Raw genomic sequence first — 72089 nt, forward strand, 5'->3', positions numbered from 1 at the left:
TGCACCGGGTCTTAGGTGAGGCATAGAGAATCTTCAGTCTTCACTGCAGCATGTGTGATCTTTAGTTGCGGCATCCGAACTCTTACTTGTAGCCTGTGGGGTCTAGTTCCCTGGCCAGGGATTGAACCCAAGCCCCCTGCCTTGGAATCTTAGCCACTGGACCACCAGGGAAGCCTCTGAGATAGCAGTTTGTTTTTCTTTTGTTTGAGACAGCAGTTCGGATCAGAGAAGTGCTCCACTCCCTCCTTTGAATAGCTGCAAAAGCTTTTGACAGTGAACTTTAGAATAAGTCTTTGTCCTCAGTCTCCATCTCCTTTTCTCCCCACCCCACCTCCTTTTAAAAGCCTTGTTTATAAGGACATGCAGCCTTGCAACAGTGAGGTCACAACCTCCAAAACGCAGATAACTAAATGTTTTAAAATGTCTTTTAAAAGACATTTTAAAACATTTTTATGTTTTAAAACATTTTTAAAACACTTTTCCTACATTTTTCCTGATCCCAACAGAAGATCTCTAAGCCTCCAGCATTTAATGAGGTCGTTTCAGGCTGATGTGTGTTCCTTGAACCTTGTTTTATGGTTCTGAGTAAAATAATTGAGAAAATGCCCCACAATATGAGAGATTTTGTAAGAAAGTAAGTGGATGTGCTTTCCCTTTATTGAGAGATTTCTCTAAGAAAAGTCTCGTTTTATACTCAGTGATATACTCAGTCATATTCTACTTACTATGAATACTGTAAGAAATGGGGATACAATGGTGAAAGATACATAGTCCCTGTTCTCATAGAACGTAAATTCTAGAAGGGAAGCAACTGGAATAAAATATACCAAGTACTATAACGTAAGAAGTACAGCAGACTAAAAAAGAAGTGATGACTAAATGCAATATGGTCTCCTAGATTGGACCCTGGAACAGAAAAAGAATATTAGTGAAAAAAAAATTAGTCTGTAGTTTAATTAATAGTATCTTATCTGTTTTCATGTTTTAGTTTTGGCAGACATACCACTATATGCAAGATGTTATTATTAAGAGAAGCTGGGTAAAGAGTATATGGGAACTCTATACTAGCTTTGCAAGCTCTTCTATAAATTTTAAATTATTCCAATATAAGAAGTTTAGAAGAAAGGACTTCCCTGGTGGTTCAGTGATTAAGATTCTACACTTGCACTGCAGACAGCATGGGTTCAGTCTCTGGTTGGGGAACTAAGATCCTGAAAGCTGAGCTGTCTGGCCAAAATTAAAAGAAAGAAGTGCAGGTTTGGTCTCTAGTTGGGGTACCCAATCTAATTAGAGATTCAAGGAAGGTTTTCAAGGGAAATTATGTTTGAGAGCTGAAGACAAATAGAAGCTAACCAGAAAGAGAACTACAGGAAAAGATGTCAAGAAATCGTATGTAGAATGTTTGGAGGGGCAGAAGGAAGAGAAAGCATGACAACTTCTCAGAAATGAATAAAATTCAATGTAGTTGGAGCTGAGAGTATACAGGGGGGATGAGAAGGAAGAGAGAGGTGGAAGATAAAGCGGAAGTGGGAGGATATGAAGACCTTAAAAAAAACATTGAGAAATTTGCATTCTGGGGCAATTCCAAAAAAATAAATAAAAAAGACTAATATATACTGTTTAACACTTCCTTTTCTAGTAGTCAAAGAAATAGAAATTAAGGTAACTGGATAATATTTTAGCTTATTCAATTAACAAATATTTCTTAATAATAATATTTTTTGCTGCTAAGGGTATGAAGGAGAGTTTCTTGTACTTGGCTAATAATAGTAATCTTTCTACTTGGAAAGCTACTTGGAAATTTAAATACAAAGTTCCAAAATATTCAAATCTTCAGTTTTACTTCTGGGATGTTATTTTATGGAAATAATTAGAAATATATTTTAAAATAATATGAAAAGATGTTCCTCATCATTATTTATAACAGTACAAAATTTTATACAATCTCAGTACCAAAAATAGGAACATAATTCAATAGGAAATTATGTTTCCATATTATGAAATATTATGCAAATCTTTTAAACTGTTTATAAAGAATTTTAATGACAGATTAATAAATATATTGTATATTTATATTGTATATGTTATGTACTTAGTTGCTCAGTCATGTCTGACCCTTTATGACCTCATGGACTGTAGCTCGCCAAGCTTCTCTGTCCCTGGGATTCTCCAGGCAAGAACACTGGAGTGGGTTGCCATTCCCTTCTCTTGGGGATCTTCCCAACTGAGGGATCAAACCCAAGTCTCCTGCATTGTAGGTGGATTCTTTACCTTCTGAGCCACCAGGGAAGCCCGATATGCATGTAATATATGTGTATATAATCAGTCTGTGTGTGTGTGCGTGAACATCTATAGACTAGACAGGCTACATCCTTTGCAGCGCCCAGTACAAAATGAAAAAGCAGAAACCCTTGTTCAAAAATCATTAATAATTCCAAGATAGCAACAAGTCCTAAGCCAAAGGTAGGGTTCTTCTGAATACGAGTACTGTGTGACTGCATAGGTCTCATGCCCTTGACATGGATCTTATCTGTAGAAAGAAGACTGAAAGAAAATATCCCAAAATGTCAATAGTCATTACTTTTGGGGTTTGGGATTACTGATGATTTTTATTTCATATATTTTATAGATAGATAGATATTTATAGATAGATAGATATTTCTTTCATGATATTTTATAGATAGATATTCATGATAGATATTTCTTTCATGATGAGTGAAAAAAACAGTATGTGTCTTTAAAAAAAAAAAAAAGACTCAAATTATACTGAAAGGAGCAGTACAGTGAATTGCATTCTATTTTCCATTTAGGCTCTTTTAAATATCCATTTTGTGCCACTGATAATAACAGATACTCTTGAAAATTTCTATATTTCTAAGTCATTGTACAGAAGAGAGCAGGATAGAAAAATGAAAATAGGTCTATGCTTTCAAAAAAGCAAGCCACTCTGAACCACAAATAACCCATTTCCATCTATTTTTGTCCTGTGTAGAATTAGCTCTTTGGTTGGACATTAAACATTTGCCTGAATGGTGCGAGGCTGAAAATCTCTTCTCCAGTGTCCTTAGACCTACATTTGTGTAACTGGAAACCCTCACTGGCAAAAGGAAGGAAGACATGCAGGAGGCCTATTGCATCTCAGACACTTACTAGATCTAATGAAGGATTTAGCAACACTTTTTTTTTTTTTTTGGAGTAAAGTTGCATCTCAGTTTAGTTCAGTCGCTCAGTCCTGTCCGACTCTTTGCGACCCCATGAACCATAGCACGCCAGGCCTCCCTGTCCATCACCAACTCCCAGAGTTCACACAAACTCATGTCCATTGAGTTGGTGATACCATCCAACCATCTCATCCTCTGTCGTCCCCTTCTCCTCCTGCCCTCAATCTTTCCCATCAGGGTCTTTTCCAATGAGTCAGTTCTTCGCATCAGGTGGCCAAAGTATTGGAGTTTCAGCTTCAGCATCAGTCCTTCCAATGAACACCCAGGATTGATCTCCTTTAGGATGGACTGGTTGGATCTCCTTGCAGTGTGAGGGACTCTCAAGAGTCTTCTCCAACACTACAGTTCAAAAGCATCAATTCTTTGGTGCTCAGCTTTCTTCACAGTCCAACTCTCACATCCATACATGACTACTGGAAAAACCATAGCCTTGACAAGATGGACCTTTGTTGACAAAGTAATGTCTCTGCTTTTTAATATGCTGTCTAGGTTGGTCATAACTTTCCTTCCAAGGAGTAAGCGTCTTTTAATTTCATGGCTGCAATCTAGAAGAGAATAAAAGACATCTCAAATGAGAGAGCATTAAGTAAGTTAAAAATCATACAAAGGTCATTTGCAATGCATTCTTTTAGAAGTTATGTTACTGAGAGTGGGCTCTTGTCTAGCACTCAGAAGTGCGTGTCCTAGGAAACACACATACTGACAATGCAAAAGACTTTATTGGGAAGGGGTGCTCAAGTGGAGAGCAGCAGGGGAAGAGAACCCAGAGAAGTGCTCTGCCTGCTCACAGTCGCAGGGTTCCTGGTGGTAAGGTTAGTCCTTCCAGTTACCTCTGGCCAATCATCTTGCCTGGGCCCGTATTTGGTCCAACTCCAGCGCCTTCCTGGTAGCATGGACCTCTCTCAGTCAAGATGATTTCCAGAGTGAGGGTTTCTGGGAGGTTGGCAGGACATATTATAAGCTGGCATCTCCTCCCTCCTTTTTACAAACTCTCCCGAATTCTTCTGGTTGGCAGCAGCTCGTGTCAGTTCCTTGCTCCTCATCGGGACCTCCTGTTGTGAGATAGCTTATGCAAGTGATTATTATCATGCCTGGCCAGGGCAGAAGGTTTTGGCTGATGGTTTCCTAACAGTTACACAGAGATGCCTTACCTGTTGAGGTGTCAGTGACTTACAACTAGCCACTTTGGCACTGCTAAGTCACTTCAGTCGTGTCCGACTCTGTGCGACCCCATAGACGGCAGCCCACCAGGCTCCCCCGTCCCTGGGATTCTCCAGGCAAGAACACTGGAGTGGGCTGCCATTTCCTTCTCCAATGCATGAAAATGAAAAGTGAAAGTGAAGTCGCTCAGTCGTGTCTGAGTCTTCGCGACCCCAAGGACTGCAGCCTACCAGGCTCCTCCGTCCATGGGATTTTCCAGGCAAAAGTACTGGAGTGGGTTGCCATTGCCTTCTCCGACTTTGGCACTAATGAAGTACAAAAGCCAAGACAAATCACTTAATCCTTTTGGTGCCCAACTGACAATCTGTTTGAGTACAAAGGATTGTCCCTGCAGGCATCTGAGGAGCAGGCTTTATACTTTAGTGTTTTCTCTATGGCGTTGCACACTCAATTCCTCACCTTATGCAATTTCAAACAGAAGGAATATGAAAAAGAAAAATGTCTAGTTATTTGCCATTCCCTCCTTTCTCCCATCTTCTGTTAATGATGAAAAGCCTTTCTTTAGAGTACCTACTGAGGAGGTAAGGATGCAAACTGCAAACGCCAAAAGAGGGCCACCTGTTCCCCTTTAGAAATAGGAAGAGGTGGGCAGTTAGGGAGAAATACGATAGGATAAGGCATGTGAGGCAAGGGTTGTAAACTGAGGGAAACTTAGCAAGTCCTGTCTGTCAGGATTCTTCTTCAGATCCACTTGTGTCAAGAGGTAAGAATGCTCCTCTCCTCCAGGCACAAGGAAGGCACCTCTCACCTGAGGCTTTTATGACCTGCTTCAGGGGAGAAGGGCAAGAGGAAGGTCAGCGTGACCTTCCTGCTTCTGCTGTTTTTCTCAAACTCCTTCAACTTAAAATATTCAACATGTCAAGGGCTTCCCAGTTGGTGCTAGTGGTAAAGAACTCACCTGCCAATGCAGGAGACCTAAGACACCCAGGTTTGATCCCTGGGTTGGGAGGAAGATCCCCTGGAGGAGGGCATGGCAGCCCATTCCAGTATTCTTGCCTGGAGAATCTCATGGACGGAGGAGCCTGGTGGGCTACAGTCTGTGGGGTCACGAAAAGTCGGACACGACTTAGCAACTAAACAATAACAAGGGACCACATTTTGGGGTAACTTGTCTTGAAAAGAGGAGAGTCACTCTGTTTTGTTTAAATGTATCCAGTCTGTAAATGGGCACACACTAAAATTTTACTCACTCACTTATGACTGATATTTAACAAATATCCTGGCAGCTCCTACTATTTGCCTGGTAGTATGCTAATTGTTCCTGGACATAAGTAATATACATCTGGTCCCTGACCTATTGGAGCTTAATTGAATACCTTATGGTCTAGTTCGAGGTAAAGACTAGAAACAAGTTATAAATAAATATAGCAAGTAAAGATACTGTAAGATGTTATTTGTTTCATAGGAAAATCAGTTAATTAATTTTGTGTATGTGCTAAATCGTCTCCTGCATTGGCAGGTGGGTTTTGTTTCGTTTTTTTTTTTACCACTAGCGCCACCTGGGAAGCCCATGTGTGTGTGAAGTGTGAAAGTTGCTCAGTCGTGTCCGAATCTTTGCAACCCCATGGACTATACAGTCCATGGAATTCTCGAGGCCAGAATACTGGAGTAGGTAGCCTTTTCCTTCTCCAGGGGATCTTCCCAACCCAGGGATCGAACCCAGGTCTCCCACATTGCAGGCAGATTCTTTACCAGCTGAGGCACAGGGGAAGCCCAGGAAGCCCGTAGATTTAGGATAAAAGAATGTTCATTTAGGTCACTCTACTCAGTTAAATGGACAGGTGATTGATTTTTCCAGAATAAGTCCTAACCAGTTACATTTCAGAAAACACCTTAAGCATTTTATCAGGAATGCAACATCTTCCCAATCCAGGTTTGGGATCATTTCCCCCCCTTTTTTAAAAAAAAATATTTATTTAAAATTGAAGGCTAATTGCTTTACAATATCATGTTGGTTTCTGCCATATCAACATGAATCAGCCATAGGTGTTCATATGTGCCCTCCCTCTTGAACCTCCCTCCCCCATTTTTCTCTTATAGTGTATTTTTAAAAGATATTTGAATGTACATCTTTATCTCATTTTTTAGTTATAAATATATTCTATTTTCTTACATCAGCCTATACGTAAGCACAGTGACCATTTTGCTGTTGTTGTAGAATAAGGGACTGAGATGGAGATCACAGTGGGAGTCCTAGCTTCTTTTTTTTTGCAGCTTGTGGGATCTTAGTTCCTTGACCGAAGAACCTGAGCTCCCGGCAAGGGGAGCACAGAGTCCCAGCCACTGGACAGCTAGGGAATTCCCAAGGGAGAACTAGTTTCAACAGAACTGTCAGGGAAAACCTCTTTGAAGGGCTCATCTTTAAGTTGAGGAAGTCATATTTGACGTGTTGAGGAAAAAAAAAATGAATCAATAATCTAAGAAAAGAATGGAAATTTTTATTCAAGCCAATATGGGAGACAGACAATCCTTCAGAAAGCTCTGAGGACTGTTTTACCCACTAGAGGTCAAAACCCAGTTATACATTTATGAGACAAAAAGTTAAACATCAAAAGACATATTGACAGTTTACACAACCTGGATCTGCAGGTACAAAGCAAGTCATGCGTCATCACGACCCTTTACAGGATGAAGAAGGAATGTTTATCCCCTCACGAGATCTGGTAGATACAGACGCACAACACACGCTAAAGGGGAGGGAGGAGGCCCAGACGGTCAGAGAAAAATCTTATGTTTAAATTTTTCTTTTCTTGCCATAAAATGTGACTTTTGTTTCATCAGAGGCCTAAAAAAAAAGACAAAAGGCTATTTAAGTGAGATGACAGTGAAAAGCATTCCATCTGAAGGGAGAGCTTGTATGAAGACCGGAAGAAAGGAGAGTGACTTTGAAGGCGGTTTATCTGAGGAAGGGGGCATAGAAGGCTCCATTCAGTTCAGAAAGTCCAGAGACCAACTCTGATTGTTCCATCCTGAGTTTTATGCCAACCCCTGAGGGTAAAGTACTGTGAATGAGGTACTTCTCTGGTGGTCCCGTGGTTAAGAATCCACCTTCCAATGCAGGGGACACAGGTTCGATCTGTGGTCGAGGAACTAAGATCTCTCATGCCGAGAGGCCACTAGGCCCTCACTCCTAAACTACTGAGCCTGGAGCCTTGGAGCCCACGAGCCACAACTAAGACCCGATGCTACCAAATAAATAAATATGCTGTTTTAAACAAAGGTACTTTGAATGATATGGGCTTCCCAGTTGGCACTAGTGGTAAAGAATCTGCCTGCCAATGCAGGAGATGCAAGAGACGAAGGTTCAACCCCTGGGTCAGGAAGATCCCCTGGAGTAGGAAACGGCAACACACTCCAGTATTCCTTTTTTTTTTTAATTTTTAGAATTGAAAGATAATTGCTTTACATAATTTTGTGGTTTTCTGTCATACTTCAGTATTCTTGCCTGGAAAATTCCACGGACAGAGTAGACTGGCGGGCTACAATCCATGGAGCTGCTGAAAGTCGGACATGACTGAGTGACTTAGCTACATCAGTAATGATGTGGGAGGAGCTAGGGTGAGGTGCTAAGGAAAGGACAGAAGGACCCCGGAAGGGGAATGACTCTCCTTCACATTCCAGAGGAAGAAAGATTTCTGTAGAGGTTAGTTTCCTGAGGGCGCCATCCTTTTCTGCACCAAGAGTGACTGATGTAATTAGTGGCATCAAGACAAGACACTGGAGACAGGAGCGCAGCACTGCAAAGGGAGTTCAGAGGCTTCACCAGCAGCTGCATTTGCCATGCTCTCTGCTCTACATAGCTCAGCTGGTAAAGAATCCGCCTGCAATGCAGGAGGCCCCAGTTCGATTCCTGGGTTGGGAAGATCCCATGGAGGATGGATAGGCTACCCACTCCAGTATTCTGGTGAAGAGTCGGACACGACTGAGTGACTTTCAGTTTCTGTTCTACAGGTGACAGGATTTCTGAGGCAGGTCGACCCAAAGCCAGTTGAGGGAGTGCCTTCCTTGCAGACCCACTCTTCCTAAAGATGGGTTGACAGGCCTAGAGGAACTGAGGGCCTAAAGGAACTCGGGGAATTGAGATTAGCCCGAATTTAGCCTCAGACTGAAGCCACATTATATCAACATATTTTATTAATATTACTGTTATTATTTGCTGTTCTTCGAAACTTGTGGGATCTTAGTTCACCAGCCAAGGATCAAACCCGAGCCCGTGGTAGTGAAAGCGCTGAATCCTAATGACTGGACTGCCAGGGAACCCCAAACACAGTTTATAAGGAAGAACTCTCTCTACCTCTCCTATCCATTGGGTTAGAACTTGAAGGGAAAGATAGGGGAGAGATTAGCCCCTAGGACTCCAGAAGATGGATTTTGGTTAGATATGTGCATATCTTCAAATAAACTTCTATTAGTGGGGACTCTTAATTATAAGGACAATAATTCAACTCAAACTAGCTAAAACAAAAATAAAAAGCTTCTCACTGGTTCACATATTGGGAAGAACAAGAAGTGTATCCATTAAAAGTTTCTCTCATTTCTCATCTCTACTTGGCTTGGCTGCATTCCCTAATTTTGTATCTTCACTTCTGGGTTTCATATCTTCATTCTGGGTGCTTTTCTTACGTGGTGGGGAAGACAGGTCCAGCAGCCCCAGGCTACATCATAGCACAACTCCGCCACTTTTCTGTCCACACCTGTATACGTCAGGGCTTCCCTGTGCACAACTGCTGAGTCCACGTGCCACAACCACTGAAGCCTGCCCTCCTAGAGCCTGTGCTCTGAAACAAGAGAAGCCACCACGATGAGAAGCCCGTGCACCGCAACTAGAGAAAAGCCCACACAGCAACAAAGACCTAGCAGAGCCATAAACAAGTAAACAAATACTCTGAAAAATCTGTACACATGAAATCCTAGGGAAGGGCTGGCCAACCCTTCTGGTATGGCCAACCTCTCTGGTTGGCCAATCGGGAAGAAAGTGATCCTGGTGAGATCATGGCCAGGTCCTGGTCCTGGGTTAACCTTTGAGACTAAGGCTGTTAAAATTTCGTGACTCCAAGTCCTATGAAATGGGAAGAGTCTGTTCCCCAACACTAAAGGTGATGGAGAGAAAAAAACAACAAAATCTAGAATGGTAAGGGAAGTTAAGGATAAATTCTTTTTATGAACATAGCACAAAAGAAGTATAAAAATTCCTACAATCCAGCTTGGCCATCTTCTCCAAGCACCCAATTAAATTATTCTTTTTAATGAGTAACTTTTTCAAGAAGTGAAACTTAAGCTATTGAGAAAATGCAGCAGGACAGGAAATGACCTTGCTCTCCTCAGAGATGTAGAGAAGGGCTGTAAATGGGTTCCCCCTGCTGAGGCAAAATAGGCATAGAAAGGAACCAATAGATTAGCAGACAGAGCGACAGAGGATGGGATGATTGGATGGCATCATTGACTCAATGGACTTGAGTGTGAGCAAACTCCAGGAGATAATGAAGGAGAGGGAAGCCCGGCATGCTGCAGTCCATGGGGTTGCAGAGTTGGACACGACTGAGCAACTGAAAAACAACAAATAAGCCGAAGAGGCTGGAACTTTCTGGAAGCCTCAGAGACAGCAGGCTACAGTCCAGGAAAGCATGGGCCCAACACGAAGAAGTTGGAAGGTCTCAGATGGTAGATGTTTAATGCTTCTCTACATAGCTCTCCAAATACCGAGAGTCACCTGTCAGATATTCATGGGGAGGTCATGGTGCTGGAAAAAAATAATAAACAGAAACCTCAACCGAATTGAGAGGCCAGAATGGGGAAGCTCTCACATTCTGTGCGGATAGCAGAGTCCAACAGGAAGAAAGAAGACTTCTTTCCTGGCAAGGACTCAGCCGATGAAAAGTTGTGGGCTGTGGAAAACTGACTCTTACTGTCCATTCTTCCCTCTATAAAAGTGTTCTCCTTCCCTGGCTCTGTGGGGACTTGCACATGGCTCACCTGAACTGTAATTCTCTGCTGAGCCCACATACACGCATCTTTGCTGGAGAAATATCTGGCAATCTGTTTCAGATCAACAGTGAGTACCCAGTCCCTGGGATGAGAAGAATGGGGAGGGAGTGATTAAGATCAAAGCAAAGTCTCCAGGTCTAGAAAGACCTTCCCAACAAGTTTCTAAGCCGGGGATTCAGGCCCAGGAAACAGACAGGGATGTAGAACTGATAACCGATCTAGAACTTATAGCCAGAAAATGTGGCCTTGGACAAATCAGAAGCCCAGTTATTGAAGCCTGAAGTCAGAGCCGGTCTAACAGTAAATATGACTTGTGTGCTAAGTCCCTGGACCATTGGTAGGATGCCTTCGAGATGCTGAGGTTTATTTTAGGGGCCAGATGGTTGGGGTCTGTGGGGAGAGGGAAGATAGAGAAGCTGGAAGTCAGGCAGGTTCTGACAGATTCAAGGAAAGATGATTTACTAAGCAAAAGGAATAGAATGTGTTTTGGTCAGACCAAGTCCCAGAGCTGTATTAGAGTCGTAGAGGACTTTCCCTGAGGATTAAGAATAAGATAAGACTCTGACATGGGTTTGATCCCTGGTCCAGGAAGATTCCACAGGCCGTGGGGCAGCTAAGCCCATGTTCCTGGTGCCTGCACTCAGCAACAGAAGAAGCCACTGCGATGAGAAGCCTGCGCTCAGCACTGGAGAGTCCAGGCCCTGCTTGCCGCAAGCAGGGAAAACTCGCGTATGGCAACGGAGACCCAGCGTAGCCAAAAATAATTGTAAACTGAAGTGGTAGAAGAGAGATACTTTTCAAAAAAGAGGATGAGTCCACACTTGATTTCAAGAATCAGAGACTGTGAGAATATCATGGCCACCAAATATTAGTACGATGTTGGGGGCGCATGTGGATAGAAATAATTTGAGATTTGCATTTATCTCCCAAGATGTGTCTCTCTGTGTAAAGTCCTATGGACAAAGTTGTGACTTCAGTTTCAAGTTGAGCTTCCCTGGCAGCTCAGAGAGTAAAGAATCTGCCTGCAATGCGGGAGACCCTGGAGAAGGGAATGGCTACCCACCTCAGTATTGTTGTCTGGAGAATTCCATGGAGAGAGGAGCCTGGCAGGCTACAGACCACGGGGTCACAAAGAGTCGGGCATGACCAAGCGAGCTACTAACACTCCAGTTTCAAAAGCAACCTGGCAACATCCATTTACAACTTAAAAATACAATAGAATCATTTACATATCTCCTAGAAACCAAGGATGTTATACCTCCAGTGATTTGGATAATGTTGTGCGTGTTTTCTTTTTTAAATTCTAATTAAGCCATCCATCACGTCAAGGTGATAATTTTCTCAAGTATGCTCTTCATTAAACTACTGAGTTTTAAAGCAATTATACTTCAATAAAAATTAATATAAAAAACACAGAACCACTGAGTTTTATTTTGTCTCCAATAGCATGAAGACTTTTGACTCCTAGGGGAAAATTTCATGTGAGTGGCCATCTGTTACTCTGGGGTAGTGGATATGGAGGAGTCTTCTTCCATCCATTCCTTTTGAAAGCTCTCTCTCCCTCCCAATTCATGGGATTCGGTGGACCTGTCAGTTACATGGGTTGATGAACCAGGCTGCCCAATCAGAGTACTTACTGCTTTTAGACAGACACTCAGTTGAGGAGGAAGCCAGTGACATCATCTAAGTTGTTTTCAAAGATTGATGCAAATGTTAGGTCAGTAAAAGTTGCACTCTTATTTTTGGAATTGCTACTTGTGAGAATAATGTAAGCCTGGGCTGTTTAGTTGCTATTTTTGTTCCTATATGGAGAAAACCTGTCTGAAAATAAAGCCACACAGAGCAAAACAGAAGCAAAGAAGGAGAAACACGAAGAGAAAAGGTGGAAGGAGAGAACTAATGATGTGATTTGCACCCTTCGATCACTTATGCTAGAAGCAGGACCCATCCTCAGACTTCACATTGCCTGGAGCCTTTTCATTGTCTTCTTGTTAAAATTAGATTGAGTTGATTTTCCATCATTTACAATTGAAAGTACCTGGACATTCAAAGATCGACAATCCAGATACACAGAGCCTATGGCAGTATCACTGGCCCTGGTCACCACATGAACACTGGCCAGAGGTGAGCATTTTTAGTTTTTTTTTTTTACTTTATTAGTTGACATTAAAAAAAAACAACACTTATTTATTTTACTTCCCCAAGTCTTAGCTGCAGTACATGGGATCTAGTTCCCTGATAAGGAATTGAACCCAGGCCCCCTGCACTGGGAATGCAGAGTCTTACCCACTAGACCACCAGGGAAGTCTCTATTAGTGGACATCTGAGGATCAATTCGGAGAAGGCGATGGCACCCCACTCCAGTACTCTTGCCTGGAAAATCCCATGGACGGAGGAGCCTGGTGGGCTGCAGTCCATGGGGTTGAGAAGAGCCAGACACGACTTAGCGACTTCACTTTCACTTTTCACTTTCATGCATTGGAGAAGGAAATGGCAACCCACTCCAGTGTTCTTGCCTGGAGAATCCCAGGGACGGGGGAGCCTGGTGGGCTGCTGTCTATGGGGTCACACAGAGTCAGACACGACTGAAGTGACTTAGCAGAGGATCAATTTTGTGTTATATAATTTCTACTTTTTAAAAAACTGCATTTACTTGTTGTGATGATTGCTCTTTGGCCATGCTGGGTCTTCATTGCTGCGTGGGGCCTTCTATTGCTGAGGAGGGCAAGGGCTACTCTCTGCTGGTGCTGCTCTGGCTTCTTATTCTGGTGGCCTCCATTGTCGCACCAGCTCCAGGAACGTGGGCTTCATGTGCAGCCCGTGGGCTCTAGGGCACAGGCTCAGGATTTGTGGCACACAGGTTTTAGTTGCCCAAGGCCTGTGGAATCTTTCTAGACGAGGGATCGAACTCCTGTCCTCTACATTGGCAGATGGATTCCTATCCACTGTACCACCAGGAAGTCCTATAATGTCCACTTTTTGCCTCCATTTTCTACCTGTTAGAATTGCATGCAATGAGGGCACCTTCAACAGATTGAATAGTTAGTGGTTTTAATTTTAATTTGGCACCATGGAACTATATCAAGCTACAAAATGCAAGACATGAACCTGCTTTTCATATTTGATGACTATTTCAAAAGACTTTAGTGGCGCTGGGGGGCTTCCCTGGTGGCACTTTTGGTAAAGAACCTGCCTGCCAATGCAGGAGACATAAGAGAGGTGGGTTTGATCCCTGCGTTGGGAAGATCCCCTGGAGGAGGGCAAGGCAACCCACTCCAGTATTCTAGCCTGGAGAATCCCATGGACAGAGGAGCCTGGTGGGCTACAGTCCATAGGTTTGCAAACAATCAGACACAACTGAAGCGACTTAGCACGCACGCACATGTGGCACAGAAGTACTAGTTTTACGTGATATTAAAGTCGATTGTTCTCTGTCATTGTGCATAAATGAAATAGGTTTCTCTGCATCATAAGACATATAAAAGAATGTATAAAATCACATGCTGACAACCCCTAACTGCTATCTGACATAGTTCATGCTTTGCTCTTGTGAAGTTCAAAGCAGCTCTGATTCTTTTTTTTTTTTTGATTCTTGATCTTATGCATGAGAACCTCCTCTCTGGAAGCTTTGTCTCTGATCTCCTAAAGTTTTGCAATCATGTATCTTGATATGGGTCTTTCCCCATTCCTTATGCTAAGGAATCTTTTGAATGTTAAGATCTTTTCACTCTGGAAATATGCTGAAATTTTTCCTGTATCTGATAATTTGCTCCTTTCTATTTTCTCTGTTCTTATGTCTTCAACTCATTTCATTAAAAAAAAAAAAGTACATATTGAGGATGTGCTATGTGTCTGGTTTTATTCTAGGCAATATACAAAATAAACAAAAAATCCTTATCTTAGAGGTAGTCACATTTTAGATAGAAATTGGATGTTTTGCGGTAATCCTGTACTTTTTTTCCTCTCCAATTTCCATCTTTTTGAGGTTTTTTTCCTTCTTTCTGGAAGACTCCTCAACTGTATCTTCCAAATCATTTATTAAAGTTTTTGCTTCTGCTATAATATTTTCAGTTTCCAAGGGTTCTTTATTATTTCGTGAGTTCATATCCTTATTTATCTCTCTGAGGATGTTTTTAATAGCTTTATTTTTTATGTTTTCACTTGCTTGAATTATCTCTATGCCTATAAATGTCTTTGTCATGTTTATATGTTTTTTGTCTCTGTTTTTCCTGAAGAGAACTTTCTTTCTCACTTACTCATATTGAGTTCTGCAATTGAAATTTTAATTTTCATTTTAAAAGCTTAACTTTGGTGCTACGCTATTTTATAGTTAGCTGCCTCTATTTTAGATGAATTGCATTTTTAATCAGAAACCATTCTCAGTACCTACTTTGATCTTTTAAACAGGAAAGACAATCTGAGGGTTGAATATTTATCTAATGAATTCAGTGGAGCCAATTAAGATAATTCAGGTCAATAGGAAAAAAACAATATATCTTTCTCACTTAGCTATTTCACAAGGTTGACAATCACTCACCTACTATAGCTTCCTCCAAGAAGTCCAGAGTAAATGCAACCTCCTTGGAGAAAAAGATGCTAGAAATTTTACTCAGAACTCATATTTTAAAACTTCATTAATTATACAAAATAAACTGAAGTGGCTTTATCTATACACATTTCGAGATGATCTTCTCAGAGAGAATAAAGATTTATTGCAATGTTTCAATGGAGGATGAAATGACAAGTCCAGTGTCCTTACCTGGGGAATCCCATGGACAGAGGAGCCTGGCGGGCTACGGTCCAAGGGGTTGAAGAGCTGGACGTGATTCGGTGACCACCACCACAATGTTTTATTATAGACCTTCACCTACTTATATAAAAATTAATATAGTCACAGCATTGTATCTCAGGGAATAGTTAAAATAAGAAGAAATATTTCAGTAGATAAAATATATATTAAAATGAGAGTGATACAGAACCTAAAGAACATCTTTTCATACGTATAGATTTATTCAGAAATTTTCTCTCTGGAGATTTTTTAAATTAAACTAATACCTTGCTTAGATATGTGAGGACTTACAGATGAAGGATTAAATTTTAATGTTGAATTTAAATTATTGCTATATATAGCAATATATACAGGTCAAAATCATTGGAATGATTTTCATTTGATAATAGAAAAGGTAATATATATTGGATGCTAAGTACATGCCAAGTGGACTTCTCTGGTGGCTTAGATGGTAAAGAATCTGTCTGTAAGGCAGGAGACCTGATTTTGATCCCTGGGTTGGAAAGATCCCCTGGAGAAGGGAATGGCATCCCACTCCAATATACTAGCCTAGAGAATCCCATGGACAGAGGAGCCTGGTGGACTACAGTCCACAGGTTCGAAAAGAGTCAGACACAGCTGAGTAACACACTCATGTGTATGCCAAATACCCTCCCAAGCACTGTATATGTTTCTCACATTTATTCTTCACGGCAATGCTTTGAGATAAGTACTACTATTGGCTCCATTTGTAGATAAGAGACCAGTAAGTGGAAGATCTAGGATAGCATTTAGGCCGCTGACCCGCAGGGCGAGCCCTGCTCGATGCCCAGGTACCCGCTTTGTGTACAGCACGCGTACAGCAGAGAGCGTTTAAAGAAATAGGCATCTTCCCCAGCATCCAGTGGTGTCCTTAGTGCTCTTTGGTTGTGAGAAACAGAAAGTGACTTTGGCAACTCAAGCAGAAGGGGATTTACCGGAAGTTAGGTGACAAGCTTACAGAATCCATGGGAAGGGTGGCAAAGCAGGCTTGGATACAAGTTGGAAACAGGGCAGATCTGAAGAGTCAGGGATGAGAATTCAAGAAAAGTTGGTGGGATGGGTGGCCTGTCAGGATAGCCCCTCAACTGGGATGTACCGACTCCAAATATTTGCAGCCTTTTCCCCTGTGACTTGGGACAGGAATTACGGGAAGAGTGTTCAAGTGGCCTAGTGTGGCCCAGCCTGGATCAGGAAGGAGGATGGGGGTCTGATCACTGTCTCAGGAGTCTATCCAATGGAGAAGAGGTTACAACTATGAGACCCAGACTTCTGAAGTTTAAAATTAGCCTTACCACTTAATTAGTGGACACCATTGGTAATTTATTAATATTAATCTCTCTATGGCTCAGTTTGGATATTTGTAAAACAGGCATAAGAATAGTATTGATATCTTGGCGTTGTTTAAGGAGTAAACAAGTCAAAACATGTGAAACTCAAGAGAGGGCATGACACACGGAAAGCCTAAGATAAATGTTTACTTGGATTATATATGAAATTAAGTGCTAACAGATATGTTATATAGCGACTAAATAAAAGGCAAAGCTGGGTTTTTCCCCCCACCTTCCTCCACCTCTCAAAAACCCGTTAGGCCTTTGGATCAAAATAAAAATATGCCTCAGGAATGCAACAATACACTGGTAACAGTGATCTTAATATTTTTCCATCTGTGTCTTCAGTCTTTTATTTATAATAATTTTGCTTTCTCTGAACTTGTGAAGATTTTCATCTGGGTCCCCACACTGAGAATTGGTAAGTTTTTCAGTGATAAAAAATTCACAATGCCAGTAGGAACGTGAACATATAAAGAGTACAACTGTCTCTGATGGTCATATTGTATGGAGTTCTGTACTAAAAATGAAAATGGCTCCTCTGTGTTCCTTTGGGCTGTTCTGGGACATGTATTTCTCAGAACAAAGTTCTGACAAGTCATAAAAGCTTCAATTTGGATTTATTTAGAAAAACACAAAAAAGGATATGCATGACTCTGAAATATTAAATGCAGTTGGAGGAACTCTAAAAAAATCTCATTGACTGAGATGAATGAGGTACTCATTATGGGGTACTCAATAAGTAAAAACTTTATTTAGTAAAGATTTAGGAAGTAAAAGATTTAATAAAGGAAAATAGTTCATTATATAAAGTTTATTACATAATGCTGCTGTTGCTAAGTCCCTTCAGTCATGTCCGACTCTGTGCGACCCCATAGACAGCAACCCACCAGGCTCCCCCGTCCCTGGGATTCTCCAGGCAAGAACACTGGAGTGGGTTGCCGTTTCCTTCTCCAATGCATGAAAGTGAAAAGTGAAAGTGAAGTCACTCAGTCTTGTCCGACTCTTTGCGACCCCATGGACTGCAGCCTACCAGGCTCCTCTGCCCATGGGATTTTCAAGGCAAGAGTACTGGAGTGGGGTGCCATTGCCTTCTCCATATTACATAATAAATATGTATTATTATTACATAATAGTTTATTACATAAAGTTGCCATATCAGATAAGATAGACCTATTTCTAATTATTAATAAATAACAGCACTTCTCAAACTAGTACAGCCAGTATGGAGAACAGTGTGGAGATTCCTTAAAAAGCTGGGAATAGAACTGCCTTATGACCCAGCAATCCCACTGCTGGGCATACACACCAAGGAAACCAGAATTGAAAGAGACACGTGTACCCCAATGTTCATCACAGCACTGTTTATAATAGCCAGGACATGGAAGCAAACTAGATGTCCATCAGCAGATGAATGGATAAGAAAGCTGTGGTACATATACACAATGGAGTATTACTCAGCCATTAAAAAGAATACATTTGAATCAATTCTAATGAGGTGGATGAAACTGGAGCCTATTATACAGAGTGAAGTAAGCCAGAAAGAAAAACACCAATACAGTATACTAACACATATATATGGAATTTAGAAAGATGGTAACAATAATCCTCGGAGAAGGCAATGGCACCCCACTCCAGTACTTTTGCCTAGAAAATCCCATGGACGAAGGAGCCTGGTAGGCTGCAGTCGATGGGGTCGCTAGAGTCGGACACGACTGAGCGACTTCACTTTCACTTTTCACTTTCATACATTGGAGAAGGAAATGGCAACCCACTCCAGTGTTCTTGCCTGGAGAATCCCAGGGACAGCGAAGGCTGGCGGGCTGCTGTCTATGGGGTCGCACAGAGTCAGACACAACTGAAGCGACTTAGCAGCAGCAGCAACAGCAATGATAATCCTGTATGCGACACAGCAAAAGAGACACAGATGTATAGAACAGTCTTTTGGACTCTGTGGGAGAGGGTGAGGGTGGGATGATTTGGGAGAATGGCATTGAAACATGTAACTTATCATATGTGAAACGAATCGCCAGTCCAGGTTCGATGCATGATACAGGGTGTTTGGGGCTGGTGCACGGGGATGACCCAGACGGATGGTACAGGGAGGGAGGTGGGAGGGGGGGGTTCAGGATGGGGAACACGTGTACAACCATGGCGGATTCATGTCAATGTATGGCAAAACCAATACAATATTGTAAAGTAAAAAAATAAATTCTTTTAAAAATAAATAAATAACAGCATTTCTTATATGTTCCTCATATCGATGAATAATTTAGAGAGCAAGAAAAATGAGCATTTTTTCTTCTAATCTAAGTAGTTTAAATATCACTCTTCCAGTATCATTTTCTTTAAAGGCTGTTCAAGAGTATTATCTCAGTCTAGGTGATGGTGTGTATGTGCTAAGTCGCTTCAGCCATGTCCTACTCTTTGTGACTCTGTGGACTGTAGCCCGCCAGGCTCCTCTGTCCATGGGATTTTCCAGGCAAGAATCCTGGAGTGGGTTGACATGCCCTCCTCCAGGGGATCTTCCCGACCCAGGGGTCAAACTCACATCTCTGATGTCATCTGTATTGGAAGGCAGTTCTTTACCACTAATGCCACTTGGGAAGCCCCTAGGTGACGGCGACGAGATCACAAATTATGAAGGGGGGGAGTCTAATTGTCAAGATTGTTACCTGTGTTGGGAGATGACAAGCCATTTTCATCTAGAAGGTCAGCCCCAGTGTGTCAGCTATAGTGACCAAGAGTGCATTGAACAGCATTTTAAACCCCCACTCAGGGTCAACAGGAAGGAGAGGCACGATCAAGTACTGATTTTTCCCAAGCTGGGAAGAAAGAGGTGGTCCCGCTTGTGCCAGAAGCTACTACTCACTGGAGAGCTCGCAGGCCCTACCGTAGAACTCACAGAGGGAAGAATGGTATAAAAGTGAATATATATGTATAAGCTAAGAAAAGAACCTCTTGGAGAGTAAAATGTAAAAAAGAGGAGCAATGAAGGGGTAGAAAAACCAACAAAAAGCAGAGGGAAGAGGAGGGTGGGACGAATCGGAAGATTAGGATTGATGCATGCTAGCTCTTCAGGGAAAGAATCCACCTGCAATGCAGGAGACCCCGGTTTGATTCCTGGGTCGGTTTGATTCCTGGGTTGGGAAGATCTGCTGGAGAAGGGATAGGCTACCCACTCGAGTATTCTTGGGCTTCCCTTGTGGCTCAGCTGGTAAAGATCTGCCTGCAATGCGGGAGACCTGGGTTCGATCCCTGGGTTGGGAATCGAATGGGCTTCCCACTCCAGTATTCTGGCCTGGAGAATTCCATGGACTGTACAGTCCATGGGGTCACAAAGAGTCGGACATGACTGAGCGACTTTCACTTTCATATACACTACGGAGCTTCCCAAGTGGCACTCATGGTAAAGAATCCGCCTGCCATTGCAGGAGACATAAGAGACAGCAGATTAGATCCCTGGGTCAGGAAGATCCCCTGGAAGAGGGCATAGCAACCCACTCCAGTATTCCTGCCTGGAGAATCTCATGGACAGAGGAGCCTGGGGGGCTACAGTCCACAGAGTTAGACACGACTGAAGTGACTTGGCACGCATACACACAAACTATCTATTTTACACATAAATAGTTAGTGGAAGCCTATGATAAAGCACAGGAAGCTCAACTCTGCTTTGTGACCACCTAGAGGGGTGGGATGGGAGGGAGGTCCAAGAGGAAGGGGCCATATGTATACATACAGCAGCGTCCCTTCATTGTACAGCAATGACTAATACAACATTGTAAAGCAATTATACTCCAATTAAAAAGAGAGAGAGAGAGAAAGGGTATAGTCATGATTTTGATGTGTAAAACAAGGAGAAAATTATAGGAATGTTCAAAACTTTTTTATCAGTGGTGTAGTGGGCAGAAGAGTATATACACTCTTAGGTACTATTATTTTAAAGGTGTAATTTTATTTTAAATTATAAAAGTATTCCATGTTCACTCTAAGTTTTCAGAAAAAACACAAAATTTTTTTCACCTAAAACTCAAGTCGTTCTGCAGGCATCAATTTGGAAGAGGGGTGAGACAGTGACGAAGCAGAGTGGTGACAACAGCCTAAATCTCTTAAACATTTCCAGGTAAAGCTTGTCCGTCAAAGGCCACTGGAGGGACTCCCTCGGTGGCTCAGTGGTTGAGAATCCGCCTGCCCACTCAAGGTACACGTGTTCAATCTCGGGTCCTGCAAGATCCCACATGCCGCGGAGCAACCAAGCCCGTGTTTCACAACTATTGATTGCGCCCTCTAGAGCCCACCAGCTGCAACTACTGAACCCCGTGTGTCTGCAACAAGAGAAGCCACCGCAATGAGAAGCCGGCGTGCTGCAACTAGAGAAGAGCCTGCACGCAGCAACTAAGACCCAATGCAAAAAAAAAAAAAAAAAGCCACTAGAAATACAACTGTTGTCAGATAACAGTTAGGTTTATAATCCTACAGAGAGGGGGAATGCACACTCCAGGACCCGGGAGGGTCAAGGTTAAGAACGAGTTCGGAGGGTCTCGTTAGCATTTGGACTTGGGCTGGTTGACTGACGGGCAGGCAAAGGCTTGTTCTAGATTGAGGTCTGTCCTGAGGAAGGGGCAATTCAATGATTGGGGATTTTAATTTTTACCTAGGAAGGCACAGTCATTCATGCAACTAGAAAAGGGAGGTGTTTGGACATTTCTATGGTGCTTGGATGCCTTTATTTCTAGCTGTGTTTAGATATGATTATGGCATGGTCTAGTTAATGCCTTGTTCCACCATCAGAGTGACTGTCTGATAATTGTAAACTCTTGTAAAATTGTTCATTTTCGATAACACCACGGCCAGCTATCAGCGTCCAGCTATCAGTTGTTAGAACTTTTTTTTTTTTTCACTTTCTCCATCAATTGTTAATTTTGGATTCAGACTTGTGCTTGAGTTTCCTCATGGTGCTGTAGAAACCAAAGTGACAAAGTGTGATCAGAAACTATATGACAGACACACCCCTGCTTCTGTACAGTAATTGCTATGCAGCACTTTGAGAGTTCAGTTCAGCTCAGTTCAGTCGCTCAGTGCGTCCGACTCTTTGCGACCCCCGACTGCAGCACGCCAGGCCTCCCTGTCCATCACCAACTCCCGCAGTTTACTCAAACTCATGTCCATTGAGTCGGTGATACCATCCAACCATCTCATCCTCTGTCATCCCCTTCTCCTCCCACCTTCAATCTTTCTCAGCATAAGGGCCTTTTCAAATGAGTCAGTTCTTCTCATCAGGTGGCCAGCGTATTGGAGTTTCAGCTTCAGCATCAGTCCTTCCAATGAATATTCAGAACTGATTTCCTTTAGGATTGACTGGTTGGATCTCCTTGCAGTCCAAGGGACTCTCAAGAGTCTTCTCCAACATCACAGTTCAAAAGCAGCAATTCTTTGGTGCTCAGCTTTCTTTGTAGTCCAACTCACACATCCATACATGATTACTGGAAAAACCATAGCTTTGACTAGATGGACCTTTGTTGGCAAAGTGATGTCTCTGCTTTTTAATATGCTGTCTAGTTTGGTCATAGCTTTTCTGCCAAGGAGCAAGTGTCTTAATTTCATGGCTGCAGTCACCATCTGCAGTGATTTTGGAGCCCCCAAAAATAAAGCCAGCCACTGTTTCTACTGTTTCCCCATCCATTTGCCATGAAGTGATGGGATCGGATGCCATGATCTTAGAGCTGCTGCTTCAAAAAAGGAATTGGCCTCGAGGCAGTGTCCTCACCAGAGCGAGGGTAAAGAGTGGGAGGGAGCTGCTGCCCTCCAGTGGCTTCCCCAGGAATTACATCAGTGACTAGAACACTTCCACCACCGCCCCCCACCCCACCCCGAGACCCCGCAGTTCATGCAGGGGTTTCCTGAGGACTTTCAGGACCGACCTCAGGCAGGGCAGAACTGGAGGAAGGAAGATCTGCCTGGGAGCAAGAGGCAGTAAAATTTCAGATACTATTATTAATGTGACCACGTCAGTATTCTAAGCTTGGTAAAACCTCGAGAAACATGGATTATATGAACTGTAAGTTTTCAATGAGTAAATATTGCTTTTATAATCAAAGAAGGTAGATGTGTAGAATAGAATAATAAGAATGTGAACATTTATATTGGACTGAAAAACAACCATGCCACCTAGAAATGCAGAATAAAAGACGAAGGGATTAGAAAACTTTTTAATATTGAGGGTTATATAAACAAAGATTAAAATTTTACTTAAGTTGGAGAGGATTTGAGAAACTTTAACCCTGGTGCATTGCTGGTGGGAATGTAAAATGGTGCAGTTACTGTGGAAAATAGTAAGGCAGTTCCTCAAAAACTTAAACATAGAATTACCATATGATCCAGAAATTTCACTTGTAGGTACAAACCCAGAAGAATTGAAAGCAGGGACTCGAACAGATACTTGTATACCCACATTCACAGCAGCGTTATTCACAATAGCCAAAAAGTAGAAACTAGCCAAATGACTATCGACAAATAAATGGATAAACAAAGTGTATATACAAGCAATGGAATATTATTCAACCTTAAGAAGGAATGAAATTCTGAGACAACATGGGTGAATTTTGAGGGCATTATGTTAAGTGGAAAACAGACACAAAGGAAAAATATTATCAGTTCAGTTCAGTTCAGTCTCTCAGTCGTGTCCGACTCTTTGCAACCCTGTGAATCGCAGCACGCCAGGCCTCCCTGTCCATCACCAACTCCCGGAGTTCAATCAGACTCAAGTCCATCAAGTCAGTGATGCCATCCAGCCATCTCATCCTCTGTCATCCCCTTCTCTTCCTGCCCCCAATCCTTCCCAGCATCAGAGTCTTTTCCAATGAGTCAACTCTTCGCATGAGGTGGCCAAAGTACTGGAGTTTCAGCTTTAGCATCACTCCTTCCAAAGAACACCCAGGACTGATCTCCTTTAGAATAGACTGGTTGCATCTCCTTGAAGTATGGTTCCATTTATAAGAGATACCTAGAATAGACAAATTCATAGAGACAGAAAATATAAAAGATGTTACAAGTGACTGGAGGAGAGGAGAATGGGGAGTTATTGTATAATGGGTATAGAGTTTCTATTTAGGGTGATGAAAAGTTCTGAAAATAGATACTGGTGATGGTTATACAACACTGTGAATGTGCTTATTGCGAATGAATTTTTTTTTTTTAGGCCACAGTGTGCAGCATGTGGGATCTTAGTTCCCCAACCAAGGATTAAACCCATGCCCCCTGCACTACGAATACACAGTCTTAACCACTGGACCATCAGGGAAGTCCCTTATTGCCACTGAATTGAACACTTAAAAACAGATGAAATGGTAACCTTTATGTCAAGCATAATTTACCACAATAAAAAACTTACATAAGTAAAATAAGCTCTTCATTTTATCTTTAAAGAAATATGAAACGTTCCTTTTGTCTGCATTTTAAGTCATCTTTTTTGGACTTTCTTGAATTATTTTCATTACACAAAAATACATTTTAAGGGCATTGCTATTATATACTTTAAGGTTATAATTTCATGGCCTTAGGCATAAATTCTTTGGATTTTTCCTATGGCCAGATGAAATCAAATTGAAGGCTGGAGTTTTCCCACCCATCTTTTAGAGAAATAGCATCTTAAGGCTTTCCTTTTATTTCTTTATTTACCAGGTAGCTCTTGGTTTAGAGGATAAACTTAAAGTTACTGTAAATCATCTATTCTCAACTAAATTAATAGTTTGGCTTGATTCGTGATTACTATATTCAACTTTGATTATAATTAGAGAAAGTAAAATGATTCTAAATAGAACTCTAAATAAAAACATATTAAAAATCGGTTCCCAAAATAGCCCCAGAGTCGAAAGTACTATTTTACTGCTATTGAAGTTAGAAATTTTTCAAACACAAGGAAAGCAGTGTATAGGGCAACCTGTGAAGCTTCAGAGTTCAGATCGGAAGATCTGAGTCCCAAGTTACTCGGAACATGGTAAATGAGCAGTAAGCATGTGCTGAATGAGAGGATGATAAATGCGGGTCACTTCCTCTCTCTGAACCTCAGTTTTCTCCTCTGCATAAGAAAGTGTGTGTGTACTCAGTTGTTTCTGACTCTTTGCAACCCCATGGACTGCAGCCCACAGGATCCTCTGTCCATGGAATTTTCCAGGCAAAAATACTGGAGTGGGTTGCCATGTCCTACTCCAGGGGGTCTTCCTGACCCAGGCATACGAACCCTCGTCTCTTGACTTTCTTGAGTCTCTTGCATTGGCAGGTGGATTCTTTACCACTGCACCACCCGGGAAGCCTCAAAGAAGAAAGGAGTTGGATGAAATTGAGTGGGTCTCAGTCCTGGTCATTAGAATCACCTGGGGAGTTTTTAAAACTACAGATGCTACCAGCTTGCAAAGGAATGCCTTCTGGTACCTGCTACTAAGGGGATGAACCTTGAAGACATGATGCTAAATGAACTAAGCCAGATACAAAAGGACAAATCTTGCAGGATTCCACCTGTGTGAGATACCTATCATAGTCAAATTCATAAAGACTGCAAGTAGGATGGTGATTACCAGGAACTGGGAGGAAGAGGGAACTGGGAGTTATTTTTTAATGGGTACAGAATTGCTGTTTGGGAAGCTGGAAAAGTTCTGGCGGTGGATGGTGGTGTTAGTTGCATAACAATGTGAATATCCTAATGATGCTGAACTGTACTCTTAAAAATTTTTTAAATGGTGAATTTCATATTTTGTACAATTTAACACACACACAGACACATAGACGCACTCATATTGATGCTGTGCCCCACGTCAGACCAGTTGAGTTAGATGGGTGGGACTATGGGTATTTTTTTAAACCCCTTAGGCAATTCTTTTTTTTCTTTTGGCTTGTGAGCTCTTAGTTCCCAGACCAGGGACTGAATCAGGGTCTCAGGCAATGGAAACGCACTGTCCTAACCACTGGCCCCCAGGGAATTCCTTCTCAGCTAATTCTGAAGCACAGAGTTGAGAACCCTGGACCCAGATAATGTCTAAGATTCTGTTTTATTTCAGTCATCCATGATTCTAAATAAGATGGTCCAACAAGAGAAAATGAAAACTGTCAATATTTTGGCCCAATTTCATAACTGCAAATAACAACTTCCTTGGATGAATTCAGTTCAGTTCAGTTGTTCAATCATGTCCGACACTTTGCAACCCCATGAACCACAGCACACCAGGCCTCCCTGTCCATCATCAACTCCAGGAGTTTACCCAAACTCATGTCCATTGAGCTGGTGATGCCATCCATCCATCTCATCCTCTGTCATCCCCTTCTCCTTCTGCCTTTAATCTTTCCCAACATGAGGGTCTTTTCAAATGAGTCAGGTCTTCGCATCAGGTGGCCAAAATATTGGAGTTTCAGCTTCAACATCAGTCCTTCCAATGAACATCCAGGACTGATCTCCTTTAGGATGGACTGGTTGGATCTCCTTGCAGTCCAAGGGACTCTCAAGAGTCTTCTCCAACACCACAGTTCAAAAGCATCAGTTCTTCAGCTCTCAGCTTTCTTCACAGTCCAACTCTCACATCCATACATGACCACAGGAAAAACCATAGCCTTGACTAGACGGACCTTTGTTGGCAAAGTAATATCTCTGCTTTTGAATATGCTCTCTAGGTTGGTCATAACTTTCCTTCCAAGGAGTCTTTTAATTTCATGGCTGCAATCACTATCTGCAGTGATTTTGGAGCCCAGAAAAATAAAGTCAGCCACTGTTTCCACTGTTTCCCCATCTATTTCCCATGAAGTGATGGGACCACAGGCCATGATCTTAGTTTTCTGAATGTTGAGCTTTAAGCCAGCTTTTTCACTCTCCTTTTTCACTTTCATCAAGAGCCTCTTTAGTTCTTCTTCACTTTCTGCCATAAGGGTGGTATCATCTGCATATGTGAGGTTATTGATATTTCTCCCAGCAATCTTGATTCCAGCTTGTGCTTCCTCCAGCCCAGCATTTCACATGATGTACTCTGCATACAAGTTAAATAAGCAGGGTGACAATATATAGCCTTGATGTACTCCTTTCCCAGTTTGGAACCAGTCTGTTGTTCCATGTCCAGTTCTAACTGTTGCTTCCTTACCTGTATACAGGTTTCTCAAGAGGCAGGTCAGGTGGTCTGGTATTCCTATCTTTTGAAGAATTTTCCACAGTTTGTTGTGATCCATACAGTCAAAGGCTTTGGAGTAGTCAAAAAAGCAGAAATAGATGTTTTTCTGGAACTCTCTTGTTTTTTCAATGATCCAGAAGATGCTGGCAATTTAATCTCTGGTTCCTCTGCCTTTTCTAACACCAGCTTGAGCCTCTGGAAGTTCACGGTTCACATATTGCTGAAGCCTGGCTTGGAGAATTTTGAGCATTACTTTACTAGCATGTGAGATGAGTGCAATCGTGCAGTAGTTTGAGAATTCTTTGGCATTGCCTTTCTTTGGGATTGGAATGAAAACTGACCTTTTCCAGTCCTGTGGCCATTGTTGAGTTTTCCAAATTTGCTGGCATATTGAGTGCAGCACTTTCACAGCATCATCTTTCAGGATTTGAAATAGCTCAACTGGAATTCCATCACCTCCACTAGCTTTCTTCGTAGTGATACTTCCTAAGGCCCACTTGACTTCACATTCCAGGATGTCTGGCTCTAGGTGAGTGATCACACCATCATGATTATCTGGGTCGTGAAGATCTTTTTTGTACAGTTCTTCTGTGTATTCTTGCCACCTCTTCTTAATATCTTCTGCTTCTGTTAGGTCCATACCATTTCTGTCCTTTACTGAGCCCATCTTTGCATGAAATGTTCCCTTGGTATCTCTAATTTTCTTGAAGAGATCTCTAGTCTTTCCTATTCTATTGTTTTCCTCTATTTCTTTGCATTGATCACTGAGGAAGCCTTTATCTCTCCTTGCTATTCTTTGGAACTCTGCATTCAAATGGGTATATCTTTCCTTTTCGCTTCTCTTGAATCCAAATCACTAATGGACTTACAGTTTTTTTTCCCCTAAATATTTTTTTTTTCTGTTTAGTAATTTTACTTCTTTTCTTAAAATGAATTAACCTTTTCACAAAACTTCATTGGACAGCTGTGCAAGTCTCCACTCAATTAAGATTTGTACAGATAACAGTAGATTCTAATATAAATTATTCTTACAAAGAATGCGTATGTCTACATTCAGCACACTATCTCTTTGCCAAAGCCAATCTTTTCTGAAGCCTGACATTTTCATGCCACATGTTTTATGTTTCAGTTGTCACAGATATCCAAAGAAGTTTTAAACTCAAGGTCTTTTTAAAAACAGTATTTATAGAATAATTGTGCTTTTTTTTCCTAGAAAAATTTATTTTAAAGTAATAGATTTGTAACCATTAAAAGTAATGGAAAATTTTCAATAATGAATATTTGAAGTGACCCAATGAAAGAAAACAGCATGGGTTCTTTTTCTAGCAATCTAAATGTTTTATAAAAGAAATTTTGTTTTGAAGTATTTCATTGTCTTGATACAGTAACCACAGGATATTGAGCCAGCCTAAATAATTAGGCCTAAACAAAAATTGAAATGGAAACTATTTTTAAATGTTTCCCATCTAAAATGAGAGAACGGACGCATGTGAAATACAAAATAACACTTTTTTGTCCTGGAGTTTTTATATATGTTCTGTAAAAATCATCTAATGAGTTTTGAATGAAAATTGTTCTCAGCAAAACAAGTGTGAGTCAAAATTCTTTTTGGCAATCATTATTTTTTTTGCTTTTCTTTCGTTTAGCACTTCTGACTTGAAATGTCGTCTTTAAAACATATGTGACGTTATAAGTGATCAATGAGCTGTGTAACTTAAATGTGCCATTTACCAACCCTAGATCTGAAATTACTGCACTGATTTCACACTAACAGAGTTGTTGTTATCTGTTCTTTTAAACCACATCAGACACTGCCTTCTAAGTTGTTGAAACAAAGCATTTATTCTTCAGTTCAGTTCAGAGTAGTCAAAAGTCTTGATAATGATATGGTTTCAAGGATTAAACATAGCATTCTCTGGGACTTCCCTGGTGGTCCAGTGGTTAAAAAAAAAACAAACCATCTTCCAATGCAGGGGAGGTGGGTTTGATGCCTGGTCAGGAAACCAAGCACCCACATTCCATGGGGCAGCTAAGCCCGAGCACTACACCAAAGACTCGGTGCAGCCAAAGTTTTTTAAAGTTATCAGCACCTTGTGACGTCTAGTACCTGCCCATGAGCACTGATTTTCAAAGCACCAGAACTTCGGTCATCACCACCCCAAGATGTCCAATATCAACACATCAATACCAATACCATTCTGGCCATCTACTAAGGTGACGGCTAAATATTCTGGGCCCAAAGGTACTTCAGGTTATCACCTGTTGACTTTGTTTAACATGGAAAGAAGCACAAAATGGCAGGAGGCTGTGTTGTTGCCCAATCCAGAACAACAAAGGAAAACAAATATTAACCCTGGATAGTTGGCTTCTAGCCCAGGTCGCTTGAGCAATAAGCCAGAATAACTCCACGGCGACTGGTTATCCCACCTCCTCACTCAGCACATTTTTTCCCCTGCTAAAGGCCAATCTTGTTTAAAATATAATCTTTACCTACTTTAAACCTACAAGATCCTTTAAGAGCTTCCTAGTTGACCTTGTAAGGTGAATGCTTGGATCACAATGAATTTGCAGTTTTTCCAAGCTTCGGCATCTGCTCTAGCCCTTTATATGCCTTTTGTAAGATTCAGATCGGGTCAATCTAGGGAAAAGTAGGTCTAGAGGAAGTAGCCTCACCAAAACCTACCCATCTTGGGTCTACAATGTAATGGTACTTGAACTATAGAATATACAGTAAGACAAAAAAAAAGCCTCAAAGCTATTACATTTTAATGTTAAGCATAATAATAAGATTCATCTCAGGGCTTCCCTAGCCATTCAGTGGTTAACAATCCACCTTGCAATGCAGATTGCAATGCAGAGGACACCGGTTCGCTCCCTGGCCCAGGAAGATTCCACATGCCGCAGGGCCACTAAGCCTGTGCCCCACAACTACTGAAACCTGTGCTCTAGAGTCCACGAGCCACAACTACTGAGCCCACCAGTATGTCCGACTCTTTGCGATCCCATGGACTGTAGCCTGACAGGCTCCTCTGTCCATGGAATTCTCCAGGCAAGAATACTGGAGTGGGCTGCCATTCCCTCCAGGGGATCTTCCCGACCCAGGGATTGAACACGTGTCTCCTGCATTGAAGGCAGATTCTTTACTGTCTGAGCCACCAGGGAAGCCCAAATATGATGTAAGTGCTAGGTAAATAGTTGAAGATGAGTGGAAAATTTAAAATGTAAGGACATGATAAATTCAAAAGTAAAAGGATAAAAGGAGCTATATTAAAAAAAAAAAAAAAAAAAGACTGATCTTAGTGTATTATGACCCTTATTCCATCCTGTGCCTGTGTGCTCAGGTGCTTCAATCATATCCGACTCTTTGCAACCCTATGGACCATAGCCTGCCAGGCGCCTCTGTCCATGGGGTTTCCCAGGCAAGATTATTAGAATGGGTTGCCATGCCCTCCTCCAGGGGATCTTCCCAACCCAAGGATCAAACCCATGCCTCCTGAGTATCCCATATCGCAGGCAGATTCTTTACTCACTGAGCCACCTGGGAAGCCCTATTCCATCCTGAGACACATGCAAATGCTTTTTGTTGGAAATGCAACCTACCAGCAACATTTCCTATTTTTGGGTTCCTCAAATAAATGAAACTTCCCATGTCAAATGAGTTCTATACCTAAAATAAATTTGCATGTCACTGTGTTCTGGTCCATGTGACCCCTTCAGATTTACAAAGCATTAACAGTACTAACTACGTAGTGGACATGGTCTGGGGTACATTCTCAAACATATTATCATCTGTCTCCTTTTATGAATAAGCAAACAAAAGCTTAGTGAGGTCAAATTCTATGCCAAATTTTCAACATAATTCAAAATCTAATGCTACACCGTTACTTCCTCTACTGAAATTTAAATGCAAGCTATTTTTGTACAAAGAGGAATAGAGAAATAAAATGCAAGTTTTTCTTGTTTTTCACAAATTTCCATTCAGGAAATACTTATTGAGAAATATTTGTTGAGCACTTACCATATACTGGGCACTATTAGGCAACTAGGAATGTAGTAGTGAACAAAACAAAACGTTGCAGAGGTTACATCTAAATGGGAGGAGATGGAAAATAAACAAAGGTCGGTTGATAGTATGTAAGTAGCGGTTAAGTGCTAACAGCTTCACATTGCTCAATCCAGTCATGAATTTCCTGCCCTCATTTCCAAAACATGCAAACAGCACGTTTTGTACCTTCAACACAACTGGTCACTTTAACTGATCACAACTGATCCTCCTTAAAGCATTTTCTTCCCTATGCACAAAAGCAGCTGCCACAATAGCTATTCCTCTTCAGTCTTCATTACTGGTTCCTTCTCATGTCCCTGAGCTCTGAACATGGGAGTGTCCCATGACTCAGCCCTCATAAATCTTCTCTGTTTATACTCAGGTTTCATTCAGTTTCACAGCTTTAATTACCATCCGTGCACTGATGACTTGTTTATCTCTCTCCTAGGTCTCTATCCTGAACACCTTTGGTGGCAAACCTTAGATAACTCAAGCATCTCAGACTTAATAAAAATGGACTGCAATCTTATTCCAAACTTCCAGTTGCTCAGGTATAAACGTTAGAGTCATCCTCGACTTGTCTCTTTTTCCCTCCCCACGTCTAATTCATGAACAAACCCTGTCTGCTCTATGTTCAAAATACACCCCATGTCTGTCCACGTCTCCATTTCCCCTGGACTACCTTTCCCTCAGTCACCAGCATCTAATCTGGATTACTGCAGTCTCCTAACAGGATACCTCCTTCTTCCTTTGCCCTCTCCTATCGACAACCAAATTAATTATTTTTTAATAACGATATCTTAAACTATTTATTTTTATTTATTTATTTGGCTGCACCAGGTCTCAGTTGCAGCCTGGTGCGTGGGATCTTCGATCTTTCCTGAGCATGGACACTCTTAGTTGTGTGGCACGTGGGATGTAGTTTGCCGACCAGGGATAGGACCCAGGCCCCCTGCCTTGGTAGTGCAGAGTTGTAGCCACTGGACCACCAGGGAAGTCTCCAAATTAATTCTTTGGACCTATGTCAGCCCACATCATTCCTTTTCTTAAAACCCTCCAACAGATTCCCATCGCACATGATGGAGAACCACAAAGCTGCTTTTCTGACCACCTCCCTGCTCACCACACTCCCAGCACTGGCTTCATTGCTCTGCAAGCAAATGCCTCCTCAGGGCCTTTGAACTTGTTGTTTCCTCTTCCTGAGATGAAGAGGTTTTCTTTCTTTTTTTTCCTGGCTGCACTATGCATTGCAGGATCTTAGTTCCCTGACCAGGGACTGAACCTCAGTCCTAAACAATGAACTGTCAGAGAATTCCCTAGTTGAAGAGCCTCAAACATGACTGAATGCTTAGCTGGGTCTGTTATGTCACAGCCAGGACCCTGGGATATGACCCCTGGGACCCTGACTAGTGGGATGAGAAGATCTGGTGCACCCCCCTGACTATTCTGACCGCCTCGACCTCTCTGAACACTCCGAGATGACAGAGGGGCTCCCCTCTCCACTTAGAGTGAGCACTCCTGGGGGTAAAAAGATACCATAGAAGCCTCAGCCTCACAAGAAAACAGGGATCTTGTTCAGCAGCTGCCTCACCTCCTCTCCTGGCTGCAAAGTCCACAACTATGTTGAGTTCAGCATAATTCTGCTGGATCTGAAAAGAGAGAAAAGGAACTCTCCCTGCAACAGAGCTGCAAGAAAAAGCCAGCACGTTCCAGTAGGAGCCAGACTATTCCTGGGACAGGATACACTGAAGAAAAAAATTTCTTGAAATCCTATATGGCTACTCTCCCAGCATATGGGATTTATACCCCTGACAAAGGGGCTTTCCTGGTGGCTCAGACAGTAAAGAATCTGCTTGCAATATGGGAGACCTAGGTTTGATCCCTGGGATGGGAAGACCCCCTGGAGAAGGGAATGAATGGCAACCCACTCCAATATTCTTGCCGGGAGAATTCCATAGACAGAGGAGCCTGGTGAACTACAGTTCATGGGGTTGCAAAGAGATGGACACGACTGAGCGACTAACACACACACATAAGGGCCCTAGGGGAAGGGGAGAACTCTCTGCTGGGGTGGCTCTTCAAGGGATGTCTAATCTCAGTGAAGTCAAAGTGTCTGCGTTGCCCTGCCAGATGGTAGAAGAAGGAATACAGAAGCTGAGGGAGGCAGGCACGTTGGAATAGATATTTTAAGTGAGCCCGAAAGACCCACCAAGGGCTTATGTTCTACACATAGGCCCAGAGGACACTGCACTTGCCAAAGCTGTCAGGATTATGCTAGCGAGAGGGACACCGGCATCAGTGAGATATTCACGGGCGTCAAAGGCTGCCAGGAGGCAAGACTGTCACACGCTTGGCTTACTTACAGAAACGAGGTTGGGGGCAGCACTTAACCACCAGGATTGAGGGGGTCAAAAATTACTATAATGACCAGCAAAGTGGAATGGCAGACCAGGGGCCTTAGCCCAAAGACAGTTGTGGAAATCTTGGTGAATAGGATAGGAAAATGCTCCTCCAGCCCACTCAGGGATGCCCCCTGCTCCCCCCAAAATTATGACATCTTATGGGGCAAAATAGATGGATATCTAAAGTGGATATTACTCAATACACATAATCAAAAGAAAGCAAGACTGGAGAAGCAGGAGGCTGAAATAAGTCACCCTAACAAAATGTCATGAATGGAGAACCAACAAGAGCTTCATATGGGACTTTGCTGGTGGTCCAGTGGTTAAGAATCCACTTGCCAATGCAGAGGAAGGACATGGGTTTGACCCCTGGTCCAGGAAGGTTCCACATGCCATGGGGTAACTAAGCCCACGCACCACCAGAAGAGAAGCCACCCCAGTGAGAAGCCCAAGCACCACAACTAGAGACTAGCCTGCTTGCCCAAACTAGAGAAAGCCCACGAGCAGCAATGAAGACCCAGCGTAGTCAAAATTAAAAAAAAAAAAAAGGCTCTGATTAGTAGGAGGAGGATAAGAGCTGTTTGTTGCTACAAAATAGGGGCAAGGAAGAATATGTATGGAGCTCAGGTGACCCACTTGGGTGCTTTATGGTACTCCTTTGCCCAACTAAGAATGTATATGGACAAGTAGAGCACCCTCAGCCTGAGAAAGGTATGATTACCAGTGAGTCAGACCCCTCAGAAATGAGGGTTATGTTCCACCACCAGAGAAGACACTGAGACAAATGGAGATGATGGCTGGGGGCAAGGAAAATTAGAATGGATGGTGAAGAGGGGAGAGCCTGAGAACCAGCTGTGGCCCCAAGACCAACTGCAGGGCTGAGGACTATAGTTTATCCCACTAACATCCCCTTCTAAGTTTCTCTACAAGAAGAAAGGTACGTCAGAACCCTGGAGGGGCTGTTGCCCAGATATGAAAGAAGGGGATCTGCATGATCCATGGGGGTGGGCTCTGGCAGTCAGGAAGATGAACCACTTGGATCACTCATCAAGAAAGAACTTCCATCCATCCAGCTTCTGGGTGAATGACTGACTTGACCACCTCCAGCTGCAGCCTCGGTTTTTCAGCTGAGGCCACACTCTTGCTGAACAGCCCCTTAGACAATAATTGAACACGGTTGTTTGACTAGGGCCTGACCTCTTGGTACCCAATCTGAATCCCCTCTAATTGGCAATCTTTGCTCTGGAGCCTCCTGCTGAGTGGGTCAAAACTTTGTCAGACCTGCATTATGTTCTGAGTCACTCCTTGTTCCATCCTGTTTTCTCCTCACTTTTCTTTGACAAGCTTCAGGTTCAAATCATGGTCCAAAGGGCTTTGCTTATCTTATCCTGCTTCCTCCCCATTTTTTAATTTCACAGACATTTTTCCCGAATCAACTCTTTGCACTGTTAGCTTCTTAGAAGACTGACGCAGATGGTTGTGAGAGATGACTTCCTCCCTGTGTGATTTTGGGCAAATAACTTAAACTCTCTAAGCTTCAGTTTTCTCACTATGAAATGGGGCTATTATTGTCTCTCTCATTGGATTGTTGTGGGGGGGGCTTAAATATATAAAATATTTAAGAGTTTTATGAGAATTAAATGGGAGAGAATGAATATAAAATGTTTAGCAGACAACCTTGCACCTTTGGTAGATGTTACCTCTTAGGCTAATGAAGAGCTAAGGCAGACTATGAATGGGAACTCTTTAGTTTTCCTCCATCCTGGGGGAATATATTCATTTGCTTCTTGCCTGGAGAATCCCAGGGACGGGGCAGCCTGGTGGGCTGCCGTCTGTGGGGTCGCACAGAGTCGGACACGACTGAAGCAACTTAGCACCAGCAGCAGCAGAGAGGATTGTTATTGTTATTTCCCATACCATTAACAGCTTCACCTATGCTAAGCCAAGAAGGTTTTTAAAAAAGCAGAGCCCAGGGCTTCCCTAGTGACCCAGTGGTTAGGAGTCCACCTGCCAGTGCAGCGGACATGAGTTCGATCCCTAGTCTGGGAAGACCCCACATGCCACAAAGCAACTAAACCCGTGTGCCACAGCTACTGAGCCTGTGCTCTAGACCATAAGCTACAACTACTGAAGCCTGCACGCCCTAGAGCCAGGCTCGGCAACAACAGAAACCACTGCAATGAGAGACCCGCACACCAACGAGAGAGTAGCCTGCTCGCAGCAGCTAGAAAGCCTGCACACAGAAAAGAAGACCCAGTGCAGCTAAAAAGGAATAAATAAAACAAAAATAAAGCTCAGTTCAGTTCAGTCGCTCAGTCGTGTCTGACTCTTTGTGACCCCATGAATTGCAGCACGCCAGGCCTCCCTGTCCATTAGCAACTCCCGGACTTCACTCAAACTCATGTCCATCATCAAGTCGGTGATACCATCCAGCCATCTCATCTTCTGTCGTCCCCTTCTCCTCTTGCCCCCAGTCCCTCCCAGCATCAGAGTCTTTTCCAATGAGTCAACTCTTCACATGAGGTGGCCAAAGTATTGGAGTTCCAGCTTCAGCATCATTCCTTCCAATGAACACCCAGGACTGATCTCCTTTAGAATGGACTGGTTGGATGTCCTTGCAGTCCAGGAGACTCTCAAGAGTCTTCTCCAACACTACAGTTGAAAAGCATCAATTCTTCGGTGCTCAGCTTTCTTCATATTCCAACTCTCACATCCATACATGCCCATTGGAAAAACCATAGCCTTGACTAGACAGACCTTTGTTGGCAAAGTAGTATCTTTGCTTTTTAATATGCTGTCTAGGTTGGTCAGAACTTTCCTTCCAAGGAGTAAGCGCCTTTTAATTTCATGGCTGCAATCACGATCTGCAGTGATTTTGGAGCCCAAAAAAATAAAGTCTGACACTGTTTCCACTGTTTCCCCATCTATTTCCCATGAAGTGATGGGACCAGATGCCATGATGTTAGTTTTCTGAATGTTGAGCTTTAAGCCAACTTTTTCACTCTGTAATGGAGACAAATATATATATATATATATATATATATATGTATGTATATATATATATAGCCCACGAACAAGTAATGGTAATGGTTTCTAGAAATGAGATTTTGTATTGATACGATCATGACCATCAAAAGTGAGATGGACACTGAATTGTGATTACGTAACCAAATGCAAATCTACCTGTTAGAACATGAGGAACACGATACATTTTCCATATCTAAAAACTCTATTACAAGGGTGGGTAATTTATCCTTCTGCAATGAGTTCAGATATAGCATTCACAGGTCCATTACTGTGATATATTTCAGTTTTCAATAACATGTGGTTTCCTTTTTAAATCAAACCTTTAAATTTGACCTCATTCTCATGTATAAACATGTGTGCATCTATTTGGGCTAAAGTTTTCACAAAAGTAGGAAGAAGAATACCATTAGAAAGGTTCAGTTCAGTTCAGTTCAGTTCAGTTGCTCAGTTGTGTCCGACTCTTTGCAACCCCATGAATCGCAGCACGCCAGGCCTCCCTGTCCATCACCAACTCCCAGAGTTCACTCAGACTCACGTCCATTGAGTCAGTGATGCCATCCAGCCATCTCATCCTCTGTCGTCCCCTTCTCCTCCTGCCCCCAATCCCTCCCAGCATCAGAGTCTTTTCCAATGAGTCAACTCTTCGCATGAGGTGGCCAAAGTACTGGAGTTTCAGCTTCAGCATCAGTCCTTTCAAAGAAATCCCAGGGCTGATCTCCTTCAGAATGGACTGGTTGGATCTCCTTGCAGTCCAAGGAACTCTCAAGAGTCTTCTCCAACACCACAGTTCAAAAGCATCAATTCTTCGGCGCTCAGCTTTCTTCACAGTCCAACTCTCACATCCATACATGACCACAGGAAAAACCATAGCCTTGACTAGACGGACCTTTGTTGTCAAAGTAATGTCTCTGCTTTTGAAAATGCTATCTAGGTTGGTCATACTTTCCTTCCAAGGAGTAAGCATCTTTTAATTTCATGGCTGCAGTCACCATCTGCAGTGATTTTGGAGCCCCAAAAAATAAAGTCTGACACTGTTTCCCCATCTATTTCCCATGAAGTGATGGGGCTGGATGCCATGATCTTCGTTTTCTGAGTGTTGAGCTTTAAGCCAACTTTTTCACTCTCCACTTTCACTTTCATCAAGAGGCTTTTGAGTTCCTCTTCACTTTCTGCCGTAAGGGTGGTGTCATCTGCATATCTGAGGTTATTGATATTTCTCCCAGCAATCTTGATTCCAGCTTGTGCTTCTTCCAGTCCAGCGTTTCTCATGATGTACTCTGCATATAAGTTAAATAAGCAGGGTGACAATATACAGCCTTGACGAACTCCTTTTCCTATTTGCAACCAGTCTGTTGTTCCATGTCCAGTTCTAACTGTTGCTTCCTGACCTGCATATAGGTTTCTCAAGAGGCAGGTCAGGTGGTCTGGTATTCCCATCTCTTTCAGAATTTCCCACAGTTTATTGTGATCCACACAGTCAAAGGCTTTGGCATAGTCAATAAAGCAGAAATAGATGTTTTTCTGGAACTCTCTTGCTTTTTCCATGATCCAGTGGATGTTGGCAATTTGATCTCGGGTTCCTCTGCCTTTTCTAAAACCAGCTTGAACATCTGGAAGTTCATGGTTCACATATTGCTGAAGCCTGGCTTGGAGAATTTTGAGCATTACTTTACTAGCATGTGAGATGAGTACAATTGTGCAGTAGTTTAAGCATTCTTTGGCATTGCCTTTCTTTGGCATTGCCTTTCTTTGGGACTGGAATGAAAACTGACCTTTTCCAGTCCTGTGGCCACTGCTGAGTTTTCCAAATTTGATGGCATATTGAGTGCAGCACTTTCACAGCATCATCTTTCAGGATTTGGAATAGCTCAACTGGAATTCCATCACCTCCACTAGTTTTGTTCGTAGTGATGCTTTCTAAGGCCCACTTGATTTCACATTCCAGGATGTCTGGCTCTAGGTCAGTGATCACACCATCATGATTATCTGGGTCGTGAAGATCTTTTTTGTACAGTTCTTCTGTGTATTCTTGCCACCTCTTCTTAATATCTTCTGCTTCTGTTAGGTCCATACCATTTCTGTCCTTTATCGAGCCTATCTTTGCATGAAATGTTCCCTTGGTATCTCTAATTTTCTTGAAGAGATCTCTAGTCTTTCCCATTCTGTTGTTTTCCTCTATTTCTTTGCATTGATCGCTGAGGAAGGCTTTCTTATCTCTTCTTGCTAGTCTTTGGAACTCTGCATTCAGATGCTTATATCTTTCCTTTTCTCCTTTGCTTTTTGCTTCTCTTCTTTTCACAGCTATTTGTAAGGCCTCCCCAGACAGCCATTTTGCTTTTTTGCATTTCTTTTCCATGGGGATGGTCTTGATCCCTGTCTCCTGTACAATGTCACGAACCTCAGTCCATAGTTCATTAGACACTCTATCTATCAGATCTAGGCCCTTAAATCTATTTCTTACTTCCACTGTATAATCATAAGGGATTTGATTTAGGTCATATCTGAATGGTCTAGTGGTTTTCCCTACTTTCTTCAATTTAAGTCTGAATTTGGTAATAAGGGGTTCATGATCTGAGCCACAGTCAGCTCCTGGTCTTGTTTTTGTTGACTGTATAAAGCTTCTCCATCTTTGGCTGCAAAGAATATAATCAATCTGATTTCGGTGTTGACCATCTGGTGATGTCCAAGTGTAGAGTCTTCTCTTGTGTTGGTGGAAGAGGGTGTTTGCTATGACCAGTGCATTTTCTTGGCAAAACTCTAGTAGTCTTTGCCCTGCTTCATTCCGTATTCCAAGGCCAAATTTGCCTGTTACTCCAGGTGTTTCTTGACTTCCTACTTTTGCATTCCAGTCCCCTATAATGAAAAGGACATCTTTTTTGGGTGTTAGTTCTAAAAGGTCTTGTAGGTCTTCATAGAACCGTTCAACTTCAGCTTCTTCAGCGTTACTGGTTGGGGCATAGGCTTGGGATTACTGTGATATTGAATGGTTTGCTTTGGAAACAGAGATCATTCTGTCATTTTTGAGACTGCATCCAAGTACTGCGTTTCAGACTCTTTTGTTGACCATGATGGCCACTCCATTTCTTCTGAGGGATTCCTGCCCACAGTAGTAGATATAATGGTCATCTGAGTTAAATTCACTCCACTCCAGTCCATTTGAGTTCGCTGATTCCTAGAATGTCGACATTTACTCTTGCCATCTCTTGTTTGACCACTTCCAATTTGCCTTGATTCATGGACCTGGCATTCCAGGTTCCTATGCAATATTGCTCTTTACGGCATCGGACCTTGCTTCTATCACCAGTCACATCCACAGCTGGGTATTGTTTTTGCTTTGGCTCCATCCCTTCATTCTTTCTGGAGTTATTTCTCCACTGATCTCCAGTAGCATATTGGGCACCTACTGACCTGGGGAGTTCCTCTTTCAGTATCCTATCATTTTGCCTTTTCATACTGTTCATGTGGTTCTCAAGGCAAGAATACTGAAGTGGTTTGTCATTCCCTTCTCCAGTGGACTACATTCTGTCAGATCTCTCCACCATGACCCGCCCATCTTGGGTTAGAAAATTCTAACTCAGATCAAAAAAATTTACCAGTCCAGTGCCTCTAATTGTCTATGATTGAGGTCTCTTCTGACTTTGTCACAGCTGAACTAAATTTATGGCACAGGGCATTTATTAAAGTGCTTATTACTTCCTCTGGTGAGTCTTTCAGCTAGTGGAATTTTAAAAGACATGTAACCTGAAGGATTTGCTTAATTATATTCTGTGTTTGATTTTAATGGAGAAACCAGTCATTACACTGCAGTGAGCCATGAGATAGAAATAACCATCCTTTAGAGGAAAGCTGGCACCCTTTTATGTTTAACTTGGTAATTTTCTGACAGCCATGCCACTTTCTGCCTCTGTTGCTTTTTCAATTAATTTTGAAGAAATTTCCTTACTATTGGTGGAGAGCGTGAGGATGAAAACTTCTCACCTCATGGGAACATCTAGATACTTTATTTAGCCTTTCCACCAAGAACTCACCCCCACCCCCAACTCAGATGAATGAATTCACAAATTGGAATGCACATGCTTTTTTTGAAAAAAATTAAAAAAAAACCCTCCAATTTAGTCAATTGGAATGAAAATGATTGCTCTTCCTGTTTCTTAATACTTGCTCAGACGCTCAGCTGTGTCCAACTCTTTGTGACTCCATGGACTATTTCCCACCAGGCTCCTCTGTCCATGGGATTTCTTAATATATCATCCTAAACTTCTGTTACAACCAGTGTCCTAACAATCTCCTTGATGATCAGTTGAATATAAAATCATAAAGACACACCTGATCCAAAAGAACAGTTAAACACATTGCCCTCCACATCTTCTACTTTAAAAAGACATTAAAGCTTAACATTATATACAGAGCTGACAGATTCCATACCTAGTCATCAGTTGCTATTTCGCAAAAGTAAAGCCACTGGCATGGCATATAACATTTCTTTTTGTTCCACTGCAACTCCCTGCAACTGTTGAGAAGCTTTTCCTATCCCTATATTTGCTTCCAGCACTGCACACGTTTTCTTCTCAGGCTTAAAAATAAATGTCAAGTTCCTGATCTTTTGTTAAAGATTCATTGCCAAAGATGGTTTCACAGCAGGAGCCTTCCTAGGGAAAGAGTTGGCTCACATTCCTGCTAAGAATGTAACCTGGAATGATGGAAAAATAATTATAATCAATGTCACAGAGCATATGGGTTTCTACCCAGACGGCTGCCAAATAGGACCTGCACTAATCTTTTCCATCCACTATCAGTCGGTTGACTCTAGCACATAAATTCCTCATATTTGGGTAAATGAAAGCCCAAAGCTCACACATATTTCTCCTATATCTGAGAGGTTTCGGAAAGAAATCAGTAAATGCCTTGCATTTCTTAAGCTTAGTTTCCATAAAACTACAGTTATTGTGTTTGGTGTCTCTAAACATAGAACTGCTTTATTTCTACTTCATCCTTCATCTTGGGTGATCCATGAGGTCAGTCCACAGATAGTGAAAGAACTGGAGAGAAATATATACACACACATTTTAAAAGCATTGTACTTGGGAGTGGGATGAATTGGGAGATTGGGATTGACACATACACATTATTGATACTATGTATATGGGCTTCGCTGAGGGGCTCAGATGGTAAAGAATCTGCCTGCAATGCGGGAGACAGGGGTTAGATCCCTGGATTGGGACGATCCCCTGGAGAAGGGAGTGGGTCCTGGAGAATTCCATGGACAGAGGAACCTGATGAGGTACATACAGTCCATGGGGTCGCAAAGAGTTGGACACAACTTTCACTTTCATCTACAGTAGATAACTAATGAGAACCTACTATTCCCTTGTAGCTCAGTTGGGAAAGAATCTGCCTGCAATGCTGGAGACCAGGATTCGATTCCTGGGTAGGGAAGATCCCCTGGAGAAGGAAATGGCAACCCACTCAGGTATTCGTGCCTGGAGAATCCCATGGACAGAGGAGCCAGGCAGGCTACAGTCCATGGGGTCACATGTTGGACACAACTTAGCGACTAAACCACCACTACCGCTACGTAACTCAGGGAACCCTCCTTAGTGGTCTGTGGTGACCTAAATGGGGTGGGAATCCGAAAAAAGAGGAGATATAGGTATTGCTGATTCACTTTGCTGTATAGTAGACACTAACACTGTAAAGCAACTATTGTCCAATAAAAATTAATTTAAAAAATAAAGCACTGTACGTGTTGATGTGTGTTTCAGCTGGATACACCCCAACAGTATGTGTCGTTTCTAAAAGGGAGCTAATGCTGAGCTGATTAAATAGAAGCAGAAGCACCTGGTGCGTATCATTATGGAATAAGGTCCTGGGTGATTTAATTAAGATCTTTATTGTTATTTTTCCACTGAGCTTATATTTCAGTCTACCATGCATCCTGCTTTGCTTCTCTCAGGATATGTGCCAGGTGGTATGCAGTTCTTTTAGGAGAGAATTTTTTTTTCGTCTATGGAAACTCAGAACACAAAGAAATCAGAGGCAGATTTTAATTTTCCTTACAAGCTTCTGTGTTTCAAACATTGGAAGTCTTAGAACAATTTGACTCTTTCCTACACAGCGGAGAGAGAAAATCCAGCCTCTCTTAAACTAGCACTCTTTTATTTTCTAAGCATAAATAAATAAACATAATAAGTATATTGTATGCTTTCTTGTTACACAAAGCAGAGTAGACAAAAGGGAGACATTCCAATTAAATATTGGTAGCTTTTGTTTCCAATATTTAGGACATTTTAAGCAAAGAGAAAAATGAATTGAAAATGAGGTTGCTGTTTGCTATTACAGTGCTCCATTCACAGATCGAGCACTTAATTACAATAAATCCGGCAGCCGCTTCTCTGTCCTAAGGTCCCTCCGCTTCTATTGAGACATTCAATACAACTGTCTCACACTCTAAAATGATTTCCAGAGAGGAGTTTATGTTAATATTGTGAGTCCCCCCAGTCACACAACTCAGCTCTAGGTCTGACTGCTAGAGTTATAAAGATGAAATGACTTTCCCCCCACACACAGCGCTGTCATCTTTCAGGAAGACTTACATCTCACTTCTTATTTTTCCCTTTTTCCCCAGCATACATTTGTAAAACCTTACCAAAACTCCAAGATGGCCCATATCCTTGAAATCGGCTGAGTACAAGTATTAGTCAGCCATAAAAAAGAATGAAATCATGCCATTTGCAGCAACATGGATGGACCTAGAGAAGTAAAGGTGAAGTAAGTCAGACAGAGACAAATACCATAGGACATCACTTATATGCAGAATCTAAAATATGGCACAAATGAACACGTCTATGAAACAGAAACACACTCCCAGACACAGGGAACAGACGGTTGCCAAGGGAGGGACAGGGAGGGAAGGACTGGGAGTCTGGGATTAGCAGATGCAAACTATTGTGTATGGGATGGGAAAACAAGGTCCCGCTATACAGCACAAGGAACTAAACTTAACATCCCGTGATAGACCATAATGAAAAAGAAAATATATATATACGTATATACATCTGAGCCACTTTTCTGCAGAGGTTAACATTGTAAATCAACTATACTTCAATAAAATTTTTTAAAAATCAGCTGGTTGCAATTCTGTATTTGTAGAGTCAAATGAGTCAGGAATGGACATTCTCACACAACAACTGTTCAGAGCAGGATGGAAACTAGAACTCAGAGACTTAAAGCGTTTTGCTTCAGGAAAAGTTCTAGCTCTATTTTCTCTGTAATTGGTTTGAAAGAACCTAGAAATCAAATTTGCCAAATACCAGTCTCATATATTTTATGAGGATACCATGTATAGCATCGAAATGCTTCATAATTTGATTTATGGTTAGCCAGATAAGATTATAAGAGTTTTATTTTACTGAGTAGGCTGTGCTCTGCTTATTAATAATAAAAAACATCTCACCCACTCGTCCACTCTAAAGGCAGGCTTCAACGCCCTAGTGAATTGTGTTCCCAAGTTCATTACTTAGTTGGTTGTTTAGAAATCCAAATGGTTTTTTTTTTCCTCAGGCCTAATAGTGTAAGTGGTAATTAAATTCCAAGCATAAACTTAAAATCTGATTGCCCTCTAAGTCATAGGCGCAAGACCAGCCTGGGTTCCAGCTGCTAGGAGACAAAGTCTGTGCTGATTATTCTCCACACATCACCTGCTCTGTGCTCTGGAAGACTGGGCTACAAATGGATTCATTTCCCTGGTTCCCTGGCTTGACTTTGGCCAAGGAGGGGCGTGACTCAGAGATAAAAGAGTAGGAGAGAGAGGATGGGGTATTTCTTCATGGGTTCCTATCCCACTTTGCTGCCGTCAATCTGGCAGTGGCTGTGTCCCTCCAAGACGACATGTCTAGCTGGCAGCCCCCCCACAGATTTAGTTCTCACTGGGCTCTGGGAACATCATTTATTCATTCCACTCCCCTGTCTGCCCCCCTACCCCGTCCCCTCCCCTTGTCTTGGGGGTATAAACCTCTCCCTGCTCTTTCTAGTCTTTGGTATCTCAGCATCCTAGTTCTCTCTCTTTTTAGAAAAATATTTATTTATTTGGCTGCACTGGGGCTTAGTTGCAGCACAAGGAATCTTTAGTTGCAACATGTGGGATCTAGTTCCCTGATCAGGGATGGAACCCAGGCCCCCTGCATTGGGGGCATGGAGTCTCAGCCCCTGGAGTACCACAGAAGTCCCCATCCTGGTTGTCTTAACCCCAAGCGTGCCTCAGGTAAAAATCTCTTCCTTAACATTTCTTCATTTGTACCATCTGAGTGGAATTCCATCCATTAAGACCTCAACTGAGAGAATGAAGGAAGAAGAGGAAGAAGAGTTTCTTCTGAAACTCTGAAACTTCTGAAATTCTGAAATCAGAATTTCAGGCAGGATCATTCGTATATCTAACAGATATTAATTCATGTTCCTCCTGCATGCATGTGTGCTAAGTTGCTTCAGTTGTGTCTGACTCCTTGCGACTCTATGGACCCCAGCCCTCCAGGCTCCTTAATTCATGTTCCTCCTACATGCTACCAATTATGAATAAAACAGATATAGTCCCTGGCATCAAGGAATGTATGTTCCTAGTTGGGAAAACTTGGTAAATACACAAATGAATAAACAAAAGAGCTATATGTTCTGGGAAATATTAAGTAGGAAATAAACAGGGTACATTGATAGAGGACCATGGCAATTTTGGATAGGGTGGTCAGGGGAGGCCTTGCTGAGAAGATGACTTTTTTTTTTTTTTAGGAAACTAATTTTTAAAAAATTTTTTCTGAAAGCATTAGGAACTATGAAAAACAAGCTGAATATCTGGCCATATCAAAAGCAAAATACAAGTAAAAAAAAGTTGAGAAATCATGTTTAATCATAGAGAAAAATGTTTTAAAATATCATATTTAACACTTTCCTCCATAAACCACAACACTGAAGTGGACTTTAAGTAATTTTTTAAAATAAAAATTAAAAGAGAAAAAGCACTTCATTCCCACCCTGGAATCCCATCATATATAAAGTAATACACTCAAACGTCAGTGGACATAAACAACTGGTAAACCTGAAAATAAATCTTTCAGTGAATGAACTCAGATTCCAACAGAACACAGTACTGCCTTATGTTTGCGGAAGAGCTTTTGTCATACTTGCTGCTGCTGCTGCTAAGTCACTTCAGTCGTGTCCGACTCTGTGCGACCCCATAGACGGCAGCCCACCAGGCTTCACCATCCCTGGGATTCTCCAGGCTAAAACACTGGAGTGGGTTGCCAACTTAGGCCTTACCAAATGCAAATACAAAGAGGGATTAAAAACAAACTACTAAATCAAAATATTTCTGTAGAGTAGCAGCTTTCACAAAATAAAATGAACTTAATTCCAGAGAATTGTATGCATATAGCCAATTTTATTCCTAGGGTCCCAGAGTCTTGTACTATGAAAATAAAAGTATCTTTGTCTTGGAAAAAGTCTGATGAAGAAACCAAAATCCTATTATTCATGTTCCCCCAATGATACTTAGAATGCTCTTATCATCATTTCAAGATGTGTGTGTGTGTCCGACTCTTTGCAACCCCACAGACTGTAGCCCACCAGGCCCTTCTCCAGGCAAGAACATTGGAGTGGGTTGAAACTTCCTTCTCCAAAAGGAACTATAGAAAGAAGAAAGTGAAGTCACTCAGTCGTGTCCAACTCTTTGCAACCCCATGGACTGCAGCCTACCAGGCTCCTCCATCCATGGAATTTTCCAGGCAAAAGTACTGGAGAAGGTTGCCATTTTCTTCTCCTCCTTTCAAGATAACTTCAACTTATTAAGAGTTAACATTCTAAAGATATATAAGGAAGTGCCAGCCTCATCTGCATTAGCAAAGTCCTTTCTCTATTCACAAAGCATGGGTGTGTCTGCTCATTCACCTCTGACCCTTTGCAACCCCATGGACTGTAGCCCACCAGGCTCCCCAGTCCATGGAATTCTCCAGGCAAGAATAATTGGAGTGGGTACCCATTTCCTTCTCCAGAGAAGGTGACATTTAACTGAGATCTCATAGTTGAGAAGGAAACAGCATTGTGTAAAGAGCTGGCAAAGGCAGGGGGAAATGTGTTTCAGGCAAAAGGAACTGAGGGGGTCGAGGCTGATAGTTGAGAACTTGGTGGGAAAACCAGGATGATGGCAGCTGTTTGACCTTGGAGGAAATTAAAGACATATTTACAAGGCACACGGGGCGCTGAAGGAAGGAAAGTGTGACTAGGGGTGGGGGGGAGCAGGTGGAGAGTGGTACAGAATGAAGTCAGACAGTTGCTCAGGGAATTCAAGGCAGGGCCCCGAAGGCCAGGATGAAGAATGTGGATTTTATTCCAAGTATATGGGAGGCAGTAAGAGTTGTTTGGACTATAAGGAAAGCTGAGCACCGAAGAATCGATGCTTTTGAACTGTGGTGTTGGAGAAGACTCTTGAGAGTCCCTTGGACTGCAAGGAGATCCAACCAGTCCATCCTAAAGGAAATCAGTTCTGAATATTCACTGGGAGGACTGATGCTGAAGCTGAAACTCCAATACTTTGGCCACCTGATGGGAAGAACTGACTCACTGGAAAAGACCCTGATGCTGGGAAAGATTGAAGGTGGGAGGAGAAGGAGACAACAGAGGATGAGATGGTCGGATGGCATCACCAACTCAATGGACATGAGTTTGAGTAAGCTCTGGGAGTTGGTGATGGACAGGGAAGCCTGGCGTGCTGCAGTCCATGGGGCTGCAGAGTCAGACACAACTGAGCAACTGAACTGAACTGAACTGAGAGTCTTTTTTTTTAATTAATTACTTTTTGGCTGTGCAAGGTCTTTGTTGCTGTGCACAGGCTTTCTCTAGTTGTGGGAGGCGGGGCTTCTCTCTATAGTTTTGGCACGCTGGCTTCTCACCATGGTGGCTTCTCTTGTTGCGGAGCACCCGCTCAAGGTATGCAGTCTCAGCAGCTGTGGCTCATGGGCTTAGCTGCTCCACAGTATGTGGAATCTTCCTGGACCAGGAGGGACTGAACCCATGTCCCCTGTGTTGGCAGGCCGATTCTTAACCATAGGCCCGAGAAGTCCCAGGAAGCATTTTTAAAGAGCAAAGTGATATGGTCTGATTTCTCTTTTCCAATACATACTCTAGTTGCTCTAGGGAGGAGGGCTCCAGGGGAAAACAGGTAGAATCAAGCACAAGAGTCAGGAGTCAGAATGCTATTAAAATGACCTAGATGGAAGATATAACTGCATTTTGTTCTAAAGAGATGGGAGTAGAGATGCAGAGAAGCAGACCTGTTTGAGTTTTTGTAGAGGCAGAGCTCATAGAATTTGGGAAGGACTAGGTATGGAGAGAGGCTTCCCAGGTGGCACTAGCGGTAAAGAACCCACCTCCCAAAGCAGGAGATGTAAAAGACATGTGTTTGAGCCCTGGGTCCAGATGATTCCCTGGAGGAGGGCATGGCAACCCACTCCAGTATTCTTGCCTGGAGAATCCCATGGACTGAGGAGCCTGGTGGGCTACAGTCCACAGGGTCACAAAGAGCCGGACACAACTGAAGCGACTTAGCGTGCACACGGGCAGGTATGGAGGAAGGCAAGGGAGAATCCAGGATGACTCCCAGTTTCCTGGCTGGGGCCACTAGCTGGGTGTTGGAGCTGTTTATGGAGAGAGAGAGAGAGAGACGTAGGATGGAAAGACTGTTAAGATGAAGATGAGTCGGATGGCAGGCAGATGGCTATCAGAGCCTGGGGCCCAGAAGGCAGATTTGAGCTGGAGGATCTTTTCTTTCCAGTCTCTTAGTGGTCAAGCAGATTTCTCAAGCCAACCTGGCTTAGGCCTAAAGGAATCTCCACCAGCCCTCGATATACTCCCTAAAGCTGGGGTTTAGATGTGAAGCCCCAGTTAGTAAAAAAGCATTCCAATACCTTGCCTTGTCATGAGTGCACATCGTTCCTTTGAAGATTTCAAATAAAGATTTGAGAATTCTTAGGTCCTTGACCAAATTCCATCAGAATCTTTGCCTCCAGAGTTCCAATTTCAACATCATTTAATGGTAAATTTAAAGGATTGCCCCTGGAATCCAGTTTGGCTAATGTATAATAACGTCCTTGTGGGGAGGCACGTACCCATAGTAAGAGATAAGATTCCAAGGCTTATTCACTTCAGTTGTCATGGCAACAGCAACGAGGGCTCTGGAGGCAGGAAGAAGGAACAGGGAGGAGAGAGGAGAAACCAGAGGCTGTGGTGGCTGTTAGTCCTTGGGAGATAATTGAAGGCAGATATTTGTAAGTTGCATGGAGAGCGCACCCTGTAAATCCGGGGCAGTTAGAAGTACACAGGTTATGAGTAGACAGTTTGTTCATTTTAAGGACCAGAGATACATATGAAAGCTGTATAGACTTGGGGGCTAGAAGTACATCATGCACCTGTTTTACCCCTGTGCCCACTGTACTGCTTGGGGTTCCACGTATTTGAATGAGCAAATGAGATCCCCAAAGAAAAAATCTGTATTCTCCTTGTTTTGTATGGGTTCTAAAGTTGCTAGGTGAACAGATTCTTTGGGGAAAGATTCTATTTTTACATCAAAACCATCTTCATTATGGTTAGTGATTCTAAGGTGACACATCTGAAAGGAAGATTCACCTCCAGACCAAAAGACCAAGTCGGGAGATCTCCCTCTCTGGGTTGATGTTGGTGATCATTCACTAAACATGGATGGGATACCATCTAACTACGTACTCCCAATGAAGGTCCATAGTAGAACAGGCTTTGATTAGATTCTTGAGGTGATTACATTTTATCTACAAACTGAGAATCCTCATTCTGTTGAAAGCTACAGCAATGAGGAAAGGTGGTGGTGTGATAAAGAATACAGACAGATGGACAATCAACCCTAAAAGAGAAGGAAACCTGAGGAATGAAAATTTGTTCAAGGCACGGTAGTCTATCTGGTACAGACATGCTGACACTTACAAGGAAAAATCTCCAATGGTGTGGACGCTTTGATAACTATGTAAAATATCCCTCAAGACCTTTCATTTAACTTTGCTCTATTTTTTTTTTTTTTTTGGCTGCACTATTTCTTTGTTCATTGCAGCACATGGGCTTTCTCCAGCTGTGGTCGAAGGATTCCTTTTGTTGTGGAACACAAGCTCTTAAGACACTCAGGCTCAGTGGTTGGGGTCCATGGGTTTGGTTGATCCCATGGTATGTGGGATCTTAATTCCTTGACCAGGGATCGAGGCTGAGTCTCCTGCGTTAGAAGGTGGATTCTTAACCACTGGACCACCAAGGAAGTCCCTACTTTTGCTCTAATTCTGTCCTCACCAAGCAGCTAATTTACTGTTTTCTTTAGATGCTGAAGACAGTACCCTAGATGAGAAACGGGCGTATCTGATCACTGGAAAAGTATATCCTCCTCTCTAAATTGCAATGAGAATAACATTGAAACAAGGTCTCCAGCCTGCATGATTGGGGCCCTGCTGATTTCTCTGACCTCATGCTCCGTCTTCACTCTACGTTCTGGTCATGTGGATTTCTTTCCACTCCTGAAACACCTAAAACTTTCTCCTGCCTTCCAGTTTTACCTGTTAGCAGAGCTCTCCTCTGAGATCTCCCCATGGCTGGTCATTTCTTACCAATCAGGTCTCAGCTCATGAGTGCCCGCTTCTAAAAGGCCTTTCCTGATCTTGGTGTCTGTGGTTGCAACCTTTCTCCTTTGATGTCCATTCCCTCCCCGGATGACCAGTCACTAGCTACACTTAGCCTGTTTGATTTATTACTATGTGTCTTATTTGTTGACTTGTTTATTATCTGATTCTTAAACCAGAATGAAAGTGCAACACAGCTCCAGCCTCAGCAATAAGCAGTCAACACTCAATAAATATCTGTGAAATGAGCTGAATGTGGGGGAAAAATGAAGTATGAGTTGCTCTAGACTTGAGCATGCATGCGTGCCCAGTCACGTCCGTCTCTTTGCGACCCCATGGACTGTAACCTGCCAGGCTCCTTTTCCATGGGATTTTCCAGGCAAGGATATTGCAGCGGATTGCCATTTCCTACCCTAGGGGATCTTTCTAACCCAGGGATTGAACCCACATCTTCTGCATTGGCAGGCAGATTCTTTACCACTGTGCCACCCGGGAAGTCCTAGACTAGAGAGATACAAATAGAGTGATCTGAGGTATATGGACGTCCCCTTGGCCCACACTGTTACTTTTATAAAGCACCAATAAGGTGTAGTCATATGTCTTATTTTTGTTTGTTTTTGCATATTTCTTTTTCCCCACTCCCCTCTAGACTGTGAAAAACTTGGGACAAGGACCATCTGGTTCATTTTGACACTTGCAGTATCCAAATAAATGCTCACAGGACCCCTTATGGCCCTGCTGATGGAAACAGGCAATTCAGACAAAACTCAGAGACTTTCTGTTGAGTGATCTTGGCTTCACTGGCTGGACAAGTGCCTGCCAGAATAAGCAGTGTCTGCAAGATAAGAAAACAGGTATGTAAACAGGTAGCGGCAGCACCAAAACATAGCCTGGGGTGAGCTCTGCAACCCTGTCTCCTCTGTAGTCTCCATCACACCCTCCAAGTTACCCGCCAAAAGATTCCAGGCAATTCCCCAACCAGATTGCTGTCCTGAGCTCTTTCTGCTTAGAAAACCTAGAGCCATCTGGGTACATGGAAGTCAGACAGAAGCAGCTCCCACTTGACCCAAGTCCAAAAAGAGACTTATGAGAACAGGCCAGCTGAGAGCCAGGGTGCACCACGGAGGCACCATGAGGACCAGCGTCCAACAAAGAACGACTGGAAAGGACTGTTAAATGTTTTAAACATTGCCAAGCTGAGTAACATGACACTGAACTTGTTTTCTTAGCTCAACTATATATAGTTTGCATCCTGGAATTCACTCATACTATATATAGTAGAGTTTTATTCATGCACTCGAACTGATTATGTGTCCTGGACTGAAATGTTCCAGCAGCGCCAAAAATGAAGACAAAATGGAAATCTTCCCTGGACTTACGGGCATGTTCTTTGTGCCCACTGCCGACTTCGCTAATGCATGGCGGCAGCAGAAAGCTAATTGAGATCTGTCATGGAATAACAGGGCAGAGCCTCGCCTGGAAAGAATGCCTCCTTTCAGTCTTTTCCTTGAGGAGTACTTATTGATTTATTTATAAACTGGCTATGGTCACTGTTCAGAATTAATACACATTAAAGAAGGTTTAAAGGCCAAACAATGACCCAACACTTATAAGAAAAGAATCACACAAAGAGAGTTCGTTGTCTAACTCAAGACAGACAGTTCTATGAAACTGCCGACTGTAAATTGTTTCAGTCTTTGGGATGTAAACAATTTTTATTTAACTTTTGGTCTTCCTTGATTCGGAGAAGGCAATGGCTCCCCACTCCAGTACTCTTGCCTGGAAAATCCCATGGACGGAGGAGCCTGGTGGGCTGCAGTCCATGGGGTCGCTGAGGATCGGACACGACTGAGCGACTTCACTTTCACTTTTCACTTTCATGCATTGGGGAAGGAAATGGCAACCCACTCCAGTGTTCTTCCCTGGAGAATCCCAGAGACGGGGGAGCCTGGTGGGCTGCCGTCTATGGGGTCGCACAGAGTCGGACACAACTGAAGTGACTTAGCAGCTTCCTTGTTTAACAAGCAACTTTTCTGACCTGCTTTGAAAAATAAAATGTTCTCTGCCTCACGTATTTCAGGCCGAGAAACTCATTTTAATTCTAGAGTTGCAAAACTCTTTTTTAAAAAGCTACTTTTGGTTATCTTGCCACAACTGGAGGTTTCCCTCCATAGCTCAGTAGGTAAAGAATCTGCCTGCAATACAGGAGACCCGGGTTCAATACCTGGGTCCAGAAGATTCCCCTGGAGAAGGAAATGGCAACCCACTCTAGTGTTCTTGCCTGAAAAATCCCATGGACGGAGGAGCCTGGTGGGAAACAGTCCATGGGGTCGCAAGAGTCGGACACGACTGAACGACTACACACCAGCACCACCACTGGTCCTGTCTGGTGGGAGTGAGCACTGAGGGTCCCCAAGGGATGGCGGGGGTCTTCCTGATGGGGTGCTGTGGGGAACGTTTTGAGTCCAGCATTTGACATCCTTCCTGACAGACTTCCCTGGTGGCCCAGTGGTTGGGGACCTGCCTGTCAATGCAGGGGACACGGGTTCAATCTTGAGTCCGGAAAGATTCCACGAGCTGCGGGGCCACCACAATGAGAAAGAAGCCTGCGCACCGCAACTCGAGAGTGGCCCCTGCTCGCCTCAACTAGAGAAAGCCCGCACACAGCACTGAAGACCCAGCACAGCCAAAAGTAAGTAGAGAAAAATTAAAACAACAACAACCCTTCCTGACAATATACCTCGGTTTAAGCTTGGGGAATTCTCTCTTCATGAACTTCGCATGACGCTCACTTGTTCCTGCTTCCACAGTGGAGTATGTGACCGAGACGCAGCCAATGACGGCACGCTATCTCCTACCTTACCGTGATTGGTTGGGATATGGGCACATGGTTCAAAACAGGCCAGTCAAAGCCCACAAGACTCAATTCTGGGACTTTCATTGGAGCTCTTAGAGGAAAAGCGTAATTGGTTGTTGTGATGTTGCTAGCCTGTAGTGGCCAGGGACCATTGCGTTGGCAACTACAGAACAGAACTAATTCTAAGAAGCTGAGGACTGGATCCCAGTGTTTTCTAGTTTAATGCTTGAGTCAAGCTGTGCCTTAAGATCTATGCCTGGACTTTCTAGCTTACCGCACTCAATAAATTTCTCTTTTGCTGAGATCAATTTGAGTTGGGTGTTCTGTCACCTACATCAAATATAGGTGCCAAGAATTTAGTACCTGAGCAAAAGGCTGAGGATTCATAGGGCTGGTAGAAGCAGTTGGCATGAGGATCTACCCAGATAGCTTAAAGACAACTTTATAGATCCCAATCTGTCTTCCAAATAATTTTTAATACAATTTTGCATTTCATGTATTTAGTTTCGAAAGTCAAGCTAAATAGGGACTTCCCTGGTGGTCCAGTGGCTAAGACTCCGTGCTGCCAACGAAGCGGACTCAGGTTCCATCTTTGGTTGAGAAACTAGCTCCCTCGTGCTGCAACTAAAAGTAGGCGTGCTGCACTAAAGATCCCGCATGCTGCAATTAAAAAATATCCCAGCATGCCGTAACCAACACCCGGAGTTGCCAAATAAATAAAAATACTGTTTTTAAAAAGTCACACTAAATAAAAAGGTATATACAAAATAGTCTATGCCTTCCCTTTTCCCCCTTAAGCTCTTTTACTTCGTGGCTAAAAATTTTTATTATTTTTTGTTTATTCTTCCATTGTTTCTTGTGCAAATATCATCAAATATGAATATATTTTTTATTTCCCCCTTTTTGTTACACGAAAGATAGCATGTTGGCTCTTTTACATGCATTTCATTTCTTCAACATAGGTTCATTCAGAGTGCTTTTCTTTGATATTCTATAGTGCCTTTGATTATTCCTGGGTGCTTTCCACATAATATTTGAAATAGCTCAGAGCCCTATTTAGCATATTCTACCACTTCTCTGCTCTGTTACCCTGGAGACATCTTAGTTTAACACTGGAGAATCCTTTATCTCACCAGAATTAGAGAATTCAAATCAAGGAGCCAAAATAAGGGTCTGACTCTAAAGTTAAGAAAAAATCTAGAAAGTCCAGTCTGAATACTAAAAAACAGACTATTGCACGTGGTAGAGGGAGGATAGCTATGAAAATTAAAATGCTAGAAGTCTAAAGTTCTATACCTAAAAGAGGGATTACCACTGACAAGGATATAGGCAAATATCCCAGAAAGAAGAGTGTATATTGCCACCAAATGACTTATAATTTTGAATAGAAGTCAAATTTAGTCCTCTTGGTTGGGCAAAAAATCTCTGATCAAAGTAATACACTGAGGACTTCCCTGGTAGTCCCCAGTGGCTAAGAATCCACCTGCCAATGCAGGGGACACGGGTTCAATTCCTGGTCCGGGAAGCTCCCACATGCCAGGGAGCAACTAAGCCCAAGCACCACAACTACTGAGCCCATGTGCTGCAACTATTGAAGCCCTCGTGCTCTAGGCCCCGAATTCCACAGCTAGAGAAGCTACCACAATAAGAAGCCCACACACCACAACAAATACCCAGAGCATCCATAAATAAATAAATGTATTACACTGACCTACAGGGTCTTACATTCAAAGATATCTTAATAACTCAGCAGACAGTGGCTTAAACAGGACTGACAATCTCAGAACTCAGCCCTGAAAATACAGGATAATTTACTTGGAACAACGTGAACGAACATTTTCAGATTAAGTCAGTATGGTGGAAGATCTAAAATTAACCTTTTCCCGGCATTCTCTGGCAGTCTAGTGATCTGGACTCGGGGCTCTCACTGCCGGGTGCCCAAGTTCCATACCTGGTTGGGGAACCAAGATCCCATAAGCCACGCTGCTGCTGCTGCTAAGTCACTCCAGTCGTGTCCGACTCTGTGCCACCCCACAGACAGCAGCCCACCAGGCTCCTCTGTCCCTGGGATTCTCCAGGCGAGAACACTGGAGCGGGTTGCTATTTCCTTCTCCAATCCCTGAAAGTGAAAAGTGAAAGTGAAGTTGCTCAGTCGTGCCCGACTCTTAGCAACCCCATGGACTGCAGCCTACCAGGCTCCTCCGTCCATGGGATTTTCCAGGCAAGAGTACTGGAGTGGGTTGCCATTGCCTTCTCAATAAGCCACGCAGTGCAGCCGAAAAATACGTAAACAAAATCAACTTTTTAATAAAAATTATACTTAGCCTTCAACATGAGAGAAAAATGTCTAAAAGAATATGAATTTTAATGAAACAATGGGTTGAAAATGAAAGACTATCTAAAGATACACTTATAGGGATTTCCCTGGTGGTCCAGTGGCCAAGACTGGATGCAGTGCAGGGTGCCTGGGTTTAATGCCTGGTCAGGGAACTAGACCCACATGCTGCAACTAAGAGACTGCTGCTGCTGCTGCTGCTGCTAAGTCACTTCAGTCGTGTCCGACTCTGTGCGACCCCTGAGATGGCAGCCCACCAGGCTCCCCGGTCCCTGGGATTCTCCAGGCAAGAACACTGGAGTGGGTAACTAAGAGACTAGGCACAGCCTAATAAATAAATAATTTAAAGATATATTATAATTTCACAGCAGAGAGACTTGATAATTCACCCTACTCTATTAGGTATTGGGCCTTGGCTAGGATGAACACAGGGTTTGGCACACAACTGACTGCTAAATAGCTATGGGTGAAAAAAGAAATCAGTTTCTTTGCGCAGTGTGTTTATCATTGTTTTATCTTAATACCTAGAGGCAAAACAGCATCTGCAGATATTAACTTAGTTCATTTGGGTAGTCATGTTTTCAGTAGAGGAAAATTGTTTTAAGAAAAGAGATCAGCCATTGAATCTTTATTTTTGTATCATTTTTTCTTCTCTTATAATACAAAATTGTGTGTTGACACACCCAGTGAGGGCTGTTTTCTGTGGACTGGTTAGCTTTTAAGTGGGTTACATAAACACATTTCCATTTTTATGGTTTCATGCAGGCCTTAATTAGAAGTAAATGAGCTAGGCAGTCTGTTCTTTTATCCTTAAAAAAAATTAGCATTTATTGCTTACTTTCCCTTTGATCTTCTAAAATTTCAATTGGGGAGTTAAAAGAGTCATGACAAAAAAAAAAAAAAACTTTAGAAAAATTTTTTAGGTAAATGTATTTGCCACTGTGCTTTACCAAACCACAAACCCCAAGGAATAAATGAAAATTCAAAGCAGACATTCCCAAAGAAAATAAAGAAAAAAAAGAACTTACAGCAATATACTATAGTTTCTGTAAAACATAGGCTGGATAATTAAGGGTTAAAGCTTCATCTTTTCAGTCCTCAAAATGAAATATTTGTTTGCTGGTCAGGCGACATTGTGAATGCATTTCCAGATGCTGAGATTTCAGGAAACAATTATTGAACATACTTTATGCTCAAATACGTACTATTATTAATTAAGGTAAATGTTTTATGCTATCGTCAAATGTCACTAATTTTGTTTGGGGTGCAATAAAGCTACCAAAGAAAATATATTTGGGAGCTAATGCTATTATTCTAAGAAAGAACATTTGCTAAGAGCTAATTCAGCATTAAGCTTATTCCAGTCATGAATCCTTAGGCTCAAAATGTGGTTTAGCTCATAGATTTACACTTTAAAATAAACAAGCTTTCAATTAAAAATCAATAGGTTACGCCTAAGTATCAATTAAGTTTTGCCCTGGGGCACCTACCATTTTCTACATAATAGAAAACAGTTTATTTTCAAAGTTTTATTTCTTCACTAACACCATGTGTGAAAAATACATTCTTGGCACAATATTTGATACAATGGAGTTTGATTACTTACATATGTTTCTGACATTTACAATACCTGCATTGTCCTCAGGAGGTAGTACAGAGCTTATGAGGCTATAGCCTACAAGGAACAGAAAAGCAAGTTGGTTCACAATTTGAATAGACAGGAATGTATAACCAAAGGACAATGGAAACACTCCTTCTTTGTGGCTTTTTTAAAATGTAGTAAACAACTGTCTTTCAAGGATGGATCACCAACCAAAAATTGCTACAAAACAAAATCTTGAGGAAACCTTTGCAGAAGAGAAACTAGTCTATTAGATGAGTAAGTCAAAGAGAAAAATAAGAGAGACAATGAAATCCACAAGAAGATTTGGCCATCAAGTAATCTGAATTTTTATACATTTACCTAGTTCTTGGGGCCTTTGGTTCTATCACGATGCACACCTAAAGATCAATGGAATTAAAAATGAACAACTACAAAAACTACAACCTTCCTTTGGTTTTCTTCTCTCTTACCAGCTGACAACCCCATTACAGTTTCCACTTCTCTTTCTTTGCTCATCGAGGACTTTTGATTCACTTTTACTCTTTACAAATTTAATCGACAATGATGCTGTTATAAATATCAAATTACTCTTCATGAAATTGTCTGCTTTATAATGGCTAAATGTCACCATTAAATTCAAAATCCACTTCGCTTACAAAAATGCATTTAGAAAATGAGTCATTTTTCTTTCAGGGGTTCTCAGAGCTGAGAATATCACAATTTTTAAAAATAGTATCAGAGCACAGATCTTTTACATCTCATATCATTTTACTGGGCATTAAAGTCTAATATATCTGTGGCTCTGTTGCTTTAGTGTGTCAGGGCTATTGTTTGTGTTAGACCTGAGGTTTTACAAAGTAATCAATGAAGGATTAAATTTAATTTAGGTCAGGCTTTTAGCCGCTGGCTATTATGAAACATTTTCTATCACATACAGTTCGAGAACCTCATGATTTTGCTGTTTACTTTGTTAAATTTGCAGCTCCTTCAATTATCTCAGGTTTTTTTTAATCCTTAAAACAAGAGTAACTTGCTTACATTAAAAAATATATAATACGGAGTAGTGGAAGGAGGCTCAAGAGGGAGGAGATATATGTATACTTACAATGGCACCCCACTCCAGTACTCTTGCCTGGAAAATCCCATGGATGGAGGAGCCTGGTAGGCTCCAGTCCATGGGGTCGCTGAGGGTAGGACACGATTGAGCAACTTCACTTTCACTTTTCACTTTTATGCATTGGAGAAGGAAATGGCAACCCACTCCAGTGTTCTTGCCTGGAGAATCCCAGGGACGGGGGAGCCTGGTGGGCTGCCGTCTATGGGGTCGCACAGAGTCAGACACGACTGACGCGACTTAGCAGAAGCAGCAGCAACAGCTGATTCACGTTGTTGTACAGCAGAAACTAATACAACATTGTAAAGCAACTATACTCCAATTAAAAAATATACATGCTTCCCTCACCCTCTGAGATGGCCCACCCTCTGTCTATATATGTGTTCTCCCTGAATAAACCTTTCAAAAAATATATATATTTAATTACCTATATTTAAAAGTAAAATATATACATTAAGCCACCATTGAAGAAAGAAGGAAAAATTCCAAACTAAACTCAAGATGTGGAAATTTCTTTGCCTGGGATTAATTTACTTACAACAGAGAACTCTTTGTCCATGTCTGGTGGAAAAAAAGAGAAGTTCTCATGATCAATATTCCATGAGAGTCTACCCAACAAGTCTGAATTGGATTGCTGTTTTTGAATGTTGTTTGCATAGTTTAGGAAGAAAAGGAAATGTCTAGAGAGAAGGGCAGGGGGAAGAAATAAATTCCTGTGATGTTAAGTCCGTATGTATGCACTCTAATGATTTAAACATTACTCAACACATGCTAGTCAGATCAAGTTGCTAGCTGAATATAGGTCCCAGGAGATTAATAAATGTACCTATCACCTTTGGAGAACTCTAGTTACCGGTCAGCCATTTCCTCTTCCTGTCCTTGCCTCTCAATAAGTAACTTCTGTTTCACATTATCAAGAGTGACCAAGTCCACCTTAAGTAAAACATCATGGTTCTTAATGAGAAGAATTTCAAACGCATCTTGCCTCCATAGTTCGCTTTCAGTGGACAGCCAGGGCTAAAGATTTAACCAAATTTAACTCTTAAAAGAGTTAAATTTTCTTTATAGCCAGTTCTTGCCCTGAGACTAAAGCATATTTGGTTAAGGATACTAAATTGAGACAGGCTCCTTCGTTTAAAAAAAAAAAAAGATTAAGAACAAGTTCTGCAATGTTTTTGTAATAATTCAAACTGAGAGCAAATAAATGTTCCGCTTTTTAGGCACATACCAAAATATGAGTGTATGTTTCATCCTATTTGTTTTCTTAAGTGATTGCCAAGAAAAGACTTTTTATTTTTGCCATGAAGCCTGTGGGGTCTTAGTTCCCTGAGCAGGATTAAACCCAGGCCCCAGCTGTGAAAGCGCTGAATCCTAACCACTGGATTGCCAGGGAATGCCCAAGAAAAGACCATTTTTTCCACACAATCCTGTTTGGATTGGGTCTTTGGGGCACAAATAGATGGATTAAGTATTTGGCTAAAGAGGGACAATGCTACATTCAAAAAGAAAGGACTTCGAGGGATTGATGAAACTCAGACTTGAAGGGACTGTCCCTAATTTGAAATACTTTAGGATATGAGGTGTTGTTGTTTTTTTTTTTTTCTAACAGCCATTTTGGTGGTATTTACCTTTTATACTTTTCTTCTGCAAAACCTTGTACACAACATTCAATTATTATTTTTATTCTCACTCTTGAACAGGTACGCGTTCCCTTCCCCATCCCCTTTGCCTTCCCTCTACTTCCTCTAATACCTGGCTTCCCAGTTCTTCCTCGTCTGTTCACTTCACCCTCTCTTCGCTCTTTCTTCCCCTTCCTCCTGAACTCTGTTTATTTATTAAGCTATGTTGCCTGCCATGTACCAGGCACATTTCTCACAATATCTGAAGCCTTTTCATTTGCTCACCATGGGCAGCCCATGTACTTACTGCCCAGACCTGTTATCCCTGAATCCCTCTTCTTCTGTTCCTCCTTTCTCAAAAGATACAGCAAGGAACTCTAATGCTGAGAACAGATTCAACCAGAATGAAAATGAAAGCCAAAGAAAATGTCCCCACTTCCCCTTCTCATGGCTATGAGGAAATATATGATGTGGGTCTACATCTGCGTTATCTCAGTTTATACAGTTTGTGAGAGAAAGAGATTTGATTCCTGGCTCTGCCACTTACTGTCTGGGTAATCTTGGACGAGTTACTTAACTAGATGCCTGAAATCCTTTCTGAAACAAGGCAATGGTATAAATAAATGATCTTGCTTAAACTTAATTTCCTAATCATAGCTTAGAGATTAAAAGCACGGGGCTGACTTAAATATACTTGGGTGGCAGTCTGGGACTTTCCACTGACTTGATTGAAAGTTTTTGTTTCCTCATTTGTGAAATGGGGCCACTGATAATATCAACCTCATAAGGCTGTGGTGAACACTGAATAAGATAATGCGTTTGTTGTTATTCTGTTGCTAAGTCCTGCCTGTCTCTTTGGGATCCCGTGGACCACAGCATGCCAGGTGCTCCTGTCCTCCGCTGTCTCCCGGAGTTTGCTCAAATTCATGTCCATTGAGTAGCTGATACTATCTAATCATCTCATCCTCTGCTGCCCTCTTCTCCTTTTGCCTTCAATCTTTCCCAGCATCAGGGTCTTTTCCAATGAGTTGTTCTTCACATCAGGTGGCCAAGGTATCGGAGCCTCAACTTCAGCAACAGTCCTTCCAATGAATATTCAGGGTTGATTTCCTTTAGGATTGACAGGTTTGATCTCCTTGCAGTCCAGGGAACTCTCAGGAGTCTTCTCCAGCACCACAATTCAAAACCATAAACTCAGTGCTCAGCCTTCTTTATGGACCAACTCTGACATCCATACATGACCCCTAGAAAAACCATAGCTTTGACTATATGGACCTTTGTCAGCAAAACGATGTCTCTGGTCTTTAACACACTGTCTAGTTTTGTCATAGCTTTCCTTCCAAAGAACAAGCATCTTTTAACTTCATGGCTGCAGTCACCATTTGCAGTGATTTTGGAGCTCAAGTAAATACAGTCTGTCACTGCTTCCTCTTTTTCCCCTTCTATTTGCCATAAAATGATGGGACTGGATGCCATGATTTTAATTTTTTGAATGTTGAGTTTTAACCCAGCTTTTTCACTCTCCTCTTTGACCCTCATCAAGAGGCTCTTTAGTTCTTCACTTTCTGCCGTTAGAGTGGTATTATCTGCATTTTTGAAGTTGCCAATATTTCTCCCCGCAATCTTGATTCCAGCTTGTGATTCACCAGCCTGGCATTTCACATGATGTACTCTGCATAAAAGTGAAATAAGTAGAATGACAATAAACAGCCTTATCATACTCTTTTCCAGTCTGTTGTTTCATGTAAGGTTCTAATTGTTGCTTCTTGACCCCCATACAGGTTTCTCAGGGGACAGATAAGGTGGTCTGGTATTCCCATCTGTTTAAGAATTTTCCACAGTTTGTTGTGATTCATGCAGTAAAAAGGCTTTAGTCAGTGAAGCAGAATTAGATGTTTTTCTGGAATTCCTTTGCTGTCTCCATTAGCCAATGAATGTTGGCAATTTGATCCCTGGTTCCTCTGCCTTTTCTAAACCCAGCTTGGACTTTGGAAGTTCCCAGTTCAGGTACTGCTAAAACTTGAAAGATTTTGGTACTCCAGGTACTGCTAGCTTGAAAGATTTTGAACATAATCTTGCTAGCATGTAAAATGAGTACAATTCTCTGGTAGTTTGAACATTCTTTGGCATTGCCCTTCTTTGAGATTTGGAATGAAAACTGACCTTTTTCAGCTCTGTGGCCACTGCTGAGTTTTCCAAATTTACTGACATACTGGAGCTATTAGTAATTGCCTTCTGCTCTTCCCCAGTATTATATTGGATACCTTCCAATCTGAGGGGCTCATCTTCTGGTGTCATATCTTTTTGCCTTTTCATACTGTTCATGGGGTTCTCCAAAGAAGAATACTGAAGTGGGTTGCCATTTGCTTCTCCAGCAGACCATGTTTTGTCAGAACTCTTCAGGTACTGCTAAAGCCTAGCTTGAAAGATTATGACCCGTCCGTCTTGAGTGACCCTGCATGGCATCGCTCATGGCTTCATTGAGTTATGCAAGCCCCTTCATCATGACAAGGTTGTTTTCCACAAAGGGGAAGATAATGCATAGAAAGATTTTAACATAGTGCCTGGCACTCCATGAATGTTCATTATTATTATCACTGATGCTACTATTTTTAGTAAGGTAGTATCATGACAATTAAAATCTTGGAGGGTGTATTAAGAAGCTAAATGTGAGATATCACTTTTTTAAATTATTATTTTGGTTGCACTGGTTCTTTGTTTCTGAGTGCAGGCTTTCTCCGTTTGTGGCAAGCGGGGGCTACTCTTCATCAAGGTGCACAAGCTTCTTGTTGCAGTGGCCTCTCCTGATGTGGAGCACAGACTCTAGGACACTCAGGCTTCAGTGTTTGCAGCACACAGTCTCAGTAGTCGTGGCCCTCGGGGCTCAGTAGTTATGGCGGATGAGCTTCATTGCTCTGTAACATGTGAAATCTTCCCTGACCAGGGATCGAACTTATGTCTCCCACAGTGGCAGGCGGATTTTTGTCCACAATAACACCAGGAATGGCCGAGATACCACTTTACAGAAATAATCAACTGTGAAACAATAAGAAGAAATGTATATATATTGGTCTCTGCTCCTGATTCCTGGGATAGAGCTCCTAAGATCTTTTTAATTTCCTTAGTGATAGAATCTGACACCAATCTTCCAAATCCTTTAAAATTTCCTGGTTGATAGGGATGTTTTTTGTTCTAATGAGGTGATTCTTGGTGGGCTCCTGGATGGAGGTTGGCTCCCCAGAAAGAACATGCTGTGAATAGAAGCTTGAAAATTCCAGTTCCCTCCTCCTGCCTTTCTACAGAGAAGGGGAGAGGCTGGAAATGGAACGAATGATCAATCAGGCCTATGTAAAGAAGCCTTTATAAACATCCCAATCATACTGGGATCTGAGAGCTTCTGGGTTGGTAAGCACATCTACATGCCAAGAGTTTGCTTTACCCAATTCGCCAGGAACAGAAGCTCCTACGCTTGGGACACTTCCAGACTGCATCCCGTGTATCTCTGCAGCTGGTGTTCTTTATAATAAACCAGTATACATAAGAGTTTTCCTGAGTTCTGTGACCATTCTTGCTTTTTGGCCTTTTGCTTCTTGCATTTGGCTGTGCTGGGGGTTCCTTGTGGCGCATGGGTTCTTCGTTGCTGTGAGTGGACTTACTCTAGCTGTGGCGAGTGGGAGCTAGTCTTTAGTTGCAGTGTCTGGGCTTCTCATTGCGGTGGCTTCTCTCGTTGTGGGGCACAGGCTCTAGAGAGGGCTCAGTAGTTGTGGTGCATAGGTTTAGTTGCTGCAAGGCATGGGGGATTTTACTTCCCCAACCAAGGATCGAACCAGTGCCCCCTGTATTGGCAGGCAGATTCTTCACCACTGGACCACCAGAGAAGTTCTATTCTTGAAAATTATTGAACCCAAGGAGAGGAGCAGAGGAACACTGATTTATAGCCAGTGGGTCTTTATCTGGTGATTTTCTTTATCACCATCTGGTGATGGTCTTTATCAGGTGATTATCTGACACTTGAGATTAGCATCTGCAGTGGAAACAGTCTCAATCAAACGGTGCGATTGAGCCCTTAACCTGTGGATCAAACGGGTTAAGGAAACTCCAGGTAGATGGTGTCAGAACTGAATTGGATTGAAGCATACTCAACTGGTGTCGGAAGTTGCTTGATGTGTAGAAAACCCACACATTTGGTGTCAGATGTATTGTATGGTAATAGTGGGAGAATCAAGGAGAAACACAACAGTGTTTTTCCAACTCACCTGCAAGCACATTTAAGTAATACTGTCTCTACTGTTACTTAGTAATGCCCTGTTTTAAAATAAGTTTATTGTCTTTTATGATTATCGAAGTGAAAACATACATGGTTGTGTGTTCTATGTTTTTTTAAACTTTAAAAAAAATATATATATATATGCTGTATACCTGAAACACTTAATATTATGTTTCAATTATATCTCAATTTAAAACTTTTTAATGTGCATATATGTATTTATTTAAAAAAAATAAGGTCATACTGTACATACTATTTACGACTTGCTCTTTTTCATATAACAGTACATAATGGACATGTATCTATGTAAACAAATATGAAACATCATAATTTTTTTCTCTTAGAAAAATTCTACCTTGTGAACTGTCTTGATTAAAGAGTATGTCCTTAAGAATATATGTATGTATATATATATATATATATATATATATATATATATATATATATATCTTAGGGTACTATCAGCCTCCAGAAAAAGCCAAGGCAACTGACTTGCAACAGTTGCATATGAGAACATCTATACCAACAATGAGTCTTGGTAAATTTTATATCTTTGTAAATCTGATCACACTGGATCAACCAAAGAGCTGTCAAATGCCTCAAGCTGGGGCCAACCAAAGTCTCTTCAGGACTTTTATCTTGTCTGGAGTGACCCAGAGATGGAAGAAACCTTAGGGGGAGATAGTTGAGCAGTTCTTTCTACCAAGACATTCTGGAATTGCCAGCCTCCTTCCTTCTTCTTCAGCCTTCTTGATCTCTTCTGTTACATCCTCACAGCTTTCCATAAAATTTCCTTTTCCCTAGGTAGTTAAAATTAGTTTATGTAGCTTGTAACCAAATTGAAATATCAAGCAGGTTGTTGAATATATAAATCTGGGGCTCAGTCAAGGGGAAGTCTGGGCAGGAGATATAAATTTGGGAGATACCAACAATACTATCAACTCCAGAAGGAGATGAAGTTAAATCTCCAACTCCTAACCTACTCCTATGCACTAATTTATTTAGAATGAATCTGACTTTTAACTTACCTTGCAGAAAACAGAGCAAATTAACCATACAGATTCACTTACGTATTATAGATGTGTTTGTAATGAAAAAAAATTTATAGATAGATATATACAAACACATGCATACATATATATACACACACACATATGCACACTGAATTAACATTATAAAATTAGTGGGTTATTTTATAATGAAACCACAGTAAGCAAATGAAATTTTTGAACTGCAGCCCAGGTGCACCTTGGACATTTCTTTAAAATTCAAATTAATTTCTCATATTTTCATCATTTTGCCTAAGCAAAGAAGATATTAATTTGTCATTTCATTTAGCTCTTCTCATTTCCAGCCTAAGAACAAAGCCCAAACTCTAAATGTTGGTCCAGAAATGTGCCCTAAGATTACTAAACAGTGTTGCATAAAATAATAATGTTATTTATTTTTGTAGCAATTTTGCCATGCAACTACCTGGAATTTAATGCCAACTTCCTCGGTATTTATGTACCCAAGCCAATTTCCTTGGTATTTATATACCCAAATGAACAGAGTTCAGTATTGTACATGGTACCCTCTGAATCAAAAGGCCTTTCTTCAGAAAAGATTAAAAAACCATGAAAAGAGTGTTTTGGTGCCGAGTCTCATAAACCTGCAAAAACATGAAGGAAGTTGGGGGAAAGGGCAATTGGGATGTGAGACAGTGTCTCTACTTATGCCATGCCTAAATTTGTTCTGTGTGTGTGTGTTTTAAAATTTTTTACTGAAGTATAGTTGATTTACAATGCTGTGTTAGTTTCCAGTGTACAGCAAAGTGATTCAGTTATATCTAAATTTGCATCAACAAGTTCCCTTAGGAAGTGGGGTGGGTGGGTAAATTAAGAGTATGGGATTAACAGATATACAATATCATATTAAAAATAGAGGGACTTCCCTAGTGTGGTTAAGACTTCATCTTCCATTGCAGGGTGTGAGAGTTTGATCCCTGGTCAGAAAGCTAAGATCCCACATGCCTCATGGTCAAAAAGCAAAACATAGAATAGAAGTAATATTTTAAAAATTCAACAAAGAATTTAAAAATGCTCCACATCAAAAAAATCTTTTAAAAAATGAGTGCATAAAAAACAAATCTAAAATAGATAAACAACAAGAATTTATTGTACAGCACAAGGAACTATATGGAATGTCTTGTGATATCCTATATTGCAGAAGAATTGGAAAAGAAAGGAATATAGATATATACATATATATGTATAACCAAATCACTTTGCTTTACCCATGAAATTAACATGTCAACTCTACCTCAATTAAAAAAAAAAGCCAAATTTCCTTAGATGATGTAAGAACAGTGCCCAGCACTTAGCAATAGTGCTTGAGTCAAATATTTGTTGACATTTTTAATAAATGATGCTGTTTAAATGAAAGTTAGTTTGCATATAAGTGAAAAATTGGATGTATAATGTAAAAAATTCCATTTTTTGTTATTAATTAGAAAGTATTAGAACTAGAAGAATTATTAGAAGTGACTTAAGTTGCTTCTTATACCTCAATCATAAGCAAAAACTTTCCATAAGTCATTAAAATCAGACACAGTACTTATGTTTTCAAAAAATGAAAGGCAGTTTTATTGTTCTATGTATCCTTAATTTTGGTTCTTCTACCTGATTAGAGTTTCAGTTACAGTTGCTACATAATAAATTGCCCCTCAAATTTAGTGACGTAAAACAACAATCATTTGCTTTTGCTTGTGACTCTGTGAGTCAGGAAGCTGACGAGAGCTCGAGGGGTCACTTTTATCTCAGGCTCTCTCACCTGGACGCAGTTAGCTTTTGGCTGGGACTGAAGTCATCTGAAGACCCGATTGGGTCGGACATGAAAGATGGCTCACTCACATGTCTGGCAGTTGCGGCAGGCAGTCATCTGGGAGCTCAGTTAGGTCCTGAACCATTTGTACATGATCTCTCCAGCAAGGTGGTCTCAGGGTTTTCAGACTACTTCATTGGTGGCTGACTTCCAGCAGAGCCATCTTCGAAGAGAACCAGGAGGAAGCTGCAGCACCTTTTATGACCCAGCCTCAAAAGTTGCATACCATCACTTCCTCTGGATTTTATGGGGCAAAACAGTCACAAATTCACCTAGATTCAAAAGGCAGAGACATAGAGGCTACCACTTAATGGGAAAACTATTAAAGAATTTTGAGGCTATGTCTTTAAAATCACCAGAGCCACGTTAGAAAAAGGGTAAGCTATGACCTTACCATGTATGAGACTTTTCATTTGATTTGGGGGCATAACGATCTCTAGGTTACATTTTTTTACACTTTCTATTATAGAGAATTTTAAACATATAAAAGCACGCAGGGACTTCCCTGGTGGTCCAGGGATTAAGGTCCATGGTCTGGGAAGCTTCCACCCGCCACACGGCAACTAAGCCTGTGCAGTGAGCCTGCGCACCTAGAGCCTGCGCTCCACAACAGAAGCTACTGCAACGAGAAGCCTGTACATCCCGATTAGAGAGTAGCTCCCACTCACCGCAACTAGGAAAAGCCCAAGTGCAGCAACAAAGACCAGCGCAGCTAATGAACCAACGAACAAAATCAAACCCGGAAGTAAAACTGCCGCAGTCACCAACTCGTGTCTGACTCTTCACGACCCCGTGCACTGCAGCAGGCCAGGACTCCCTGTCCCTCACCATCTCCCAGACTTTGCCCAAACTCATGTCCATTGAATTGGTGATGCCATCCAACCATCTCATCCTCTGTCGCCCTCTTCTCCTTCTACTTTCAGTCTTTCCAAACATCGGGGTCTTTTCCAATGAGTCAGTTCTTTGCATCAGGTGGTCAAAGTATTGGAGCTTCAGCATCAGTCCTTCCAAAGAGTATTCAGGATTGATTTCCTCTAAGATTGACTGGTTTGATCTTCTTGCAGTCCAAGGGACTCTCAAGAGTCTTCAACACCACAGCTCAAAAGCATCGATTCTTCAGCACTCAGTCTTCTTTATGGTCCAGCTCTCACATCTGTACATGACTACTGGAAGGACCATAGCCTTGACTACATGGACCTTTGTCGGTGAAGTGATGTCTTTGCTTTTTAGCACACTATCAGGGTTTGTCATAACTTTCCAGCCAAGAAGCAATTGTCTTCTAATTTCAGGTTTTGTTTTTTTTACTAAAGACATCTTTTACTTGTTTGTCTACCAGGAAGCAATAAAAATCCATCTGTCTACACTACAGACAGTGGACCCCCCCCACCCCTAGTGCTGGATCCTGGGGTCTCAGGATACTAAAATCAAAGCCCTGGTATTTAAGGCATCAATTATTTTTCTTTTTTTTTACACAATGTATCTTTTATTTTTGTGATTATGGAATGTACATTAAAGTGTCTCATTGTATTTTTATTTTATTTTTTTCAGTACATATTTTATTTTATTTTATTTATTTTGGGGGGGGTTCTTTTTAAATTTTTTTTTTTTTTTTTTTTTACTTTACAACATTGTATTGGTTTTGCCATACATCAACATGCATCTGCCACAGGTGAACACATGTTCCCCATCCTGAAACCCCCTCGCACCTCCCTCCCCATACCATCCCTCTGGGTCATCCCAGTGCACCAGCCCCAAGCTTCCTGTATCCTGCATCAAACCTGGACTGGTGATTCGTTTCTTATATGATATTATACATGTTTTAATGCCATTCTCCCAAATCATCCCTCCGCCCCCCCGACAGAGTCCAAAAGACTGTTCTATACATCTGTGTCTCTTTTGCTGTCTCGTATACAGGGTTATTGTTACCATCTTTCTAAATTCCATATATATGCGTTAGTATACTGTATTGGCGTTTTTCTTTCTGGCTTACTTCACTCTGTATATAATTTCAGGGTTGCATTAACAATCCAGGGATTTTAACATTTAACAATCCAGAGCCCAAAAAGAGGAAATCTGTCACTTCTTCCACCTTTTCCACTTTTATTTGCCATGAAGAACTATCACATAATCCAGAAATCCCACTACTGGACATACACCCAGAGAAAAACATAACTCAAAAAGATATGTGCCCCCCAGTGCTCATTGCAGCACTGTTTACAATAGCCAAAACATGGAAGAAACCTAGATGTCCATCGACAGAGGAATGAATAAATACGACGTGGTCCATGTATATAATGAAATATTACTCAACCATAAAAAGAAATGAAATTGGATCATTTGTAAAGACGTGGATGAACCTAGAGACTGCCATACAGAGTGAAGTCAGAAAGAGAAAAACAAATATTGTGTATTGATGTACCTATGTGGAATCTCGGAGAAGGCAATGGCACCCCACTCCAGTACCCTTGCCTGGAAAATCCCATGGACAGAGGAGCCTGGTGGGCTGCAGTCCATGGGGTCGCTAGGAGTCGGACATGACTGAGCGACTTCACTTTCACTTTTCACTTTCATGCATTGGAGAAGGAAATGGCAACCCACTCCAGTGTTCTTGCCTGGAGAATCCCAGGGACGGCGGAGCCTGGTGGGCTGCCATCTATGGGGTCACAAAGAGTCGGACACGACTGAAGCGACTTAGCAGCAGCAGCAGCAGCAGCAGCAGCATGTGGAATCTAGAAAAATGGTATAGATGATCCTATTTGAAGAGCAGAAATAGAGAATAAATGTATGGACACCAGGGGAAGAAGAGAGTGGATGAACTGGAAGACTGGGACTGACATACACGCACTATTGATACTGTGTGTAAAATAGACAGGGGCTTCCCTGAGGGCTCAGTGGTAAAGAATTCACCTGACAGTGAAGGAGATGAGAGTTCCATCCCTGGGTTGGGAAGACCCCCTGGAGATGGGAATGGCTACCAATCCCAGTATTCTTGCCTGGAGAATTCCAGGGACAGAGGAGCCCAGCAATCTACAGTCCATGGGGTCACAGAGAGTTGGACCCGACTGAGCGACTAACACTTCACTTCATAAAATAGATAACTAACAAGAATCCACTGTATAGCTCAGGGAACTCTAATCAGTGCTCTGTGGTGACTTAAATGGGAAGAAAACCCCCAAAAGAAGGGATATATGTATACATAGAGATGATTAACTTTGTTGTACAGTAGAAACTAATACAACATTGTAAAACAACTATATTCCAATAAAAATTAATTTTAAAAATACAAAAGGTGGTATTTTATTTCAAAGATTCTTTCTCCACTTATTATCTGGAAGAGCTCCATAAAGAGGAATTTTTCCTTATCTGCATTTGGTTACCCAAGGATTCATTTAGCATAGGAAAAGCAGAATGGCAGAACAATGCTTGGTTCATTCCCTATGTTTTCCAGGATTTAAAACAGTTAGTCGATTACTTTATAAAATTCAAACTGGAATTTATTATGCAAAAAAAACCTTTAGAAGGGATAGTGTATATACATCAGTGGCTTTTTGTTTTGTTTTTACATTTTAATGACATATATAAATAAAATCTAGGAATTCTAAAATTGGCAGTGGTGTATGGCCCCAGAGAACATTCTGCCTAGTCAAGCACACAAAGGAAGATTTTGGGAGAGATCTGGAAAATTATGGAAGTGGTGTGTATGAATATTTGAGAGACATGGTTGATTATATATAGATGATGTGCATGCGTGCATGCTCAGTCGCTTCAGTCATGTCAGATTCTTTACGACCTCATGGACTGTAGCCCACCAGGCTCCTCTGTCCATAGGATTCACCAGGGAAGGATACTGGAGTGGGTCGCCATGCCCTCCTCCAGGGGATCTTCCTGATCCAGGGATCGAACCTAAGTCTCTTATGTCACCTGCATTGGCAGGTGGGTTCTTTATCATTAGGGTCACCTGGGAAGCCTCATGAGGACGACAAGGGTATCAAAATGCTTGGGGTAATTTGGATGAGTTTATAGACAAATAGGCAAATGAAAAAACATGGCAGTTTTTAACAAAGGAAAAATATGGATTGTGTGAAAAAGGAGGTATAGTTGTCAATACTACTTGGCTTGTCTGTCAACAACATTTGCTTGGTCATAATAATGTAAAGACTGACTTTTAGTTCATTTCTCTTTTATTGGCCTTGCCACTCAGCTTTACGGAATCTCAGTTCCCTGACCAAAGATTGAACCCAGGCCATGGCAGTGAAAATACTAAATCCTAATACTAGACCACCAGGGAACTTCCTAAACATTGACTTTGATATAACAAAAAGTATGCAGATGACACCGTCCTTATGGCAGAAAGTGAAGAAAAACTAAAAAGCCTTTTGATGAAAGTGAAAGAGGAGAGTGAAAAAGTTGGCTTAAAGCTCAACATTCAGAAAACGAAGATCATGGCATCCAGTCCCATCAATCCATGACAAATAGATGGGGAAACAGTGGCAGACTTTTTTTTTTTTCCAGCTCCAAAATCACTGCAGATGGTGACTGCACCCATGAAATTAAAAGATGCTTATTTCTTGGGAAAAAAGTTATTACTAAGCTAGACAGCATTTAAAAGCAGAAACATTACTTTGCGAACAAAGGTCCATCTAGTCAGTTCAGTTCACTACAGTCGCTTAGTCATGTCCAGCTCTTTGCGACCCTATGAACCGCAGCACGCCAGGCCTCCCTGTCCATCACCAACTCCCGGAGTCCACCCAAACTCATGTCCATTGTGCCGGTGATGCCATCCAACCATCTCATCCTCTGTCGTCTGCTTCTCCTCCCTCCTTCAATCTTGCCCAGCAGCAGGGTCTTTTAAAATGAGTTAGCTCTCTGCATCAGGTGGCCAAAGTATTGGAGTTTCAGTTTCAACATCAGTCCCTCCAATGAACACCCAGGACTGATCTCCCTTAGGATGAACTGGTTGGATCTCCTTGCAGTCCAAGGGACTCTCAAGAGTCTTCTCCAACACCACAGTTCAAAAGCATCAATTCTTCGGCGCTCAGCTTTCTTTATAGTCCAACTCTCACATCTGTACATGACTATTGGAAAAACCATAGCCTTGACTAGACGGACCTTTGTTGGCAAAGTAATGTCTCTGCTTTTCAATATGCTATCTAGGTTGGTCATAACTTTCCTTCCAAGGAGTAAGCGTTTTTTAATTTCATGGCTGCAATCACCATCTGCAGTGATTTGGAGCCCAGAAAAATAAAATCAGCCACTGTTTCCACTGTTTCCCCATCTATTTGCCATGAAGTGATGGGACCAGATGCCATGATCTTAGTTTTCTGAATGTTGAGCCTTTAAGCCAACTTTTTCACTCTCCACTTTCACTTTCATCAAGAGGCTCTTTAGTTCTTCTTTACTTTCTGCCATAAGGGTGGTGTCATCTGCATATCTGAGGTGATTGATATTTCTCCTGGCAATCTTGATTCCAGCTTGTGCTTCCTCCAGCCCAGCATTTCTCATGATGTACCTTGCATATAAGTTAAATAAGCAGGGTGACAATATACACCCTTGACGTACTCCTTTCCTGACT

General features: G+C 41.9%; 1 long non-coding RNA gene across 1 annotated transcript; it reads right to left on the reverse strand.

Annotated features, from left to right (window-relative positions):
• Nucleotides 1-22719: 22719 nt before the first annotated feature.
• Nucleotides 22720-52715, reverse strand: LOC129651414 (uncharacterized). Its single transcript, XR_008714133.1, has 4 exons — nucleotides 52601-52715; nucleotides 42834-42936; nucleotides 30732-30801; nucleotides 22720-23568 (listed from the first exon to the last, which is right to left on the reverse strand). It is a non-coding gene; the product is annotated as an uncharacterized LOC129651414 (long non-coding RNA).
• Between the last annotated feature and the right edge of the window lie 19374 nt (nucleotides 52716-72089).

This window comes from Bubalus kerabau, chromosome 4, assembly GCF_029407905.1.
Source record: "Bubalus kerabau isolate K-KA32 ecotype Philippines breed swamp buffalo chromosome 4, PCC_UOA_SB_1v2, whole genome shotgun sequence".
NCBI classification, from domain to species: domain Eukaryota; kingdom Metazoa; phylum Chordata; class Mammalia; order Artiodactyla; family Bovidae; genus Bubalus; species Bubalus kerabau.